We start from the raw sequence: 71,255 nt of genomic DNA, 5'->3' as shown, positions 1-71,255 counted from the left end.
TAACAAGCAATAATAAAAACAAGTTGAATGAATACAACTTAAAAACAAGATTAAAATACAACATTAAAATATTGAAACATTAAAATAGAAAAGAAATAGACAAAACAACCTTTTCCCATCTCCTCTCCATTTGATTCCAGGGACATCCTGAGGTGTTCTCGAACCATTTCCTGGGCACTTGATGTGGACTGAGGACTCTAAATCTTGACCCAAGATAGAATCATAGAATTGTAGGGTTGGAAGTGACCCTGAAGATCATCTAGTCCAACCCCCTGTAATGCAGGAATCTTTCACCCAACGTGGGTCTCGAACCCACAACCTTGAGATTAAGGGCCTCGTGCTCTGCCAGCTGAGGTGGTTCTGGTCAGCAACAATGCTGGCCCAGAATTAGGTGCGCAGCTTCGTGGAGCGGGTGTTCCCCTTTGAAGAATCCCGTTGAGAGTGATTGTGGAATTATGGAACTCCCGGTTTTAATATCAGAAAAACCACAAAAGCCCAGAATGGTGGCGCCATTGGGTTAGGACTCTGGGACAGAGGTTTGGGGCCCCACTAAATGGAAGAAGCAGGAAAGGCCAGAAACACAGAAGAGCTGGCCTAACAGAACTAAAATAAAACAGATTGACATCGAAAGGTAGGGGGCTGCTGTCAGGTCATTAAATCCAGAGTCTCCCCACAATACATTTTAACCACATGGCTTCTTCCTTCAAAAGAATCCTGAGATTGTAGGGTGCTGGGGGTAATAATAATAATAATAATAATAATAATAATAATAATTTATTATTATTATTATTTGTACCCCGCCCATCTGGCTGGGTTTCCCCAGCCACTCTGGGTGTATTCCAACAAAGATTAAAAATACATTAAAATGTCACACGTTAAAAACTTCCCTGAACAGGGCTGCCTTCAGATGTCTTCTAAATGTCAGGTAGTTGTTTATCTCTTTGACATCTGATGGGAGGGCGTTCCACAGGGCAGGCGCCACCACCAAGAAGGCCCTCTGCCTGGTTCCCTGTAGCTTTGCTTCTCGCGGTGAGGGAACCGCCAGAAGGCCCTTGGCGCTGGACCTCAGCGTCCGGGCAGAATGATGGGGGTGGAGACGCTCCTTCAGGTATACTGGGCCGAGGCACTGGGTGAGGTGAACTACCATTCCCAGGGCTCTTTGAGGGAACCCATTGGCTTTAGATATTTATGTACTTATTTCCTGCATCTATATCCCACCTGCTTCTCCAAGAAAGAGCTCAAGTTGGCATACATGGGTCTCCCCCCACCCCACTCCTCGTTTAATTTTCACAACAATCCTGTGAGGCAGGTTAAGTCAAGAGGCAGGGACCGAACCAAGGTTGTAGCCTCCCATGTCGTAGTCTGACACTCTAACCACTGCACTGGTCACACGTATGGATGTGAGCTCAAAGTATCCGCCTGCCCTATTGAACCTGAGGCAAGATTTGCCGTATGTTTTTGTCTATAAGACTCACTTTTTCCCTCCTAAAAAGTAAGGGGAAATGTGTGTGCATCTTATGGAGCGAATGCAGGCTGCGCAGCTATCCCAGAAGCCAGAACAGAAAGAGGGATCGCTGCTTTCACTGCGCAGCAATCCCTCTTGCTGTTCTGGCTTCTGAGATTCAGAATACAGTGGTATCTCGGGTTAAGTACTTAATTCATTCCGGAGGTCCATTCTTAACCTGAAACTGTTCTTAACCTGAAGCACCACTTTAGCTAATGGGGCCTCCTGCTGCTGCCGCGCCGCCGGAGCACAATTTCTGTTCTCATCCTGAAGCAAAGTTCTTAACCTGAAGCACTATTTCTGGGTTAGCGGAGTCTGTAACCTGAAGTGTATGTAACCTGAAGCATATGTAACCTGAGGTACCACTGTATTTTTTTTCTTGCTTTCCTCCTCCAAAAACTAGGTGCGTCTTATAGAGCGAAAAATACGGTACTTGTGGGGTAATCACGCATCGTGTGGGGGGATAAAAATGTACCCAGCTTCCTTTTCTTTCTTTTTTTTAAAAATGCACCCCTTTGCAAGTGGGCTCAGACCACCTAGAGAACAGCGATCTCCCCCCTTGCTGGTGTTGTGTTCACACAAGCACACTCCAAAATACCAATTTTGGGTGTCAGTTCCCCAGTAGGTTGTCTGACTGAACCCACAGCCGGCCTGGTTGTCTCGGCTTCTGTCACAGCCTGAGAGGAAGGCAACCCACAACCCTCTCTCTTCCTAGGGTTGCCATCCCCCCGATTTTACGCAAATAACATTTCTGTCCGGATTTCCACTTTTAGAACTATGGCAACCCGAGCCTCTCTGACAAGGTCCTGCCTCAGAACAGCGTCCATCTGTACGTGAAAAGAAACTGATAATGGAACAATTCTCAGTCTGTTTGTCCGTCTGTGCCGGGAAAACCAGCTTAGCCCTTCTCCCTGTCTCCGAGGAGCAGGTGGCTTACAGCTTGTCTCCCTGACAAAGGCAGAGATATTAATTGGGGCAATATACATCTGCCCGCTTGGCAGTCCGTTTCTGGAGGGTGAGTGGCCAGGCGGAAGTGTGTCGCCCCTTTTTTTCTCTCCTTGCCTCCAAGAAACGGGGTTCCTATCTCTTTTATAGCAGCTGGCAGGAATTCTTTATAGACTGGCGGAAATTCACCAGGTGAAGCTTTCCCCCCGCCCCCAAGCAAAGCTGCACCGGCTGAATGTCCGCCTGCCGCGTCGCAAAAAAACAAAGGCAAAAGTTGCCATTCCACCTGGCTGGGGCCCCGTCTGCTTGTCTGAAAAGACAGCTCGGGAAGAATAAAATAACGCCGTTTCCGTGTCTGTCCGACTTAATCCGTGAGACAAAGCTGGTTCTAGCCTTCTGTCTGCGAGGAGCGCTGCCCGTCTCTGCTTCGCCGGAGGGCCAAGGCTGCCTCTGCCTTTGCCCCAGGGTCTGGGGAGAGGTGGAGAGGCGGGCGGCTGGGCCTGGCATCCAAGTCTGCTGGGAAGAGACCATGCCTGCTACTCCAGGGATGCTTGCCCAGGCAGCTGGGCATGGTTTGCAGGCAAGGAGGAAAGGAGGGAGGGAGGGAGACAGGGGCAGAGGTCTCTCTGCTCCTGCCTCCCCTCAGAGATTAGCCTGGCTGGAATCTGGCTTGGCAAAGGCTGGGAGGAGGCCGCCGTCGCCTTTGTGCGGCAAACGGCGGGGAGGAAAGCTCAGGAGCCAGCATTGTCGACTCCAGACCCGACACATGGCTTCCTCCCTCGCTCTGGCGTCAACAAGATGGGAACAAGGGATCCCGGAGGCGGGCTAGAGGCCGAGAGGCCCAGGAGCCTGGCCAGCTGGGTCCCAATCCCGGCAGGGGGGATGAGAAGACCGCCGTCCCCATCCCTGGGGATCCATAGAAGAAGAAGAAGAGTTTGGATTTGATATCCCGCTTTATCACTCCCCTTCAGGAGTCTCAAAGCGGCTAACATTCTCCTTTCCCTTCCTCCCCCCCAACAAACACTCTGTGAGGTGAGTGGGGCTGAGAGACTTCAAAGAAGTGTGACTAGCCCAAGGTCACCCAGCAGCTGCTTGTGGAGGAGCGGAGACGCGAACCCGGTTCCCCAGATTACGAGTCCACCGCTCTTAACCACTACACCACACTGGCTCTCAGTGAACCCAACTCCATGGCCTCCAACATTTCTCCAACGAAACCAGGGGCATCCTGGTCTTCTCCAGGAAGCTTCTCCCGATCTCACAGCAAACATGGACGTCATGTGCACATCGACATCAGTCGCCTTGAGTCAAGGGCAACCTTTCCGACTCTCCTACCTCTCAGGGTTGTTGTCAATGGAAAATGTGTGAGAGAAGGGATTGTGCTCAACACGTTCCATGGATAAGTGGAATGAAATGGAATTTTAGCGGTAAGCCGCCTTGAGCCCCTGTCAGGGGAAATGACAGGATATAATAATAATAATAATAATAATAATAATAATAATAATAATAATGGAGACTGTGAAGATGATCAAGAACATACCAGAGAGTAAATCCTATTGAACTCAGTAGGACTTCCTTCTGAGTAAAAATGCTTAGGACTTCAGTGTAAGGTTGCCTGGGCTCCACTGAATACAGTGAGACTTACTTCTGAGTAGACAGTGTAAGGCTCAATTTACATAACAACAGAATCAACACGCCCCTCGTTTCCTAAGAAATTGCTAGGTGCCGAAGCATTGCAATTAAAGAATTTAAAGCGAATTGGTGACCTTTTCCTTCAAAATTATAGAAAGGGCGTTGTACACCAGTTTCACCGTTTGCTTCATTTGGTGCATGGTATTTTATTTTCAGCCTAAACAGAGCTCCGTTTTTTACAACTGCACGCACACACCACGTTTATAATTGTTTTCCAAGATGTGGAGGGGAGGTGGAACCGGGATGGCTTCTGTAATTCCGAGACTGTCCCTGGAAAATCGGGACAGTTGGACGGCATGCATCACCGACAACTGGGAAACACTGGCTTGTGAGTGCTCCAGTTTGAGAACAGCCTTTGCCAAAGGTGTCATGGGCTTCGAAGACACTCGAACTCAGGACGCAAGGGAGAAACGTGCTAGGAGGAAGGCACGCTTGGAAAATCCACACCGTGATCAACTCCCACCCAGGAACCAATGTCTCCACTGTGGAAGGACGTGTGGATCCAGAATTGGCCTCCACACTCACTTATGGACTCACTGTTAATACTTCGTTTATGGAAGACAATCTTACTCAGCTACGAGGGATCGCCAAAGAAGGTATTCAAAAGCATCGCTGCCTCCAGCTCCAACTGGTTATAAATGAAAATGTGCTGGATTCAGTAGGAAAGCATAAAATCATTTGTGAAACTCACTGCGGAAAAAGCAGATCTGCAGAAATGGAGGCAGGGACGTTTCAGTGAGATTGTAATGGGTGATACCTTATCGGCTAGGAGTGATCGCCAAATAATGCATCCTTACTCCTGCTCTGCCGACCCAAACTCCTCCTTTCATGCCTCTGTCTAGTCTTCATGCATTTAGCTCCTCCTGGGAGCACCCAGAACCTGTTCACACAAGGAATCCCTAAAATATCTCAACTAAAGGTAAAGGTAAAGGTAAAGGGACCCCTGACCATTAGGTCCAATCATGGCCGACTCTGGAGTTGCGGCACTCATCTTGCTTTATTAGCTGAGGGAGCCAGCGCACAGCTTCCGGGTCATGTGGACAGCATGACTAAGCCTCTTCTGGCAAACCAGAGCAGCGCACGGAAATGCTGTTTACCTTCCCGCCGGAGCGGTACCTATTTATGTACTTGCACTTTGACGTGCTTTCGAACTGCTAGGTTGGCAGGAGAAGGGACCGAGCAACGGGAGCTCACCCCGTCGCGGGGATTCGAACCGGCGACCTTCTGATTGGCAAGTCCTAGGCTCTGTGGTTTAACCCACAGCACCACCTGTGTCCCACAATATCTCACCTACTCCATCCCGGAACTGACTTGGGTGTAGCATCACTCGCGTCCTCTTGCATGAGGTGCCTGATAGGGGGACCACAAACTCCCACAAGTTTCACACCAGACGGTAGCACTCTCTCGTGCACAGGATTAGCTCACACACACACACACACACACACACACACACACACACACACAGAAACACACAAATATGGCACATCTGTTTTACACTGTCATACAAAAAAATAGAATCCTGCATTGCAGAGGGTTCAACCAGATGACACTGGGTCATTTCCAACTCTGCAATTCTAAGATCACATATTTTAAAAGAAAACTTTATGCCTGCCTGTTTAAAATTTTGCATACCAGTGCTGTTAATGTCATTGTGGGCCATGTATCCGACCAGGCAGTGCCCACAGCTAAAAAGCCAAGCCACCATTTCAGCCGAATGGCGGCTTGTCCCTTCAGCAGTGGGGGAATCGCTGTAGCACAAAAGGGAAGCGAAACTCTGGCTTCGCCTACAACCTAGGAACTCTGTAGCTCATGATCATAACTGTTAACGGTGCGTGGAAGGTGGCTGCAATGTGGTTATAAGAACCAGAGTTGTATACTTCTTTCTGTGGGGAAGACATTTTTGTTGAGGGGGAAAAGCAACGACAAATAAATCTGTGTGATGCTGTTAGAAAACTGGCAGAGGAGCATCGCTGAAGAATCAATGAAAAACAAATGGTTTGTGGGGAGCGATTATTCAATGGGGGAAAAGATGTGTGATTTTGGCACAGCCTCGCTTTCAAATGCTATGACTCGTGGTGCTGTAATTCCAGCATTGCAGGGGGTAGGACTAGATTACCCTAGAAGTCCCCTCCAACTCTACTACAATTTGATGAATCTACAAGGTGCTGCAACATTTATCCATGAAGTCCAGGGTTGTCTATTCTGGCTGACAGTGGCTCTGCATGATTTGTGATGAGGGTACTTCCATTATAGGCTTGCCATGTCGTGAAAACTCCTGACATGTCCTGGTTAGCGGGCGTAAAAATGGCAACGGGGGGGGGGGGATTTTGCTGAATTGGCAAAATGTCGGGGGAGACCCGGGTGTGTGGCAACGTGATGGAAAAAGCAGCGGAAACAGCTCAGAAAGCTTAAAAGCAATATTTTGGGGGTTAAGCTTCCGCAAAAAGCTCAACAACTTTGTGGGTGTCAGGAATTTGAAATATGGCAACCCTATTCCATTACCTCCGACCTACTTGTTTTCACTGGAGGCCAGGGTTGAACCTCAAACACCCTGCATAATAATAATAATAATAATAATAATAATAATAATAATTTTATACCCCGCCCACCTGGCTGGGTTTTCCCAGCCACTCTGAGCGGTTCCCAACAGAATTTTAAAAACACGAGAAAACATTAGACATTAACAATTTCCCAATACAGTGGTACCTCGGGTTACATACGCTTCAGGTTACATACGCTTCAGGTTACAGACTCCGCTAACCCAGAAATAGTACCTCGGGTTAAGAACTTTGCTGCAGGATGAGAACAGAAATTGTGCTCCGGCGGCGCAGCAGCAGCTGGAGGCCCCATTAGCTAAAGTGGTGCTTCAGGTTAAGAACAGTTTCAGGTTAAGAACGGACCTCCGGAACGAATTAAGTACTTAACCTGAGGTACCACTGTACAGGGCTGCCTTCAGATGTCTTTTAAAAGTCAGATAGCTGTTTATTTTCTTGACATCTGGTGGGAGGGCATTCCACAGGGCGGGCGCCACTACCAAGAAGGCCCTTTGCCTGGTTCCCTGTAACCTCACTTCTCGCAGGGAGGGAACCGCCAGAAGGCCCTCGGAGCTGGACCTCAGTGTCTGGGCTGAACGATGGGGGTGGAGACGCTCCTTCAGGTATACATGGTTATGTGCTCTACCTCTGAGCCTTGAACCCCCTCCGTTTGCTATATTTGGTGTAGTACATTGAAAAGAAGGCACAGATTCTCTATAACCAAAGGTGGGCACATATCACAGTGTGCTAAAGCAATAGCATGGAACACAGGACACTTCCATAGACTTGTATCAGACCTTCTCTCTCAGGGTTACCGACACTGTCAGGCAACAGTTCTTCAGAGTTTTAAGCAGGGATGTTTTCTGGCCCTACCTGAAGATGCCAGAGATTGGCATCTGGGACATTCTGCATGCAAAGCAGATGGATTTCCTTTAGTGTTTATAAAATGGGTTAAACTAATGCATGAAGCATGGGACGCGGGTGGCGCTGTGGGTTAAACCACAGAGCCTAGGACTTGCTGATCAGAAGGTCTGCGGTTCGAATCCCCACAACGGGGTGAGCTCCCGTTGCTTGGTCCCTGCTCCTGCCAACCTAGCAGTTTGAAAGCACGTCAAAGTGCAAGAAGATCAATAGGTACCACTCTGGCAGGAAGGTAAACGGCGTTTCCATGTGCTGCTCTGGTTCGCCAGAAGCAGCTTAGTCCTGCTGGCCACATGACCTGGAAGCTGTACGCCGGCTCCCTCGGCCAATAAAGCGAGATGAGCGCCGCAACCCCAGAGTCGGTCACGACTGGACCTAATGGTCAGGGGTCCCTTTACCTTTACCTAATGCATGAAGCACCTACATTTTGTTTATTTCGAAACCTCAGACTGGTATTCCCTCCTTGATGCAAACAGTAAATGCTTTTGGTAAAATATCTGATTACTCTATTGATTGGTCCAAATTGGAAATGATGCCAATAGATCAAAATCTGATCACACATTCATTTAAGGAATATCAATTCTGGATTTGTTCCGAATCTGTTAAACATCTAGGTGCGTTAATACCAAGAGATATAGCAGAGTTAGTCACAGTTAATATAAATAAATTAATAAAAAGAGGTGGATATTGACAGGTGGGAGTCATGGAACCTTGCCCTTTGGAGAAAAGGGTGAATGCTCTCAAAATGAATATTATTCCCAGGTTTATTTATATTCTACAAAGCAGGTGCTCTATTACTGAGCTACAAGCTTTGCGTGTCGAGGTCCCCAAGCCACCCCCCAAATAACTCACAACGCACACTTAATTTTTGTTTAAGGTTTTTGGCATAATTTTGGCCACAACTTTATTTAAATACAAAACCGTGAGTGGTTGTTTAGGCATTGGTTAAGACTATCTGTCCCCCCGCCTGGGGACAGAACTGACTTCCGGGCACCACCGAAAGACAGTGCGGGGGAAAGCAAGTCGGGGAGAAATGGAGCTGAGTCACAGACCCTCAATTCTCACCCGCATGCTCCCCAAAGGCTTGCCGGCCCTAGTCCCTTTCCGCAGCAACCATGGAGGGGCAGGCACAGCCTATCCTAATCCCTCCTCCACCAATTTATAACCAATGCCTAACTGCAACCTTACAAGTTGTGACGATTTGCTACGCAGTAGGCAAAAACCAAATGGCCCAGCCAATCAGCCAGATGGACAAAATTCCTACCAGGCCCCTGCCCCAACGGCAGACGACCCCATGACAGGCATAGCAAGGTCAATGCAACAACCCCTTACTCAAGGGCGGGTGGTCGGGTGATCCGTTGCACACAGCAAAGAGAAAGCTCCAGGCTGCGTGCAAAGTATTTAAACATTTTACCCCTCCCACCAAAATTGCAATATAACTTTTACCCCAGCAACCCAGTGAACCAATCACTGTCCCAGGCCATCTTTAGAGACCCTGCCTGGTAACAGAGGGGTGGCTCAGCAGACGCCACCGCAACACGTGCTCTCCATGAAGGAGAACACGCTTTCCTTTAAGACACAGGGACATTGGAGTCCAAGTCAAGATTTTGTCTGCACAGTCTGCACTAACAGCATCTCGCCAGGATTCCAGCTCCTAACTAAAGTTTTTGGGGAGTGAATCTGCATGCAGAGCAGATGCTCTACCACTGGCCTAACAATTTCCCTCCTAACAAAGATTATTTGGTACTACTGATGCTTGGTACTACCAGGCAGAGGGCCTCCTCGGTAGTGGCACCCTCCCTGTGGAACGCCCTCCCTTCAGAGGTCAAGGAGATAAAGAATGACACAACTTTTAGAAGACATCTGAAGGCAGCCCTGTATCGGGAGGTTTTTAATGTTTGATGTCCCATACCTACAGGACCGCCTCTCCTGGTATGTCCCTCAGAGGAACTTACGGTCTTCAAACAAAAACATCTTGGAGGCCACCGCGAGGTTAGGCTGGCCTCAACCAGAGCCAGGGCTTGTTCGGCTGTGGCTCTGATCTGGTGGAACGCTCTGTCACAAGAGACTAGGGCCCTGTGGGACTTGACATCTTTCCACAGGGCCTGCAAGACAGAGCTCTTCCTCCAGGCCTTTGGCCAGGGCACAGCCTGACTCCCTCCTTTGGCAATTTTCACAGAACTCTAGCCCAATGGTTGCCATCAATTTGATTTGAATTAATTTTATAATTAAATGATTTTAGAATGTTGTATTATTTTATTGTTGTTAGCCGCCCTGAGCCCGGCTTCAGCTGGGGAGGGCGAGATATAAATAAAAAATTATTATTATTATTATTATTATTATTATTATTATGTTTTTAGATATGCTGTAAGCAGCCCAGAGTGGCTGGAGAAACCCAGCTGGATGGGCGGGGTATAAATAATAAAATTCTTCTTCTTCCTCTTCCTCTTCCTCTTCCTCTTCCTTTTCTTCTTCTTCCTCCTCCTCTTCTTCATCTTCCTCTTCCTCTCCTTCTTCTTCTTCCTCTTCTTCTTCGTTATCTGTTGTAAGTGATTTTCTTCCACCTTATATTTTGAACTGTTGCTGATTGAGATGCCTTATACCAGGGGTCAGCAAACTTTTTCAGCAGGGGGCCGGTTCAATGTCCCTCAGACCTTGTGGGGGGCCGGACTATTTTTAAGAAGAAAAAATGAACGAATTCCTATGCCCCGCAAATAACTCAGAGATGCATTTTAAATAAAAGGACACGTTCTACTCATGTGAAAACACGCTGATTCCCGGACTGTCCGCACACCAGATTGAGAAGGCGATTGAGCTGGATCCGTCCCCCGGACCTTAGTTTGCCTACCCATCCCTTATACTTAATAGTTGCACCTAAGGTGGGTAGGTAGTAACTTACTTTCAGTGTTAGAAACTCAGATATATGAGCTACGGCTCCTTAAACCAAGGTTACAGGCGCCAAAACAAAATGTCCAGTTGCCATTTTGGGCCAAGCCAGCTCTAAAGTCTTATTTCCCAAATGATGGACTGACTGCGGTTGATCTGCGATTAAATATCTGGCTAGTTCAGATGACAACCTTGAGCTAGGTTAAGAGCTTAGCGAACTGAAAGAAGAAAAGTCCCTTGATCCAGAGACAGTCCCCATATATATCGGTCCATCTCAACCTCTTTTTCTTAATGGTGACTGCTCCTGCTCAGGCTGCACAGAAAAAGCAGTTTGGTTCCAGGAATTCATTCCGATTGCGCAGATCAAAAATAACTGATAGAATTCTACAGGATGGGGTATTAGTGTGTAAAAACAGTAACAAAGAACTGTTAGGATATTTCCGTTCCACCTTAAAAGGGAGCAGGCTTTGAGTCACAGAGTCTGCGTATTTCCTGTTTCACAGGATGTTTATGTTGTGTCTTTGCTTTCGTTTCTCTCTCTCTCTCTGCCGGAACTCTCAAGCAGGCAGTCATGTTTTTTCTTTGTTCTGATCAACACTGAAATAAACTTCTAAATAATGCTCTCCTGTCTGCAACTTACGCTGTGCATTATCTGCTGATAGAGCGTGCATCAGTTCTGGAATGTGGCAAACTATTTCTGGAGCTCATGTCGCTAATTGCTGATACTGCGTGTCTGTGGGAGATTGATGGGCGTCCGGAGACGATGTGGAGTCGAAATGGACTTTGTCTCCCTGGCAGTATCCCAACATGAACATGGTCCCAATTCACTGATTAAATTGCTGCATGCACTTTAGGCACAGACCAAGTTTCCCTGTTTCCCAGGGACGTCCCTGATTTAGAGAAGCCGCCCCGGTTTCTGATTTGACCCCAGAATGTCCCACTTTTCCATGGGATGTCCCTATTTTCATTGGAGAAATGTTGGAGGGGATGGAGTTATCCGACCCCTGAACCATCTGAAGGCACAGGGAAGGTTTTAAAATGCTGAATGTTTTATTATGTTTTTATATATGTTGGATGCTGCTCAGAGTGACCGGGGCAACCCAGTCAGACGTGTGGGGTATAAATAGTAAAATTGTCATTATGGAATGGGACGCCCCTATTTTCATTGGAGAGAACTTTGGCACCCCCAAAAAAGCTCAACAACTTTCTTTTCTGTCTGGAACTTTCACTGTTTGAAATATGGCAACCCTACGGGGTACTTATTATTATTATTATTATTATTATTATTATTATTATTACTATTACTGCAGCATTTCCCTGCTCTGGTGACTTTTCAGGAAGTGAAATACTTCGCAGGCAATGTGGACTGTCATCAGAGAGTTTTGAGGAGCTGGTGTTTATCAAATTGACAACTTTGGTAACAATTCAAGTCTTGCTCTCCTTCCATAGAATCATAGAATCATAGAATCATAGAGTTGGAAGAGACCACAAGGGCCATTGAGTCCAACCCCCTGCCAAGCAGGAACCACCATCAGACCACTCCTGACATATGGTTGTCAAGCCTCTGCTTAAAGACCTCCAGAGAAGGAGACTCCACCACACTCCTTTGCAGCAAATTCCACTGTCGAACAGCTCTTACTGTCAGGAAGTTCTTCCTAATGTTTAGGTGGAATCTTCTTTCTTGTAGTTTGGATCCATTGCTCCGTGTCCGCTTCTCTGGAGCAGCAGAAAACAACCTTTCTCCCTCCTCTAGGTGACATCCTTTTATATATTTGAACATGGCTATCATATCACCCCTTAACCTCCTCTTCTCCAGGCTAAACATGCCCAGCTCCCTTAGCCGTTCCAGGTGTTTTTGTGATTCTCTGGTATTGAAGCATATTCAGGGTGGCTCTTACATTAAAGGGGTGATGTGTGTTCTGATCTCTCCAGGGGAGGTATAGGCAAACTCAGCCCTCTAGATGTATTTTTGGTACTACAACTCCCATCATCCCTGACCACTGGTCTTGTTAGCTAGGGATGATGGGAGTTGTAGTCCCAAAGCATCTGGAGGGCCGAGTTTGCCTGCTCCAGGGGCTCTTATCAAGGGGTTGGCAAAACGTAATAGTCCTCAGCCTAATTTCAAAAGGCCTCGGGCACATTATTGGTTCAGGCTCAGCTCCCGGGGCATGGAGGAAGAGAAAGAGAGAGAACAGGATATGGAAAAGGGAGATGGGATGGAAGGGAGGGAGGGAGGGAGGGAGAGGGGGGTGGCCGAAAGAGAGGAATAGGGAATGTTAGAAAGAGAGGGGAAAGGGTGGAGCAAAGAGATGGAGAGGAAAAGGGTGTCAGAAGGAGAGAAAAGAGTATGACAGAAAATGTGAGAGAGAAATCTGGGAGAAAGTGGGTCTCCAGCCCCAACCCCCCAACAAAAGCCTGCTCCCTTTTTTTTTTTAAGAATAATTTTTTATTAACCGACCAATCACATCAAATCAAACCAAATTACATAAATTCCAAATTACACAGCCGAATTTTAAATTTTTGTTGGGGGTACCCATATTTCAAGTTCTGAAGGGGATCCAATCAACTTCCTACTTCTTACTGCTGTTTTAATGTCCACAAATCTAACCTTATGATGTTCACAGTACTATCCAGTCCTTTCTTCTTGTTTTTCCACATCTCTTGTTGTTGTTTTCATATATTTCTCCTTTCTCTTTGTGACCTCTGATAGTCTCCACAAGCTGGTTAGACAGTTTGTAATCCTGCGTGGATATTATTTTTTTTTATCCAGTAGCCATTTCCAGACGTTTTCCATGTAACATCACTTCCATACATCAAAACAGTCTTAGCGTCATTAATCTTCACCAATCTGCCTCCTTTCTCAAAACCTCTGAGGAGATTCACCAGGAATGCAGTCTGAAAACAAGTCCGTTCCTTCTCTCGGCTATAAATCCTTTGGCAAGATGGTGACTCCGAATTAATTGCTGCGCCATTCCAAAAGCTCTTATTGCTTCTCGATCTCCATAAAGCATACTTTTGGTTAAAGTTTATCTCCACACAGACCTTAACCATCCTGCTTGGGTCAGTTCAACCGACGATTCTAATGAGGAGGGGTTCTTGTAAATCACATAGAAGGAAAGTAAAAAAGGTCCGTCCCCCCCCATTCAGTCCCGTTGTCAACATACCCAGCCTTTGGTGTATCTTCATCATAAAATATTCCTGTTTCTCCAACCCGTCGTCTTCTTTCGCAGAGGTCACTTAAATTAGCAGACTTCACTCCCCTTCTTCACTTGAAATATGTGCATTTGCTTCTTTCGTAATTAATTATTCCAAATTGCTGCAACTAGTGCGCGATCAGAGACAGCGTCCAGGAGAGCTGAGGTCCACACGGGGGCATTCTGCCTAGGGCCCTCACCCCCTTCTTTCGAATTAGGGGGTGATTTATGGGCACAGCAGGCAAGGGCAGTGTTCCCCATTTCCTTGGGGCAACGAGGGAGGCTGCCTACTCCCATAACAGCCTCTTAATTACCCCGTGTGGGTCGGAGAGATGGTATTGTCAGCCATCTTCCAATGCGCCCCCTAGTGGCCCCTGTTCCTTTTTTACCAGTGATCTCCCAAAAAACTCAACATCTTTTTGCACCCCCCTGGCAAAAATCATGTATGGGACACAAGTGACGCTGTGGGTTAAACCACAGAGCCTAGGACTTGCCAATCAGAAGGTCGGTGGTTCGAATCCCTGCAACGGGGTGAGCTCCCGTTGCTCAGTCCCTGCTCCTGCCCACCAAGCAGTTCGAAAGCACGTCAAAGTGCAAGTAGATAAATAGGTACCACTCTGGCGGGAAGGTAAACGACGTTTCCGTGTGCTGCTCTGGTTCGCCAGAAGCGGCTTAGTCATGCTGGCCACATGACCCGGAAGCTGTACGTCGGCTCCTTCGGCCAATAAAGCGAGATGAGCGCCGCAACCCCAGAGTCGGCCACGACTGGACCTAATGGGCAGGGGTCCCTTTACCTTTAATAAAAATCCTGGCTGTGCTCATGCTCTAACCTCTGCCATCTGAAATCACGCAGGTAGAACCAGCCTTTCTACACCCACATGCCTGAGGGATGCTTATATATCAGTCGGTCCTCTCATGTGTCTTATTCCCCACTCTAATATGCAATATTTTTCGCTCCATAAGACGCATCTGAATACAAGACGCACCTAGTTTTTAGAGGAGGAAAACAAGAAAATAAATATTCTGAACGAAACAGTGGATGTATGATTTTTGTGGTTCATGCTGTGGCCACAGACATGTGATTTGACGGTGAGTTTGGGGTACCCCAATGCAAAAATCCTGAGAATCCATGTGGATCCGTGCTTTGTAACCACGTTTTTGTGCTATTGCGGCCCCACGAAACAGTGGATGTGTGATTTTTTGGTGCAGGCTGTAGCCATGGACAAGCTATGTGATCTGATGGTGAATTTGGCTCCAGGGACCACGCATTCGCTTCATAAGACGCACAGATATTTCCCCTTACTTTTTAGGAGGAAAAAAGTGCATCTTATGGAGCGAAAAATACAGTATACAGCGGTATCAGGCAGAATGCTTTTCCCAGACTGTTTACACCCCAGCAATTTGGAGGAGGTGTAAATACTCTCCTGTGGGAGGAAATGACTGCCCCCAGAAAGCTAGCATGTCAGGGACAGGGTTTCAGCCTTCCTAGGCTTCTATGTTTATTTTCTGGAGGAATAGCTGGACATACACCACAGGGCAGCAGAGGCCAGAGTTCGGAGCCACATGTTGCTTCCTGGGTGGCCCAGTCATCAGCTCTTAGCCTGTCCTCCCTCACAGGGTTGTTGTGTGAGGATGTTGTGTGAGGATGAGAGGGGGAGAACCGTATACTTGAACTTCTTGGAAAAGTGGGGTGGGGATGGGTTGAATGAGTGAATATATATGTAGCCTGAAATAGTACAGTTCGACGAAGAGTTTGACAGCTTGATTCTGCTGATTGTATAAACCAGGGTTTCTCAAACTTAGGCCTCCAGCGGTTTGTGGACTACAATTCCTATCATCCCCGACCACTGGTCCTGCTAACTAGGGATGATGGGAGTTGTAGCCCAACAACAGCTAGAGACCCAAGTTTAGGAAACCCTGGTATGTTGTTGTTGTTGTTTAGTCATGCCTGACTCTTTGTGACCCCATGGACCAGGGCACGCCAGGCACTCCTGTCTTCCACTGCCTCCCGCAGTTGGGTCAAACTCATGTTAGTAGCTTCAAGAACACTGTCCCACCATCTTGTCCTCTGTCGTCCCCTTCTCCTTGTGCCCTCCATCTTTCCCAACATCAGGGTCTTTTCCAGGGAGCCTTCTCTTCTCATGAGGTGGCCAAAGTATTGGAGCCTCAGCTTCACGATCTGTCCTTCCAGTGACCACTCAGGGCTGATTTCCTTCAGAATGGATAGGTTTGGTCTTCTTGCAGTCCATGGGACTCTCAAGCATCTCCTCCAGCACCATAATTCAAAAGCATCGATTCTTTGGCGATCAGCCTTCTTGATGGTCCAGCTCTCACTTCCATACATCACTACTGGGAAAACCATAGCTTTAACTAGGCGGACCTTTGTTGGCAAGGTGATGTCTCTGCTTTTTAAGATGCTGTCTAGGTTTGTCATTGCTTTTCTCCAAATGGTTCCAAACAAAGCAAGAGGGGTGTGGGCTGTGGCTGAGGAGAAACAGAAGCAATTGTAGCCTAAGAACCAAGACTTTAGAGTAGCCTTTCCTAGCCTGCTGCTCTCCTGATGTTTCCCCCAACCAGGTTGGCGGAGGCAGCTGTAGAGCAGGCATGCGGCAAACTCTTAGTAGCCTTCAAGTAATCAGCTTGGAAGTGGTGAATGAAGTTGAGGTTTTTTTTTTTAAGAAATTGCACCATCATCATCATCACTTTCAATTTGTATACCGCCTTTCTATCTTACAATACTCAAGGGGGTTTACAAGCTGAAGAAACAAAGAATGTGCACCTTGTAACAATCTAATGCAATACAAAAATGTGATAATAAAACAGCTTTAAAATAAGCATCTGCATCCAATAAAGTAACATTCAACAATCATTAGAATAGTCTAGAATAATAATATCAGCATATAAAAATTAAACAGAAACCCACTCTTAACAATTACAATAAATAATTTCGAAACTACAGTCAATAAAACAACAGACAGCCACAGTGCATAAAATAATACAATACAAATTGAGAAGCAGAGACTGGAGGGTGGGGCAAGGCAGGTGGAAGGAGGCCTTGCCTGATGGAGACTCTTCCCATGGCTTAATGGGAGATCCCTTGTTGCACTTGCAGAAGGTCCTGTGTTCAAATCCTACCATCTATAGTTAGCAGGATCTCAGGTTCCCAGGTCGGGGAGAGCATCTTCCTGAAAGCCAGTTCCCCATCAGAACAGGTAGCAACAGGCTACACCAAGGTTTCCTGAATTTGGGGCTCCAGCTGATTTTGGACTACAAATCCCATCACCCCTGACCACTGATCCTGCTAGCTAGGGGCGATGGGAGTTGTAGTCCAAAAGCAGCAAGTTTGGGAACCCTGGGCTAGACTAACCAATAAGAGAGCTTCTCATGAGATATCCCTTTCACATCTGCAGGAAGGGGTTTCCTCCCTTTCCCCTATTCCTCAAATTAAATCTGGGGGCTCAGAAGGGTTCTCCCCTCCCCTCTAGACCATAAAGTGCCACAGGCAAAAGTAGAAGTCTCCTGGAGTGTGTGTGTGTGTTGCACTTTTAAGAAAGGCCAGAAATGGCTAATGCCTCCCAGTTCTCTCCTAATCCCCTTAAAATATCTGCCTCAGATAATATTGGTTGGGGAATGGAACTGGTGAGTGTGCATCTAAGAGAGAGGGATAACTCATTCATGTATTTGATTGCATCTGTTTCCCACTTTTTTTCTCCAAGGTGGTGCACATAAATCTCTCCCCCCCCCCTCCTCGTTTAATCTCCACAACAACCCTGTGAGGTTGGTTAGGCTGAGAGGCAGCACCCAGTGAGCTTCGGGGCCAAGCGGGGTTTAAGACCCCGGTCTCCCAGGTCTTGGGATGCGGGTAGCGCTATGGGTTAAATCACAGAGTCTAGGGCTTGCCGATCAGAAGGTTGGTGGTTCGAATTGTTGGCTATTTGCAGGTTAGTAGCGCTGCAGAGGGCTTGCTGGGGAGACCATGTATGACAAGGAACTAAAAAATAACTTTAACAAGGTTTTAATAACAAAACAAAAACTCCTTTTACAATAAAGATAACAACAACAAACATGACCCAACCCATCCCCCAGGGTGAGGAGAGAGCTAGGTGCTGCTCCTTATATACTACACCCAATTGCTGACACAGCTTAATTACCGTATTTTTCGCTCTATAAGACGCACCAGACCACAAGTTTTTGGAGGAGAAAAAAAATATTCTGAATCTCAGAAGCCAGAACAGCAAGAGGGATCGCTGCGCAGTGAAAGCAGCAATCCCTCTTGCTGTTCTGGCTTCTGGGACAGCTGCGCAGCCTGCATTCGCTCCATAAGACGCACACACATTTCCCCTTACTTTTTAGGAGGGAAAAAGTGAGTCTTATAGAGCAAAAAATACGGTAACTCAACTTAGCAGCACCTGCTATGTTTCACAGCTGCAAGACTGGGTCTCGTTGTCTGCCCTGGCCCTTAAAGACATACACAACTTGTGAAACAATAATGAACCTTCACATTTTAAAGTGACCATTCAACACGAATCCCCGCAATGGGGTGAGCTCTCGTTGCTCGGTCCCTGCTCCTGCCAACTTAGCAGTTTGAAAGCACGTCAAAGTGCAAGTAGATAAATAGGTACCACTCCGGTGGGAAGGTAAACAGTGTTTCTATGCGCTGCTCTGGTTTGCCAGAAGCAGGTTAGTCATGCTGGCCACATGACCCGGAAGCTGTACGCTGGCTCCCTTGGCCAATAAAGCGAGATGAGTGCCGCAACCCCAGAGTCGGTCACGACTGGACCTAATGGTCAGGGGCCTCCCAGGTCTTAGTCCACCACGCTAACCACTACGCCACCCTCGTCTCTATGGGGCTTAAGTGGGGTGACAGGAACTGGGCATATGAAGAGCAACAAAACTGATCCCCTCAGTTCACACCTGCTCTTTCTCAGAAGGCCGGGTGACACACTGCAGTCTTCATCTGTTACTTTTAACCTTGATTTATGCAATGAAAGGGTAGTTCAATGTTGTACTCTCCAGCTCTTGTTGGACTCTTATTGACCACAGCTAGCAAAACTAATGGGTTTTTTTGGGGGGGGGTGAAGGTCAGAGCATCTGAAGGGTGTGGTGTTGGCTATCCCCACCTTACAGCAACTTAGAGTAGAACCTCCCCCTTTTAAAACAAAAAAACAATTAATGCACCTCAAGGTTGCATGAAAACCAGTGGGACCTAAAGGTGTTTCCATTTGCTTGAATTGTTTTTTAACATGTGCCTAACTTTTGAGGCCTATTTTAAACAAAGGATGAGCAAACCTAACCCTATATAAAGAGTAAAGGGACCCCTAACTGTTAGGTCCAGTAGTGGCCGACTCTGGGGTTGCAGCGCTCATCTCGCTTTATTACAGCTTCTGGGTCATGTGGCCAGCATGACTAAGCCGCTTCTGGCGAACCAGAGCAGCGCATGGAAACGCCGTTTACCTTCCTACCGGAGTGGTACCTATTTATCTACTTGCACTTTGACATGCTTTCGAACTGCTAGGTGGGCAGGAGCAGGGACTGAGCAACGGAAGCTCACCCTGTCATGGGGATTCGAATCGGCGACCTTCTGATCAGCAAGCCCTAGGCTCTGTGGTTTAATTCACAGCGCCACACGTGTCCAGAACCCTATATAGTGCTGAAGAAATACAACCTGTGCCATTGATGATGACTGTGCAACCCGTACAGCACATAGGCAACAATTATTCACGCAATTAATATTCCTGTTCAAAAACCATTTTTCACCATTTATCAAATTTTTGAGAATAAGACAACTACTTACAAAATGCCATGAAAACTTATAAGCTATCTAAAATAAAATGAGCTTGCAGTGCCCAATTTTACTAAGTTCTTACAACTTCTTGAATCATTTTTTTGTTTTTTTAGGTAAGTTCAAGAAGAAGGTAGGTTCTCGGGAACATCGTTGAACTTACCTACCTTCTTCTTAGTAAAATCGGACGCTGCAAGTTCATTTTATTTTAGATATAAGTTTTCATAAGCCTATATAGTGGCAGGGGGATGAAAGCAGATCTCTCTGCTTCTCCCTCCCTCCCTTCTCCTCTCCCCCCTTCCCAATTTCTATATAACCTTCCCCACAAATCTCTCCCGTGACTAACCCACAGGCAAGATGTATGGTCAAAAGTCAATTGCTCCCTATTGGACTGAACCGGATTGTTCCTCTATTTCTCTATTAGCTCATATTTACAGTAATATGCAAATGTTAAAAATTTGGTGGAGAGGGAAGGCTTGCTATGGGGGGCGGCGGGGAAAGTCTGCTGTCTAGCATGTTACCCGGTTTCGGCTTAGCTGGGCTGGGGAATCCGGAGTGTATCAAAGCCGATTTGACTCGACCCGGATTTTCACTGATTCTCACCTCGTCGCCTTGAAGTTTCTAATAAACACGCAGTGGAAGCCGCAAAGACCCACAGGGCGAAATGGCAAGGCGTCGGCGAGGTTTATGGGGAAGTATAAATGGACCCCAAGGCCTGGGGTTTTTTTTGGGGGGGGGGGGACGACTTCTAGTGATCCGGATCCAGATCGGCTCAAAACATCCCCAAACAAATTTGAAATCAAGTGCCCTTCTGAAAGCGCCTTTGGAGTCCAGAAACAGAGGTGTCATTGGTTTGTGTTTTATTCCTCCCCCCAGGGAAGAAGTTAGATATTCTCTCAGAAATATGAGTTGCATTGCTGTGTTAGTGCCAAAAGCGTCGGGCAAAGTTTGGGGGGTAAAATGGGTTGTGAAATAAATAAAAAATAAATAACAGGTGTAACTCATTTGTAAAAGCAAAATCTCGGAACGCCACAGGATGGGACTTCTCGTGAGAAATGTGCGACCCCAACCTAAATCGTGTGTGTCCATTCTCTTTCACTATCAAGGCAGGTCTCTGCCCCAAGGAGGCCCCAGATTGCAATACTCATTTTATCTGGGGGAAAATTGGGGGGGGGGTTGTTTTACTGGAATATTTATAATGGGGCTTACTCACAAATTATTGTAATCCGAGTTGGGAATCCGGAGCGTGCCAAATCCGGTTTGGTTTAACCCACGTTCAGTCCAGACCCGGGAGCAGCAAAGAGAGTTTTGCCGCTTTCTATAGGTTTTCTCCTTTCCTGCTTTTCAGAACCGCCTTGTCGAAAGAGCCATTTCTAAATTTGTCCTCAGATCCACCCGTTGCCTCTTCTCTACCCCGCTTTAAGACCCAACACGAAAGCTTTGCCCGCGCACCCATCCTTTGGTGGCTGAAGTCGAGGGGATTTTTGCGCAGCCCCGGAGCGCATAGGATTGCAGCCAAAAGGAAACTCCGGCTGATGGGATAGCAAGGAGTCCTTTCTGAAGGGATCTTGAGCCTGCAATCCTAAGGCGCGCAGCTTCTTTGAGGCTTATTCCATCAAGAACAAACGCAACACAGGATCCTGCTGCAAGCGCGCTTAGAACTGAGGTCTAAAGTTTGCACGGAGCCCTGGTGTGAAAAATGTCGATACACGTAGTCGCTTGTCTGAACGTTTCAGGGGACTGATGTTATATTTACTCCGGCAAAGGTGGGAATTATTATTATTATTATTATTATTATTATTATTATTATTATTATTATATATTTGGCTTAAGAAGGCACATTGCTTTTGCCCAGTGGAGCGATCTCAGTGTGTCGGTGCCGTTGGGAGAATGTATGATACCATTCCCCGTTGCTTGTTGATTGAAAATGCCCTGTGTATTTAAAGCACGCGCAGCGCGATCCTAAGCAGGTTTGAATGCAAGAGCAAAACAATACAAAACTCTGAAGCAAGTTTTCCCCCCGCCGCCCCTTGCCCGCAGTACAGTCTTTATCATTTACACTGCCCTAGGAAAGAGCTCCGTGGAACCCAGTGGGACTTACTTCAGAGTAAAGCCGGGCACGAGGGATCGGGGCCCTCCCTGCCTTGGACTCCAAAAGAACCCTCTAGATGTCTCCCCAACCTGACCCCAGAGTTTGATGTACCCTCCTGGGCGGGGGGGGGGGGAGGAGATAGCCTTTAGGGTCTGGGATGAATTTTGAGGGAAAGAGCAAATTTATCCCCGCCTTGGGCTATACCTCACTCAAGGGGGGGGGGGAGGAAAGAAGGAAAGAAAGAAAGAAAGAAAGAAAGAAAGAAAGAAAGAAAGAAAGAAAGAAAGAAAGAAAGAGAAATGCAACGAGACAGTAAAAGGACCCTGCTAACCTTTTATTGTCTGGGGGGGGGGTTGACCATATGCTTAAAATGAGTGGACGTGGATTGCAGAGTGCGGGGGGTGTGCATCGCTTCCCCGAGGGCTCAGGTAGGAGCTTCCCTGCCTCCCCCCCCCCCCCGACGGCTGACACCGATGTATCTGCATTAGGGTTAATGCCCCCCCCCCGCCCAGCCCTTATTAATTGACTCCGTGTTTGGCTAAAGTCTGTAATCTTCTCCTCCGCCGCACCATTAAAAACAGGTTGCCTTTTTCAATTAAGAGCTGCCTTCAGCCCCACAGTCAATTCTACTAATGACAATACATTATATTTTCACTGTTCTCTCTCCCCCCCCCCCCACCCCAACTACACGCACAACCCCCAACTCCGAAAGAATGGGAAATCCTACGTTTTCATTAGACGTGATTAGCGAGAAAGTCCTAGAGGGAGGGAGATGATTTTTTTTTTTTAAAGCGGGGGGGGATTCTTGTCTGAACTAAATACCGGGGCCTTCTTCTTGCGTATTATTATTAAACCACCACGCTTTTAAATAAATTGGGATTTCGTACAGAAAGCCGGAGGGGCGGGGAGGATGGCCGATGTTGCTCCCTTCAGATTAAATGCAGAATATTGCATTGCATCTATTTCACAGCGATGGTCATTTAACCGACCTGATCGGATCCGGTGTTGGGGGTGAGGTGCGAGAGAATTGGGCGAGAGGACGATTATGATTTTTTTTTTTTTTAAAGCAACTTTCCTCCACTCTTAGCTGCAATTATTCGGGTCAACTTTTTTTAAATAAAATAAAATAGATCCCTCCCTTCTCCTTCCCCAAACCCCGATTTAGTTCGCATACATTAAAAGCGCGGAGATCAAGTTTTGAAATGGCCTCTCACTTTTGGATAATGCTCAGCTTTGGAGAGCAAATAAACCGGTTTAATCAGGCAGGAACTCGGGATAAATGGAGAGGTGGGGAGATCGATCTAGATTTACACATTAGGGGTTCGGGGAGAGGTTGTTGTTGTTTTGATTTTCGCTCAACCACTCCAGATTGAAGCATTTTGGGGGGAAACTCCGTTTTTGGCCGACTTCGCCCGCATCCTGTACTCGCTTCCCAGTCTTGGGGTTCTGGAAGCAGCGGACCCTGCGTGATGGCAAAGGGAGGAAAAACTCCTGAAAGTCGAGACATTTCTTCGCATGGGATTTAAGGAGCTTCGAAAGACATCTCCTAAGCGTTCCTCTTTGCTTTCTTTTCCATTTTCAGGTCTTGAAGGACAGGAGAAGGAACATATGTTGAAAAGAGATTTAGCTTTTCCCCGGGAGCCGGCGTCGTAATTATTTAATTCAAAATTCACCTCTCGACTTTTACAATTCAAATATTATTTTCGACGGGGTGGGAGAGAGTTTCAAATAATTTACATTTGTTGGTGGTTGGGAGAGGATTTGGAAATAGGCAAGAGGTCAGCTCGGAATAGCAGCCCGGATGGAAAAGGTGAAGAAAAAAATAAAACCTCTCTTCTGGCAAAAAGAAAAAGAAAAAGGCAAAATTAATTATATAGATATAGAAATTCATTTTGTTTTGGGGTTGTTGTTTTTTTACAAACAGCTCTCCCTCCTTCGTTTACTTCTATAAAATAGTGTTTTGTTAGATTAAAAATAAAAATAAACCTAAACCGAACATTCCCCTATGCTATCAAGCAGAGGCTACAAAAAAGTTTTGTCCCCCGTCCCATTTAGTTTTCTGTTTCCCTCCGATAAAACTCTTCCTCATCTGCATTATATGGTATCGATTCTCCAAATAAATGATGGGTTGTAATTAGAAAAATAAATAAATTCAAGGATAGAGAGAGAAAGTTTTTTTGGGGGGGGCGTTTGTGGGAGACGCGCCTTATAAAGAAACTTTTCTTAGACGTGGAAATAAAGGTTCTGTTTTGGCCGGGAGGGGGAGGTTACAAACGAAAAAGATTAGAGATTGTCTCGAACTGCTTTAAAAGCCTCTCCGGGGTAGCCTTTTCTTCTTCCTCACAGCCTCCCCCCCCCCACCCCCCCTCTTGCTTTGGGCTGGTTAGATCCTTCTCTCCCCTCCCCCCACCCGCTTCCTCTCCCTCTCTTTTCTATAAAGTTTGCCAACACACGCAAATATATTGGACTGTAATGGTTGTTTTATATGGAGACTGGATTATTGAAGGCGGTGACTACGCGGAGCCAGACGGGCAGAGGACTCAGGCGAGGCGGGGGCGGGTAAAATAAAATAAAGTCCACCGTAAGGGGAATTGCCACCTCCCGCGCGCCCCTCCAAGTCCCGCGCGCAGCCTCCGCCCGATCCACATCTCACTTCAGAGGTGTGCAGCGGAAGGATGCGCTCAGCGGGGCGCGCTCCCGTCTCCAGCCAAAGGGACTTCTTTAATTCGGTCCGAGCGGCGCCCGTCGAGGCACCAGGCTTGGAAGCGAAGCGCGCTGCTCTCAGATCCCAAGAGGAAACAGGAGAATAGGATACGGCTGAGAACTTCGATCTGCTGTGCTTAGGATCGCGGGGTGTTTTAGGAGGGCTGAGGATTTGCCGGGTCGAGTTAAAAAACAAGGGCACTTGACGAGGAGCGCATGAGCGCACATCTCATCGCTTGGGCTGAGGGGGTTTGGGGGAGGGGAAACAGCGGTGTGTGTGTGTGTGTGTGTGTGTGTGCCAGTCACTGCTTTGCCTCAGCTACTCCTCACAGGTTTTGCACACTCCCCTCCAGTGTGCCTGGAGCATCCGAGGCGCGCACGTGCTTCTGCGGGGAAGACCTTTGCGCCCTCGGCCAACGCAAAGCGGTTTTCTGATATTAAAAGCGAAGCGAAAGATCGCGACAACTTTCACAGTTGCTTCGGAGTTCATGGCTGAAGTGCTAGGAGCAGGCGCTCCGGAAAAGAGACGGTGTGAATCTAAATAATGCCTCTAGTCTTTAATTTTTGTAAGAGTCGTCTGGGCATCCTAAAACACACATATGCTTAGGAAGAGGAAATCCGTGCAAATCTGGACATCATCTTTGGCACACTGAATTCAAACACTCAAACACACACACACACACACACACTGACCCCATTCACCCATCTCCCCCATTTTCCCTGCAGAAGATAGCAATAATAATAATAATAATAATAATAATAATAATAATAATAATAATACAAATAAAATTAGAACATTCGATGCGCGCTAAAGCTGGGCTAGATCTCCTGGGAAATTGACTAGACGCCGCCTCCTCTCTCTCTCTCCACCACCTTAACCTCAATTTACTCTGGTCGGAAGGCAAACCGAGAGAGTCAAGGGTTAAAAAGAAGAAGTGAGAAAATCTCTGCTCATCTTCAAAGAAAGTTTGGGGAGAGTTTGAGAGGACGAGGTGCGGAGCGAAGCTCTGGACCGCGGAAGGGAAACCTGGTCGAGATGCCTTTCGGAGGAGGGTGCGCTCAGAAAGGGGTCTCGGGTGGTGGAAACGGCTCCTGTGTCTGGGGGGGGGGGTAATGTGGGGGCGGCTATGTGTTAGAGGTGCTGGCTTGAGAGTTACCTTCCTGCCCTCCTCGAAAAAAAAGAAAGAAAAAAAACCTTCCTACTGGACCACTTTTTCTTTCGCCAATATGAGCAGCACTTGACAGGTTAAGTCAGTTAAACTTACAATAAAAGAAAACAAAGACCGGGGCATCATTTGGAGGCGCGCTGAAAAGTCCAAACCGGGGTGGGGCTGGGTAAGATGGGTGGGGGGGTAGGGAGAAAGAGAGAGGGTGGGGGGGAGGAATTCGGATCTTAAAAGAGAGACTCGCAAAAGTAACTTACTGCGCGCTAGGAGTGAGCTTTTCTCTCGCCTCCTAGAAGGAGCTGAAACAGCCAAGTTTCCACGGCGCCTTATCCCGAGCTGATCCCGGCTTTGGGGCTGTAAAGATTCCCAACTGGACCAGGAAAAAAATAATAGAGAAACTTGCGGAGAGAGGAGGAAACGCTGGCTTTTTCTTCCCCCATTAAAACAAAAAAAGCGCGACCCACTTTTTTCCAGATGAGGAAGACCTGCACTTTCCCCCAACTTTTCCATCAGTTGCAAAAAAAACAACCTTGCCGGTACCAGGCGCTGATCTCCCCAAACCCTGTGCAGATTCTATTCCACACACTAAGAAGTCCCCCCTCGCTTCCCCCTTCTCCCCCCTTTTCAGATCCAATCTTTCCCTTTTCTCTTTCCCTTTTCTCTCTCCTGCACTCCTTAATTTATTTAATTTTTGTAAGAGTCGTCTGGGCATCCGTATAGCTAAGCTAAAGGAAAGGGCTGAAATTCTCTTTTGATAAAGCAGTGTTCTCCCAGCGACCCGGTTTTAAAACCTAAATCTATATTCAAATCTGGCTGAAGGTGTGTTCTGGGATTTATGAAAGCCTCTTAAAGGGGTAAATTTACCAAACCGTGACAAAATCACGGCGATCTTGCTTTTTTAGACATCTGAAGTGGATGGAGAATTTTAAAGAGCGAGGGAGAGCGGGCTGTTTATTTAAGGCGCCCAACACACAGCAGACAGTGCCCATTTCTGGCCAGTTGATTTTATTAATGGCCGCGAGATTCTGCCAAAGTTATTGGACCAGGGGGCAAAGGGGGCAAAGCAGCGGAGGGGAGAGGGGGGCGGAGAGGGAGAAAAGAGAGACTGGGAGCAGGGAGAACGTCAATTCTCCCGAGCTGGCCAGCTCGCTCTGAACACAGCGACAGGAGAAGACCGAGCCAGTTCCAAAAAGCAGGTCCATTTCAGAAGCGCATCTTCGACCCCCGAAAACGGCTCGTTACCAGGCTGGGGATAACGCTCTCCCACACTAGCGAGGTGAAGTGGGAGCCTTCTCCATTTCCCTGCTTGGTTTGTTCATTGTCCAGATCTTCTTCCCAGTCCTCTTTCCCAACTCCCAAAATTCCCCGCTCCCCGCTCCCCTGCCCAAACTTTGTCCTGAGGTTCGCAAGATTTGGATAGTGTCGTGTTGTCTTGTGTTTTGGTTTGTTTGTTTGTTTAAATCCCATTTTGGTTTCAACAGAGCAGGCATTCCTTTCCAGGAAGAGCCTAGGAATAGGATGGAGTGTTTGCTGTAAGTAGGATTGGGGCGCGGGGGTGCAATCCGGTCAGGGCTACGGCGGAGGAGTCCGGAGAAGGAGAGGGGGCGGGCGCCCATATGCCAGGGTTGTTCTACCATGATGCACATTGCCATCTAAAGAGCGGGGGGGGGGCACGCGGGGCCCCCACCCCACCCACAATAAGACCATGAAGTCCAGAGTCTAAAATTACCTAACTGCTGCACCGGTGTCGAAGGTCTTGCAGCAACGCACACGCGCACGTATTTGCAAAGAACTGTCGAGGGATGGTTGTGGGTATTAATTCTTTGCTGGCTCGTTAAAAGGAGTTCTGTGGGGGCGACAAGGGTGGCGAGAGAAGGACTGGAGGCTTTTTATCTCCTCTCTGCTTGAACAGGGCCCCGCGGAACTCAAAAGTAGGAGGCAGCCAGAGACCCACACACAGCAGCTTCTCAGTCCTTTCCAGATTTCTGCAGCCACCAAAGGGCGACAACTCTTGAACACAATCGAGAGAGGGTGTCCGGATTGCCTCCTTCCAGACTGCTCCCTGTATACAGCCAGGCCACCTCGCCCCCATCGGAAAGGACAACGTTGGGTAGAAATGAATAAAGTTGAAATAAACCCACCACCCCCAAAAATAAAATAAAATAAGAAATAGAAATGAGTTTCCAAAGGCAATCCAGCCGGAGATTGTTGGAGAGGAGGGAGAGGAAAGTCATGGGTTGAAAATCGTTGGCTGGGATGCTTTGCAATAATTCGTTAATTGCATTTGATTACAACACATCCCCCGTCAGAAAGCGACATAAAGAGGCGATTTAATTGGAAGGACATCAATAGCGCAAAATGCCACATTCCACTAGCGTTACAGAGACCGAAAAGTTATAATAATAATAATAATAATAATAATAATAATAATAATAATAATAATAATAATTATTATTATTATTATTATTATTATTATTATTTCTCGCGTGCAAATATGCACACCCTGTTGATGAGACATTCAGTTTGCTAGCTTCAGGATCGCCCGCAAAACCGACGGCGGCTGTCCAAGGGGGAGCAGCCAAATTATTTTGTGCAGCGCCGAGCATACATCGGTGAGGCACTTGGAAGAGATCGCCCCCTGTTCCCCAGCCCTGACGTGAAGCGGTTTGTGACGAAAAAATTTCAGTTTAATCTGATTCCGTTTCATCCTCTTCCAGCGGCATATTGGATGGGAGGCCGGGCTTTCGAAGGCCTTTAAAAATAAAATAAACCGTACTGCTTTGCTACCCGGCTCCAGACTTCGGAATGCGGCGGGTGATCTTCCTCTTTCGCTTGGTGGACTTTTTCAAGAAGGTCCACCGGGGGAGGGGGACACCCACCCCACCCCCCAAATAATGTGAACAGTTCCTGGACAGTTCCTTGCAAAGTAGAGATATGTGTCTGCGTGGGAATTGAGAGGAGGAGGATCATAGAACCATAGAATCTTAGAGTTGGAAGGGACCCCAAAGGTCATCCAGTCCAACCGCCTGCAATTCAGGAATCTCAGCTAAAGCATCCATGATTGAGGGCCATCCAACCTCTGCTTATAAACCTCCAAGGAAGGAGAGTCCGCCACGGTATTCCAGGTGTAGTCCGACTAAGGCAGAATAGAGCACTATACTTCTTTTGATGCAGCCTAGAATAGCATTAGCCTTTTTTGCTGCTGCATCACACTGTGGACTCATCTTCAGCTAGTGGTCCACCAAGACCCCTAGATCCTTTTCACACGCACTGCTACTAAGCCAAGTGTCCCCCATCAATATGGGTATCCATGGAAATCCGCAGCTTTAGAATACAGTGGTACCTCGGGTTACAGATGCTTCAGGTTACAGACTCCGCTAACCCAGAAATAGTACCTCGGGTTAAGAACTCTGCTTCAGGATGAGAACAGAAATCGCGCGGCGGCAGCGGGAGGCCCCATTAGCTAAAGTGGTACCTCAGGTTAAGAACAGTTTCAGGTTAAGAACGGACCTCTGGAACGAATTAAGTTTTTAACCCGAGGTACCACTGTCATGAAGTCAAATGGAACTGCGGCTTGACTCGGACCTGTGGGGCCTTTAATAATTTTAATAATTTTATTATTTATACCCTGAACCATCTGACTGGGTTTCCCCAGCCACTCTTTTGGCCTCTCTCCACTGTGGAAATACTTGCAGGGCCTAAACTCAATGTCCACACACACACACACACACAGGAAAGTCTTCCTGATATGCCCGGACTCCTTCCTTCCTTCCTTCCTTCCTTCCTTCCTTCCTTCCTTCCTTCCTTCCTTCCTTCCTTCCTTCCTTCCTCCCTTCCTCCTTCTTTCTTCACATACCTTATGTTGCTGTTTCTTTGTATGCCGCCTTTCCCCCCAAAAGGCCCCAAGGCGGTTCACAAAGAATAAACAAATGCATGCGAATAAACCGATACGATTATTTGGGTGGTTTTCGATGTTGCACTTTCTTCTGCCTGCTAGATTCCTTCCCACACACCTCACTTTCCGATATTTACTTACATTACCGAGGTGCTAATCGTCCCCATCTCCCTCGCCCCCCCCCTTCCCTTCCATTTTCTTCTTCCCTTTCTCTGCCCCATAGCAATAGGGTAACTCGAGCCTGGCTCGCCCACCCTGGGAACTGCAAGGTCCTTTGACCAGAATATGTGCATGTGTGTTTTAGAATGGGGGGGGGGGGTAGCATTTCTCATATATATATATGACACACACACACATATATTTTGTGTGTGTGTGTGTGTCTTTTTTAAAAGTAGCTGCTATTTGTTGTCTGATTGCCCCCCTGGCGACGCTGCCCTGTTTTTCCTCTTCCCCCTGTTGTCTGTTTTTATTCTCTTCCCTCTGGCTTAGATGTGTCAATCATTCCCTGCTTGCCATTGGTTGGAGAGCCCGCGTCAAAAAAGTTGCCCGACAGGCGCTTTCGCAGCAAACCAACCCGGGAGAGGGAACGAGGGAGAGAGAGAGAGAGAAAGAGAGAGAGAGCGAGAGAGAGAGAGAGCGCGCGAGCCCTTCCAGCGTTCCGCCACCATTATTCAAAAAGTCAAATCTTACTCCAGCGCAACCTGCCACGACGCCCCTCCACTGTCCAGAGGGGGGGTTGTGGGGGTGCTTGGGGGTGCTTTTTAATTTTTTTTCTAAAAAAAAATATTGTTTAAGAATCAGGTAGCATATTTTGCAAACCCTCCCCTTCCTTCCCCCTAATAATCACAATAATAACTAAATTTAAAATACAGCTTTTTTTACTTCTTGAAGAAGGCGGAAGGTGTCTAACGCTCTTCCTTGTGGTCTCTTTTGTAGGAAGAACAAACTCTGGCTTTGACGAACTCGGATAACTCGGCCGCGTTGTTTTGCCCCTGCTTTTTTTAAAACGTGAAGATTTTCTTGAAGCTTTAAGGTAAGTGAGAAATCAATCTATCTGTTACCTTTTTTTAAAAAAAAAGGATCGATGTTTTATATCTTGTTAATTTCATTTTAAAAGAACGCTTTAACAGGAACGTTAAGAGTTTCCTCCCTTTTAAAACCTCGAAGCTTAAAAAAAGTAAGTTGCATTTTAATTTAATGGGACTTTTATCCTTCCTTAGAGAAAAGGGCTTGTGTATATGTTCGTTCGGTTTTTTAAAGAAGCGGTTGGGTCTTTTCCCTGGAATAACAACAGTACCAAACGTATCTCGGCTATAGAGTTCTAGAGATATTTTGTTTGTTTTCCTAAAAAGTCGTTAAAATGTCACCTTATTATTTCGATTCCGTTTTGCAGAACGACTTGAAACGAGCACATCGTGTTTATTCTATTTTTGTTTTCTTTTTTAAGCCTCTTCGGCTCTGCCTGGGCCTTCTGGGTTAATTGCTTTTCTTTTCTCGGGGGCGGTGGAAAGAAAAAAAAGTAAACCAGAATTTTCATTCCGAATGAAAATTCAAGAGATATAAAGCGGGGGTTTTTCGGGGGGGGGGGCGCGGGGCGGACAGTTAATCCAAAGGCAACTTCTCAGCAAGCACTTAGGTTTACTCACGCCTCAAACCAATGCTGCCCTTGTTTACCCAGAAGTAAATCCCCCTGAATTCAATAGGCTTCTCTCACAGTCAGTGTACACAAAATAGATTTGCCACCACCGTCCCTCCGGAGTAAGGGGTGGGGTGCGAAAACGGTTTCGCTGTAAAGTTTGCGGCTTAGCTGGCATGTTGTGAATCCAATATTTATTTTTCTTCCTTTCTTTGGGAATTAAATCCACCCGGCTCCCGGGTTACTGAGGAGTCGGTTTCTCCCTGAGACTCCGATCGCTAGTCGGGGAGGAGCGGGGGTCGTTTGGCAAACTCGGCGCTGGGTCTTCGAAACGCGCGAAGGAGACTCTAAGAATGGAGAGTTGGGTTAAAATGGGAGAGAGTTGAGCTAGAAAGGGGTAGTTGGGGAGGGGGCGGGTAAAGTTCAGAGAGGTGGGGGCTGGCCAGGTAGGAACCAACGTGGTGGAGAAACTCCCCCCTCCCCGTTTTATCTTTCGTGCCTTCGTTGGTTTCATGGGCCACGGGTGTTGCTAAGGTAGCAAGCTTTGGGGTCGCACAACACTCTGAAGCAGGCAAGACAAGGCGCGCATGGGAAAAATGGAGACCCCATAAGCCTGACTTTCTCTGTCTTATGGTGGGTGGGGAAAGATATTCCATGCGGACCAGAAAAGCCGTTTTGATTTCGCTTGTGCTTGTGCAAAAAAAAACCAACAACACCCTTCGCTGCGCCTGGTTTAACCCTGAGAAAGCGCTCGTGATAACGGACCCAGATTCTTTCTCCTGGGGAGCGTCAGGCAACCGTTCCTCATCTCACCCGGATCCAATTTGGTTTGCTTAGAAGGAACCCCCCTTGGCGTCGTTGGGGTGGAGTCCCGGGGATCGTCTCCCTTGTGTGGGGCTGGGAAGGCGCTGCGGCGGAGTAAACGCGCGAAGGATTGCGGGCGCCTCCTGTCCTGCTTTGCCTGGGCCTACCATTTGTCTCCAAGCAATACACGCGCGCGTAACGCGCTTTTGAGACACAGGCAGGCGATCCAGCATTTCCTTTAAAAAATCACCGAATAGGTCTAAATGTTTTCCTAGAAGTAGCTCCTGAACGTGTGAGCAGGGAGATAGTTCCTCCTCCTCCTTTTTAATTAAAAAAGTAGGAACTTTAGAGTATGGAATGGGCAAAATATTTTTGTTGCCCGAAGGCTTATTTGTGTTTTATATTTTAAAGTAAACACGCTCTTAAGCGCGCAGCTCCGTTGCTTCCACGTAAGTCTTGGGTTTGCAATCCCAATGCGCGCTTCCCTGGGAGTAACTCCCACTGAATTCAGTTGGGCTTCCTTCTGAGTCAGCGTCCAGAGGATTGGGCTAGAAAGTATCTCAGGCTTGTGTTGGATGTGTGGAGTCGGACTCATGCATCTATGCAAAAATATCGGAGTCGTATATGTTTACCTTCAGTGAAAGCTTATTTATTATAATCGGTTTGCCTTGTGAATTCTCGCGTTCATTGGCACAGCTATAAGGTTGAATATAAATACATGGATTGGGCAGATAAACTTCTCTCTTTTGTAAAGGAAAAATAAAATATTCTCTGTGCTCTTAGGTGCTTCAACTTTTTTAAAAAAGCAGTATATCCTATTGGAAACTACCACGGTTCTAAGCATCATTCCCCGGAGAGCCCGCCCATTTCAGCTTGGTTCTTATTGCAGGGAGAGCATGAGAGGCGTTTGGGATCGTGGCCCGCGCCTTCTGCGCCCTAGTGGGATTCGACTTTCCAAATCTTGGGTGGTGTTTTAAGTCCTAATGCAAAGGGCCCGAGGGAGGCCGAGCCTACTCACGTTTACTCGGAGGTAAAAGCAATGGGACTTCCTCTCGTTGTGAGAGCGTGGGTCAGCCACGTCCTCCGAAACCCACGTCCTAGTTAAGCGAGCAGAGAGACCCACTTTCGGGTTCGATCCACGTTTCCTCTGTTCCCATCAACAAACGGATCTTGGGATTGTTTGAGGACCGAAGGATCTAAGATGTGCATCTTCTCGCTCGGAGTTCAGTGGAGTTTACTCCCAAGAAAGTGGATAAACAGAGCTTTGCAGCCTACGCCGAAATAAGCCTCCTTTAGCAAATAGGAGGAACGCCCTGGAGAAAAACCGAATTGACTAATTCGGAACAACGCTCTGTGTAGGTCAGGGCGCCCACCTTCCCGCCTGGGGCTTCCCAGATTTTCAGCCCGAAGGGCTTTCGAAGTCCCCAAACAATTTTTGGGGGGAGGTAGGGAACATCTGACGCCTTCCTCCTCTTCCTCCCCACCCCAGGAAAGTGGTTGCGCGGAATCCAGAACTATGGGAAGGCCCAGGGTTAGGAATATTCGCGCGGTTGAAATTCGGTTTTGAGAAAAAGATCGGTGTATGCATTTGTGAAAGGAGTGAAGAGAAGTGGGGGAGGGGCGAGAGAGGACTTTGCATTCATATGCTGTTTTTTGTTTTGTTGTTGTTTTCCTTCTGGGAAGTATTTGTGTCTGCAAAGAAGCATGGAGTGGAACGCGGGGTCTCCAACTGCTTACGGCCCTGGTGCGCTCTCGGCTCGCCCCTCTGCCAGTCTATATAATGTTTTCTTTCATCGTCACCATGCAGAAAATTAATCAACCCAAATGATCCTGAGAGCTGTTGCAGGCGTCCCGTAATTAAGGAACGTGTGCCGCCCGGATTATCTCGTTAGTTTATCAAGAAAACATTTATTATAATTAATTCTTGGACGGGGTAATTATAATTGAGCAGGGACAGAGCAACTGGTACATGGGGTCCTTGAGGGTGGGGGTCTGGAGAGGGGGGGTCTGGAGAGGGAGAGGCTGAAGCGACAGATTGCACAGAACAGCCGTTAGATCCACGTCGTCAGTGGACAAGGCCAGACAAGCGAGCTCACTCGCCCTTTGCTTAAACGGGCTTGACTTCGGATCAGGTAGGGAAGGCGAGGGAAAAGTTTTCCCTCCCGAAAGCTTTGCAAAACTGAGAGCGTCTCTTCGTCTCCATTAGTTTTAGCCGCGCCAGCCGAAGGGTGATTACTCAGAAGTAAGAATCATGGGCGTCAAGGAGGCTTGCTCGAGAGTAAGGTGTACTTGGGGTCGCAGCCTCGGCGCGCAAAAGCAAGTGTCTTGTTTCCACTCCGTGGGGAAAATGTATGCGCGTGTCTGGTTACCAGAGGAAAGGATTCCTCTTTAAAAGGAAATCACTTCTTTAGGTGAAATCTAGTGGATTTCTGGAGCACGTGGTTCTCTCCCCTCCCCCGGTGAAATAAATGGTGCTTCAACACGCTTGACTGGGGGCTGGATCGGGTCCAGAGCTAGAAGGTTTGCATGCTGTTTCTAAAGGAAACTTGAGGAGAGTTTGGAGGCAGTGAAAACAGGATCTGACTTTAAAAAAAAATAGCGACGCAACATGATGGGCACTTCAAAACTTATCTTGTATATATCTCTCTAACTAGCCTTTGGTTAAAAAAAAGTATTGGGTTTGGGGAGCGGCGGACCCGAAGGACCCAAAGGGGATCTCCACCCGATGCATAATTACTCAGAAGTTAGCCCCACCTAGTTCAACGGGGCTTACTCCCGAGCAAGCGCGGCTAGGATTGCAGCGCAAACGTATCCATGCTTACTCAGAAGTAAGTCCTGCTGTGTTCCTTGTCAAGTGTGCACAGAATCTCAGCCTTAAACTGCAACCCTAAGACGCACTTACAAGGGAGTAAACCCAGTTGGACTGGGTGGGACATATTTCCGAGTAAACACTGAGAGGATTGCGCCGATAATTAGTAGCGATTAAAGCGGCTTCAACGCGCTTCCTTTGAGCTGATCCTGGGCGCTGTAATAAACGCGTGTAGCTGACACAAGCTGAGCTGCCGCTGGCTGACTGTCGTTAATAATAATACAGTAATAATAATAAAATATTGCACCCCGATCTCTGGGCATGTTTACTCAGAGCTTTACTCCGTTCAGTAGGGTTTACTCCCGGGCATGTGTACTAAGGTGTTAAATCACTGAAATTAATTGTAAAACTGAGATTGACTTAAATGGATCTGGATAGCTATAAAATAAATGAACAGCGCAGGTGTCCTATATATATGTTCTAATGTTCTTTGGAGATCAGCGTTAAATACCTTAACTTTCTCAAGTATTGTTTTTTTTTAAAAAAAGAATTATATAATTCTATCTGTTTAATTTTAAAAAGGGGGGAGAAGTTGATTTTACAAGCACTTTACCACCCTAAAGACATTTTCCTTACTTATAAATAATAACTTTCAAATGAATTTAGATTTTATAACAAGTATGGGATTGGACTCCTTAGTAAGCTCAGATATCTCCATTGGGCATTGTGGAGATTCTGAATAACAGAAGTAGAATTTGTAAAATGCCTATTAAGGCAAATGCACTTGCTAAGCCAGGCAAAATTGTTGCAAAATTAAGCTGGGAACTTTCTCCCCCGCCCAAAAACTTGCCCTTTTGATTTCAGTGGGGAAACTTAAACGCCTGCCGAATTCTTTCCCACTGATTGGAGGACTCTTAGTTTTAGCTGGCTTGGCCCATATATATTTAGAAACAATTGCCATTTATCCTCTATCTCTCTCATTTTTAATTCTTAAGACAAAAAGAAAATGGGCGTCTTCCTTTATGTTTAGGTATATATTTTTAAATCCACATTAGAGGCTAATGCCTTTATTAGGTCGACCAAAATATCACAAAGCAGTGTCTAATATGGCTTTTGGATTTTTTTTTTTAACGGGCTAACAGTTTGCCTATACTAGCTTCATAGTTTCTGGTAAAATTAATACACCGCAGGCGATCGGATGCTATGCATTTCCCTATATAGAGATATTCCTGCAGGACTCTAAGCCGCATCCTGGCTCCCTGAGACCTGAGCTTCCAATTAATACTTCTGTCAGGGCTCGCTGCGATCTTTTTCACTTTAAATTTGAGCGAATTGCTTAACATCTCCTCCATTAATGAAACTTGAGGGGGCGGGGAGGCAATTACTTAATCGACGGTTCCCCTCCAGCCTGGGTTCTCCAGTGCAGAGTTGGTCCACTGAATGGGTCCCTCACGCGTTTAACCTGATGAAACCTCTGGTGGATGAATGGGGACTCCTAGCCACAGGACTGTGTGTGGAGGACCACGTTGCGCCAGGATTTCTGAAGAACCTTCCTTGGATATTGGAGCGCATTCCTTCCAAGTAAGGCTGCGATATCTTGCCCTCCCTACGTGAGAATCAGCCCCGCCACAGCGTGGATGCGGGAAACCATTTTAGCGCCTCACGCGCCTGGTGTGCAGTTGCCGCAAAAGACCCCTTTGCTTGTGGGCTGGAGCATACGGACGTGCACGTTCCCCCAGAGAGAATTTCCTTTGGGGTTTTTGTGGTCGTCTGTATGGGCCCGCGTCCGTTGGAATAAACACGCGTGGACTCGGGTCCGGTGCATGTTCAGAACGACGCGCAGGTTGGGGCGTTGATTCTGTCGCCTGGGTGTGTGTGGGTGTGCGTGCGTTTCGTGACGTCACCGGCCTAAGTTCCAGGCTTCGCTTTCCCAGAGATGGCGTCATTATCTAGTTCCTCGCGGGGGTTTCGTTTGATTCTAATGAGGCTTTTGCGAGTCATTCGCCTGGGAAGGAATTGCCTCTGTATAAATGGATCGGGGCTGTAAGGAAGGTGGCAGACTCGAACAGATGCGCAGTCCAAGCCTCTGCATCCTTACTCCGAAGTAAGTCCCGTAAACTTCGGGCGGAGGTAAGGAATGTAACTTTCCCTTCCAAGGAAGTTTTACGAAATGCATTAAACTCATCTTAGGCGTAAACGCCTGCTATTCTAGTCACGCTTAACTTGGAGATCAATGTCATTGAGGTCAAAGGGCTTTTGCTCCCGAGTAAACGTTCTTTATGGCTGGCCTACATAGCTCGGAGCGGACGGGGGGGGGGGACAGAAACGAAGTAGGATTTCCATTTGCAATCTGGACCCCCTGTCAAAGTGGGAACAATTTAGGGTGGCTGTAAACTCCCAGTAACGGAAGCGGTTTTTATAAGTTTGTCTTGGGAAGGGTTGAAGCAAGTTCATCAAGTCTGCTAAACTTGGGGGGGGGGAGAGATTGTGGTGATAATTTGGGGAGATCTGAGTTCAAAATTCAACTCTCTCCGCCTAACCTCGCAGGCTGTGCAGGTGAGAATGAAATAACCTCGCCTTTCCTCCACGCGGAGAAACGAAAATACAGAAATGGGATCAGAACGATTTATAAACAGCAAGCTGTCCACAAAATTCTTTATTTCATGGACAAGCGGGGAGCGGGAGGGGGGGGCAACCGGTCCAGCCTCCTCCTCCTCCTCCTCCTCCTCCTCCTCCTCCTCAAATTTCGAGCTCATTAGATCCTTGCAGTCACCGATCTCCTTCCTTCAAGTGCTCAAGGACTGGATCTGTCAGGAATGGTTAGCATCACCTTTCGGAATACTGAGACGCTTTAGCGGCGGGGGGACGGAATCAATCGGACTTTGCGGGGAGGGCGGTTCAAAGGGCGGCTGACATCCAAATAGGTGTTAAAACGAATAAACACACACACCTCCGAAAGGCCGCTGGAGGGCGGGGAGAGAATGGGGGTGGGGGGAGGAACGGACAATGCAACGGTGCAAGTTCCCTTATCTTTGTGGATTGGTCTCCAAACCGAAATTGGGAAGAGGGATCTCTGATTTCCTGCTTCTCACACACAGGTTCTAATCCTCCCAATTAAGGTAACCCCCTTCGCCAAAGATAACCGGAGGGGGAAGAAAAGAAAAAGATTTTCCCACTTCTTGCAAAAGTTAATTACTTGTTTGTTTAGCTTGCAACAAGCTCCCCCCCACTCCCAGTATTTCCAAAGGTCTTCGAAAACTGGGGGTCTTTTTTTTCTTTCTTTCTTTTTGCCTCTAAATCTAATTAGCCCAAGTGCTAATTAGGGGGAAATTGCTGAAAGAAATCACTTCAGGCATGCAATGATAGAGGGGCTGGTGGTGCAGGGGAGGCGTCCCCCCCCCCCGCTTTTCAACCCCAGCTTAGATCTTCTCTAAAGTGGGCATTTTAATTCTAAACTTTTTTTTTGGGGGGGGGGTTGCTTCTTCCCTTGCAATTGCAAAATCCGGGGTAATTAAAAAGCTTGTGGGGGGGGGGAGGTGGGGGTCCGGACAACAGATACGCTCTTTTGTCGTCGAGGAAAACGTGGAAGGGGTGGGGGCTGGGGGCTGGAGAGAGGCTTTGTTAGCGGCCTTATTTATTTAGCCAAGGAGTTCTTTGTGTCTGCGAAATGGGCCCCAATCAAGTTTGGTCGGAGACAATGAACTACTTGCTAAGACCGGGGAAACGCAGGCGAATGCCCCCCCCCCCCCGGATAGCAATCCGGTGTAGCCATGAGTTTGTGTGCGTGTGTGTGGTGTGTGTAGGGGGTGTTCCTAAAGAAGGAGGCAATTACTGTATATATGCACTGTAACTTTTGCGCGGGGGGGGGGGGGGGGAGGACCGCTGGGCAGCCACGCCGAGGGATGCGCCCACAGTGCGCATCTGGCTGTTTTGCAGGCAGTTCTCATCGACGGCGCCTCCTCTCAATCCATTTTGAAAGAGATCCTTAAAGGGACCTTTTCTTTCCTCCCCGCGCTAGCAGCCCCCTTCATCTCTTTCACTCTTTCTTTTTATTTATTTATTTCGTTCTCTCTTTCCTTCTCCCCTCTTCCCCCCTCTTTTTGAAAACCAGTAGACCCGGGAGCTCCAGTCTTCCTTCCGAGGACTTCTTCCGCCCGCCAAGCTCCTGAAGAAAACCCAGAAGGCGGGAGAGGAGGATCCGGTCCCCTCTTCCCATCCCCACCCCGGAATTTTGGCCATCTTTCCTCCACCCCGCCCCAACTTTAGCATGATGTCTTATCTTAAGCAACCACCTTACGCTGTCAACGGGCTCAGCCTCACCACCTCCGGGATGGATCTTCTACATCCGTCCGTCGGGTACCCAGGTAAGCAAAAGACCAAACCAAACCGGGGGCTTCCATTCAAGGAATCGGGCCAGGGAATGATGGAGAGAAATTCTGGAGAGCATGTCGGAGTTTCGAGAGGGGTACTTTGGGCGGGGGGATTCCGGCTAGATTCTGGAGTTGTGGCTGCCTGCAATCTTCGATGGGTACTTTCCAGGCGTCCAAAATGACTTCCGACGGCACATATGTTTAAGCGCTCTAAGAAAAAGACCAAAGGAGATTCGCCCCACTCTCTCCATCCCATCTCCCCAAAATTAGCATTCCATTTCCCCTAGGTGCGGCAACTTTTGCGTAACTTTGCGGGTTTCCTGGACGGCGCGTCCCCGGAGACTTATCAGGGATTTATTTTATTTATGTTTTTAATTTTGATTCTGACAGCTTGCTTGGGGAGGAAGGGGGCTCCAAACTTACGGACCTGGAGATGGTGACCCTGCGCGGGGTGGGGGTCTTCTGTTTGGATGGAGAAGGGCTGAGGGCTTGTTTCGGGTAGAGAAGGGCTTAAGAGAATCTGTAGCCGCGATGATAGGATCCGTCATCCGCGAATGCCTCTCATCCCGAATGCAAGCGGGCTTCCTCCAAATGCGAGTCCCGTCTTGTGTTCAAGTTTGTTTACTCTCGGGGCGGGAGGATCGTAGCCTAAGTTCTGAGCTCTAGCGCAAGGCCGGAGGTTGCCCTGATTCCAATGATTGCTGGGATTTCCCCCCCTTTCCTTCGCTCCAAGACTGCTTTGGGCTCCACTGAAATCCGCGCGGCTTACTTATGAGTAAGGCGCTCGGCGTCGCTCATTGAGGCTCCTCGGGTCTGCAGAAATCAGGGTGCAATCCCGTACACACTTACCTGGGAGTAAATCTCATTAAACTCAACAGGACATACTTCTGAGTATGAGACGCGCACCTCCTCTGTTCACCAGGCCCACTTAACAGGAACTTAGGAGTTAAGGTTAGACTTGTGCTAGAACCCCACCTCCCGGGCATGTTTACACGGGAGTAAGTCCCGTTCCCTTGAGTAGGGCTTTTTCTCCCCGGGTTGGCCGCGCAGCCCGATCCTATTAAGCAGAGGGGAGTCCCTACTTTTCTCCAAGGATTCTCACCCACCCCGGGGAACGTAGTTTCCTTCTCTCTGTGCGCGCAGATCTGGAGGAAGCCGAGCGCCTCCTCTGGAAAGCCAGGGGGACATGCGTAAGGATCGCGACGGCATGATGCGGTCCTAGGCGCCCTTCCTTGTTAGGAAATCCTAGTGAATTCCCTGGAGCTTACCCCTGAGTAGACGTGCTATCGGAGCCCTGCCGCGAGCGTTGTGTTTACTCTAGAAGAAGCCTCCTGGCGTTCCGGTTGGGGACTCGTTCACGTGGGAAACGTGTTTGGCCTCGGGATTGCCCAAAGCCTCCGTCTTAACGGTCTTGTGGATGGGCACCCGCACGAGGCGAGTTTGCCAGTCGGGTGGCGTGCTGGTGGTGGTGGCGGTCTCGCTAGCTTCTTCCCCTGAAGCCCTGCCGTCCTTTTCTTTCCCCAGCCACCCCTCGGAAGCAGCGGAGGGAGCGCACCACTTTCACCCGGGCGCAGCTGGACGTCCTGGAGGCCCTCTTCGCCAAGACCCGCTACCCGGACATCTTCATGCGAGAGGAGGTTGCGCTCAAAATCAATCTCCCCGAGTCCAGAGTCCAGGTAAGCCGAGAAGGTGGTGGCGGCGGCGGCGGTACTGCTGCTTGTGGGGTTAGGGCTCTCCCTGTCTGAAGGGCCGTAGCTCAGAGGTAGAGCATCTGCCTTGCTTGTGAGAAGTCTCAGGTTCAAATCCCGGCATCTCCAGGGGGAGAGAGACTCCTGCCTGCAACTGCCTCCACCGGTCAGTGCAGTAGACAATGTTCCCCTTCTTTAGCACCCCAGAGGTATGCATAGAACAAAGCGAGGAAGCATAGGATGTCGTCTTATACTGAATCAGACCACTGGTCCATCTAGCTCCATATTGTCTACACGGACTGGCAGCAGCTCTCCAAGGTTTCAGGCAGGAGACACTCCCAGCCCTCCCTGGGGATGCCTGAACCTGGGGCATATAGATCAGATGCGGTACCACTTGGTTGCAGACCATCCCCAATAGTCCTTGCTTCCAGTGTAACACCCCCACCAAAAAAGTGAAGGCAGATTAAACAGTGGACACACACACCCATTTCAGATTAATGTGGTGGGCAGCGGTCAAGAGGTTTGAATAGGAGAGAGATAAATTTGATAGGCCTTCGTCTCTCATCCTGTGTCTACCTCCTCACTCACAACAGTCCTGTGCAGTAGGACATGTGGTTACCATTCAGAAGAGCTTGTGTGGGTTGTGTGGGTCTTCACGATGGCTCGAGTTTGATGTACCAGGGTGCCGTGTCTGATTTCCAGGAGGGTGAGGTGGAAGAGTCCCAGCAAGGCTTTAAGCAGATATACACACAATCTGAAGGCACACGCGGTCACTGTTTTGCTTTGCTGTTATTAATAAGATCTGGGGCTGGTCAGTGCTTGCCTGGGAACCACATCAAGATGCCACCTTGTGTTCCACAACGAAGGAAAAGCAGGATATAAAAGTTAAAATACAGCAACAAAAAATAAATAAATTTTGGAATTTTTGATTGCTTTCCCAAACCTCATACAACTGACAGCAGGGTTACTCATTCACGTTTTGTAACCTGCCTATTTTTAGAAAAAGAAAACTCACGCATTTAATTGATTATAAGAGAGGGGAGCTAAGTAGTCATTAATCCAGCTAACTCCTGAAACAGGGTGGGGAGGGGCACCCATCAAGTCTCCCCCAATGATGCCCCTGAAATGTAGACCTTGAAAGCACAAACCTAGCATGCTTCCCCCCCCCCGCCCGCCCCCCAAGCTCCTGGTTTTATTCCCACTTCTTAAGACACTACATTATAAAAATAAAGAGTTTAAATCTAGGATGATTTCTGCACGTATTGAAAGGAGTAGTGGGTTGGAGTAATTTGCGAATGACTGCAAATGTATATAACCTATAGATGAACTTGTTGTTGAAGCAGGAGCCAGGGTTGGTTCTGCGCTCTCTGTCCAGAGCCAGGGGCTGGCCCTACCATGAGACAAGGAGAGGCAACTGCTACAGGTAGCAGGTTCTGGTGGGCTTGGGGCAGCGAGAGCAGCCTCCTGGCTGTTCCTCCTATGCCCTAGGGATCAGGGCAGGCATAGGCAAACTCGGCCCTCCTGATGTTTTGAGACTACAATTCCCATCATCCCTGGCCGCTGGTCCTGTTAGCTAGGGATGATGGGAGTTGTAGTCCCAAAACATCTGGAGGGCCGAGTTTGCCTATGCCTGAATCAGGGTCATTTCCTTCTGTTGGACAGAGCTGTGTGTTCCATACAGTCTGTTGGTACCTTGGAGACTGCTGTCCCATTGCAGGTGCTGAAGGGAGATCCATGCTTTGGTCCTTTGCTTTGAGGTCCAAAATTTCTTGGGCTGGCCATGTCCAGGGCACTCAGTACTAAATCTGGTGGTCCACTTCTGCCACCATGTGCTCTGGGCAGTGGGACATGCAGGTCCTTCGGAGCAGTGGCGTAGCGTGGGGGTGCAGGGGGGGCCGTCCGCACTGGGCGCAACATCTGGGGGTTAGGGTTAGGGGGCGCAAATCCACGGGTTAGGGGGTGCAAATTACTTGCCTTGCCCCGGGTGCTGACAACCCACGCTACGCCACTGCTTCGGAGATGGCGGGGGGGGGGAGGGGTTTGCAGACCAGAGATCACAGTTATCAGGTTGCAAGGTTAAAATTCTTTCTGAAATGTACAAACTATTATTGGATAGGAAATGAAGGAGGAGTTGGTCAAGTCATCCATGATTTAGTTGGGCTAGGGAACACAATATTGATTTAAACTTATGGGAACATCTATGGACAAACAACTTCAAATTCATGGCATGCTATACTTTAAAGGAAAACCGTCTAAAGATGGTCCACAGGTGGTATTTAACACCAAATAGGCTGGCAAAGATGTTTAAATCATAGAGTGATAAATGCTGGATTACACTGAGCGGATGGGGGAGGCAATTCCCAGGCCCTCTGTGGCTTTCTATATTTTATTTTCATCTTATGGTTATGCCGCTCCTTTCTTCCATCATGGAGCGAGTGGTTCCCAGGTAGTTCTCCCACCCAGGTACGGACTGGGCCCAGGTGGCTGCTGCAACACATGCCCTCGACTCTCTAGTTGGCCTCGCCAGCTGTTTTTGATCAGAATTGAGCCCAATTGCCTTTAGTCCCTCAACCCGTTGGTCCTTGAGGTGACAGGCCTCTGTATCTGTTCCGTCAAATAAAAGAAGGAGACCCTAATGCTAAATTATTGGCTTCCACCCCAAATAACTACACACGTTATGTATTCCGCTTTGAGTTCACACCAGATTCCAGAACCGTCTTTAGAGAGAGAGAGAGAGAGAGCAGAAAAGATCTCCCTCCACTGTCCACTTCACAGGGTTGATTGAAACCAGGTGAAATCCAGCTCTATTAAAACTAAATTGGGGGGTGGGCTGTTTTGTCATTGGCTACAGGGGAGTGTGTCTGCCGCTGGATGCAATAGGTGCAAAAATGGATCCGTGGTAGTCTGACCACAAAGCTGAACTATGTGGCAGGTGTCTTTTGGAAATTTGGAAGCTGTCCTGGGAGAAATGCAAACTCTGCAACGGAGGAAAGCTTTCTCCCTGCAGTTGACCGTAAATGCAAAAATGATTTACACATAATGAAATGTTATATGAAGAAGAAATTTAAGTCCAAATGCAGATCACAGTGTAGTGTTACTATAGCTGGGGTTGCCATGTGTCCTCTTTATCCAGGACAAGTCCTCTCTTTCGGGGATAAAATGTCTGTCCGGGTGGATTTTTCAAATTTGCCAAAATGCTTACGGCGCTACTTTCTGGATGAGACATAGACATAACTGGTGACTGAAGATCTGCTTTCCACTTCTCTTCTCCTGCCCTGCTCAGAAATATATCACAGCTTCTATAGCCCACATATAGTAGGGGGTATGTAAAATGAGAGTCGTCATAGCCTCCTCTTTTTTGCTTTTCAAAATCTGGCAAGCCGATCGCATGTGCGCTCACTTTCTGTATGCATGCTTTGAAGATGCATTTTTGTCTGCGGTGTCGTGCATAGGGTATATGTGCAATATATAGAGAGAGGGCTGTAAGGACACATACACCCCCCCAAAAATCCCTCCTCCCAAACACCAGCCGTCTCCAAGCCCCTGGATCATAACTTGACTCAATTTAGATACAAGTTTCCTGTGACTTTCGTGTATACATTTTTACCCTTTGAAAGGGCTCTGAATTTTGAAGCAAAGACCACTTAGTTCAGTGAAGCTTGCTTTTCAGTAGTTATGGGCTGAGCTGCCTAGATGTTTGCAAGAAACGGTGTGTGGTAGACATGGCAAAAGATATGTGCTTTTATCCCTAAGAGACACTTGATGACATCACCTCTCTCACTAATAGTGTATTCTAAGCAACAGGAATCAGCAAGGCGAATTTACACCATAGACTTAAACTGGTTTAATAGCCTTTCGCTCTCTCTGGGAAAGCCTGGGAACTGGAATACAGATATGCCTGAAAAAGGACCCTTAGTATCCTTATTAAACACAGTTAACTATCACGTTAAACAGGTGTATAAACAATATGTTTGTAGTAGAAATCTGCCCATACTGGGAGGTAGAGGAATCAGTTACCTTTATTCATGCTTTCATTTTTAACACCTATTCCAGCCTTCGTAAGCCGGTGCCCTCCAAATGTTTTGAGCTACAACTCCCATCAGCCCCAGCCAGCACATCATTGATGGGAATTGTCGTCCAACACAACTGGAGGGCATCAGGTTGACCTTTTCAAAATATATTTCTTGGAATATATTTGATGGCCGCTTCGCTTTCACACATGTGACCTCCAACCGAAACTGCAGCTAGTTGTAGCTTTCCAACAACTCTGCCTGTATGAGTGACGTGCATGCTGCAATTCTGTTTTACATTTTTAAATAATGTGCCAAAGGTTTACCATATCTTTTGCTCTATAAGACTCACTTTTCCCCTCCTAAAAAGTAAGGGGAAATGTGTGTGCGTCTTATGGAGTGAATGCAGGCTGCGCAGCTATCCCAGAAGCCGGAACAGCAAGAGGGATTGCTGCTTTCACTGCGCAACGATCCCTCTTGCTGTTCTGGCTTCTGAGATTCGGAATATTTTTTTCCTTGTTTTCCTCCTTCAAAAACTAGGTCCGTCTTGTGGTCTGGTGCGTCTTATAGAGCGAAAAAATATGGTAATTAATATGAAGAGGCCACTAGTCCTCACTGGGATTAGCCAGACTTGGGGGTCTTTTCACATTATAGCGCATCAAACCTCATGGCACCTGAGACGGAGAGCTAGGAGCCATGACAGCTTTTTGGCACACGTGTTCGTAAAACACATTGCCTTCGAAACGCGTGCTTGCCACCCACAACATGATACAGACATAACCTGTAGAAGTCTTCCCCCACCATCTGCAGTTTCTACTGACTGCAGAGGGCAGCTCCTTTCTGCAAATGGCTGTTCTCCATGCCTTGCGGAAGTTCCACTTGGTGGAAACTCTCAAGGCTTTCCGACTGCTAAGAGAGGCGATCTCTTGCAACAGAGGAGCCTTCTCTTCAATGCTCTCTCATAGATGAAGCAGCAAAGAGCGATCCAGGGCTTGTCTACACTTCTGTTTTTTAGCACTAGATCAGAACAGACGGCACTCTGCGGAATAAATTGCCATTTATTCTAATTCAGCTCTGAAGTTCGGGTTTCCTGGGAGAAAGTGGGGGGGGGGAGAGAGAGAGGATGAGCCCTTAGTGAGAAATTTGGGGAGTGAGGTGGCCAAGCAGATAGGCATCTCTCCTTAGTACTGTAGCTCTGAAGCCACTGTGGTCTAGTGGCTGTGGAGTATCATCTGCTCCGAACGGTTGACAACAGATCAGCACGCTTTTCATTCTGTGTATTTTTGCCTAGATGCTATTTTTGTATTAGGTGGCTGAGCAATCAAAGAGATAAGGAAGTAGTTAATGGGATGTGGCAGCTTTCTTTAAAGACAAATCTGCGTAACATTTGCAGCATTAGTAGGACTTATTTATTTTGGGGTTTTCTATTTAGAACTGATCAGTGTGGACAACAATGTACCATATTTTTCGCTCTATAAGATGCACCAGACCACAAGACGCGCCTAGTTTTTAGAGGAGGAAAATAAGAAAAAAAATATTCTGAATCTCAGAAGCCAGAACATCAAGAGGGATCGCTGTGCAGTGAAAACAGCAATCCCTCTTGCTGTTCTGGCTTCTGGGATAGCTGCGCAGCCTGCATTCGCTCCATAAGACGCACAGACATTTCTCCTTTTTAGAAGGGAAAAAGTGAGTCTTATAGAGCAAAAAATACGGTAAATCACACAAAGAGTAAAGCGATCTTAGCATGATTATGCGCCACCAAATTTATTTCATTTTTAAAAAGCAGCAGTGCCTCAGTAGGCAATGATGCCAAACATTTAAAATGCTTGCAGCCCAGAACAATATTAAGAAGCAACATTTACTTTGCTATTCAAAAGCAATATTTAGAAGAGGAAAAAGCAGAAAGGATATAACACATTCCTCGGCTGCTTCTTCTTTCCTTCCTCTCTTCCCCCCCTTCCTCCTCCTCTTTTTCCTGATAAGCAAAACTTTTAGTATTCAAAATTAAAACAAGCAGAAACCACTGTGAAGCAGCTGGTGGGCAGTGACCTGGGGTACCATGAACCGACCCAGACCCTGTGATCATCACCTGAGGCCCTGCTTTGTGTGCTTCCTCTGTGAGAGGCCTGGAGGGTGGGAATACGAAATTGGGCCTTTTCTGTGGTGGCTCCCCATTTGTGGAATGCTCTTCTCAGCAAGGCTCTTCTGACGCCTTTGTTACATATCTTAGGCGTCAGGCAGAAGCATCCCTCTTCCCCCAGGTACCCAAATGGCAGCATGAAACAGTGGTTGTGTTGAACCATCTTGCCTATGATTTGGATTCTACCATAGAACCCTTTTGGTTCTGCCATTACTAAACAAAATCTGCGACTCTGCAACTTACAATGAATAGGACACCCTGGCTGTGGAATATTTTTCCCACTGAACCTAGGCAGGTACCCACAGGGGTTAGCTTTTGGAGCTAGGTAAACTGTCAAGGACCCTTTACCTTTACCTTTACCTTTAAAAGCATTCCACTAGGCCTTTTGAGCTGGCCTAATACTGGCCTAGGACTGGGAAGGACAGATGGAGGAACGTTATATACGAAGCTGAGTTCTGAATTTTTTTATTTGCTGGGGCGGGTGTGTTAATGGCTGTTAGTGATGTGGAGTTATACCTCGTGACCACCCTTTAATCAGGTTACGATGAAGGGTGGAATTAACTGGGGAGGGAAAGAAGGAAGTTTGTGTGTGTGTGTGTGTGTGTGTGTGTGTGTGAGAGAGAGAGAGAGAGAGAGAGAGAGAGAGAGAGAGAGAGAGAGTGCTTCTCATTATATAGGGGGAAGTGTTAGAATTCTTACATCAAATAATGGGTTACTCCACTGCCCATCACTAATAATAATAATAATAATAATAATAATAATTTATTATTTGTACCCCACCCATCTGGCTGGGTTTCCCCAGCCACTCTGGGCAGCTTCCAACAAAGACCAAAAACACACTAAAATATCACACATTAAAAACTTCCCTGAAGTTTTCCCTATGTAAACTATCCTCTTTGCAGTAAGTTCTATTAACTTGGGGTACCTTTAAAAAGAGCACCCCTCCCCCCATCGTCTAAAATGGTACAATCCTGTCCAACCACTCACAGCTACCCTGCGCAAACCTAGCCTCCATCGCATAACTTTGGGCGGTAGAAAGTCATGACCTAGCCTTGGGAAGTCGGGGAGTCCAAGAACATCATGGAGACTCAGGGTGGCCTTTCAGAGGACTGCGCCTCTTGGATGGTGCAAGGGTGTTGTGTTCAAGGGAGGAAAAGCTGGAACTGGCACACACACACAAGCACACGCCCCATTTGAAACCAGGCTGCTTGAAAGCCAATCCCATTGATTCCACTGGAGAATGCTTTCCCTTGCATGCGCCTCGGATGGAGGCCTTTAATGTCAGTCCAACCCTACTGTGACTCTGAAGGGGAAGCGGGGAGAGGGTTACTCCGCTTCCTAGCTGACTGCTCCCCATTCAAAGACCTGATCCTGTAGGTGGGCTGGAAGAGGAAAGAATACGCAGCTCATTTAAAAGAACAAGCTTGCTTCCCTCCCACCCAATTGCTCCCTTAATTGTTAAAACCCCCCTCCCTTTCTAATACCCTGTTCTTTTTAATTAAGGGCTTGACTTCAATAGGACTTAAGTGGAGGTCCTTTGGGTACCCTAAGCTGGCAAGCTCACGGGCTTGGGAGGGGCTTCTCTTCTCTCCCCCACCCACCCACCCTTTCCCCAAAGTGGCCTTCTTAAGCAATTGGGTTTGCTTAGTTCTACATGTGAAATCACTGGTTGGAATCCCTGAGGTCAAGCTGGTGCCATATAGGAGGTTCCAACTCTTACATTCCTTTTCGTGGTCTGAGATACAAGCGTTGGTGAGGATCCCTTGCTGTATTAAGGCTGTGGAGCCTCTCTTGCCCGGTACAGAAAACCAGTAATCGGGGAGTCTCAAATATGAGGAAGCTGAGAGAAGGGGGAGAGTACAATGGAACAGTCAAATCATATCTGGCTGCTGAGGGCTCACAACTCATGATCATCAACCTTGGTCACCTTGACTCAAACTGCAGCTCTTGGCTCCCATTGACCAGTCACAGGTGATAAACCATCAAAGAATCTCCAATTGCAGGCTGAGAAGCCTTCAAGCTAGACATGTGTTGCCTTTGCTTCCATGATGCCACAGCACCATCAGAGCTATCACCATATTCAGCTATCCTCCAGCTGAATGAATGAATGAATATCCTTCTTAGGTAAAAACAAAAAAATACCCAAGGAATTTTGATGGGAGCAAAGAAATTGGGAAGACTAACTGAAAAGTTCACCCAAAAAATATTAAGGCAGGCTATTCGTCGAGTTGAATTGTAGGTGTTGTCTGCCTCTCACCAGAGCCTGCTGTGCTTTGGGGAGTCCAAGGTATGCTAAAGGTAATCTTTCCATTCAATGAGCAAAGCTGATCAGATATAGGATTAGAGTTGTCATGAAAAGCAAAGTTTTGAAACAAATATGCTCCTTGCTCCCTGAAACCTGCCGTTCAAACCACGCACTGCGTTGTGGTGAGCCAGCGTTGACTCTTGACCTGCTTGAAGAAAGCACACAAGGAATTTTGAAGGAAGGAAAAAAGAGATTTGAGCAGAGCGGTGGCCTTTATCCGTGGAATTCCTCCTGCCCTTAAATTCTACCTTCTAGCTTGAAATCAGAGCCATTGTCGTGTACAACTTTGCTGCGATTTACATGACTAACGAGCGTTCTTCTTCTGTTCCCGCTTTTCCCTATTGGTTTTCCAGGTGTGGTTCAAAAACCGGCGCGCCAAGTGTCGCCAACAGCAGCAGCAGCAGCAGAATGGGGGCCAGAACAAAGTGAGGCCTGCGAAGAAGAAGAGCTCTCCAGCCCGAGAAGTGAGTTCAGAGAGCGGGACCAGTGGGCAGTTCACGCCTCCAACCAGCACCTCGGTCCCTACCATCTCCAGCAGCAGTGCCCCAGTGTCCATCTGGAGCCCTGCCTCCATCTCCCCACTCTCTGACCCCCTGTCCACCTCTTCTTCATGCATGCAGAGGTCTTACCCTATGACCTACACTCAGGCTTCTGGCTACAGCCAAGGGTATGCTGGCTCAACCTCCTATTTTGGAGGGATGGACTGTGGATCTTATCTAACCCCTATGCACCACCAGCTACCCGGACCGGGGGCTGCCCTTAGCCCCATGGGCACCAATGCCGTTGCCAGCCATCTCAACCAGTCTCCGGCTTCACTCTCCACCCAGGGCTATGGGGCTTCAAGTTTGGGGTTTAACTCGACCACCGATTGCTTGGATTATAAGGACCAAACAGCCTCCTGGAAGCTAAACTTCAATGCTGACTGCTTGGATTATAAAGACCAGACGTCCTCCTGGAAGTTCCAGGTTTTGTGAAGACCTGTTAGGAACCCTTTTGCGCTCGATGATGACGATTGATAACAATAAGGATCATGAAGATGTTGTCAGGACAGACGAGACAGTGCCCATGGCAGGTTGAACATTCCAACTTGTAGTCAGGTCTTTTGGTTTTAAATTAAAAGAGAAACGTGAGCAGGACGCAAGTAAATAAACAACTTAAAAGACAAGAAAGACAGTGTGCCGTGATCTATTCTGCCGATTTAATCTCTCGCTCAGAAGCTCTGGAAAGGAAGAGAAGAAGAAAGGACACCTTATGGGGGCAGACTCACAGCCCACTATGTTCTTAATAGTTTTAGCCTATTTGTTGAGTTCCTTTGTCTGAATGGGATGGAAGATCTTTCCAACTATGGGCCAAGTTTTCCGTGGGGTGGGCTGGATTGGTTGTGTGTGTGTGGTTTGTTTTTTTAAAGGAAAATGTCTAGATTTTTTCTTTTTTCTTTCTTTTTTTGTGTGTATGGGGAAGAAAAGACACCCCTTCCTCTCTCCTCCTCCCCAGTTTGTCATCCAACCCTTTGGTTCAAAACATTTTTTAAAAAAAACAAAAAAAAATGGACAATGTCTATATCTCTCTCTCTCGAGCTCCTTTAATTGCTTCCGAGCCAGCATTTGGCAAAGTTGGCCACAGGAGAATCCAAGAAACAACACAAAGAAAGAACTCGGTTCAGAGCAATGTGGGGTTGTGAGTCTGATTGTCTTAGCTGCACTACTTTATTTAAGAGGGGGGAAAAATAAGAATAATGTCCATAAGGAGTCAATATGTAGTTTTTAAGAGACAATCAGTGTGTGTCTTATATAAATGGTACATATGTGGTTTTTAATCTGTGCTAGACTTTAAAACTGTGATCTCCTGTATTGTATGCAACCATAGACCCCGTGCCAGCAGGGGGTTCTGCTGTGATTTTAAATAGGTTATAATTAACAGTGAAATTTGAGCAAGTGAATTACATATGACCACTTCTCTTTCTCTCTCTCTTTTCATTCTTTCTTCCTTTCTCTCTCTCTTTTTTTTTAAAAAATTGCCTTTCACCAGAGGTAAACTGCACTGAAAAAAAAACAAAACAAAAAACCTTTTTACAACAAACTGTCTCTGAATGAATGAATGAACCCCGAGATTTGGAAAACAAACCCTGTCAATAGATCAAAAATACAGAAGGACTTTAAAATTCATCTGCTTAACAATAGCTTACTGTTGGGGGAGGGGGGGGTAAGGAGACAAATATTTAAGACATTGGTCAATTGCTCTGACCTTGAATTTCCAAAAGGAGAAATTCATTGTTGTTTTTAATGCTTGCAGATGTGCAATTGAAGAAAAAAAAAAGAGAAATATATGCATAAACCTTTTCTTTTCTGGATTTGGCAGATATGTATAATTATATTAAAATGGTTCTAGCACAAGCAATGGTCGTGTCTTCCGGTTTCCTTGCAAAGGCACTTTTTGAAATCTGGATTCACTTTTTTGGGAGGAGAGGAGGCCATCCAGGAAGGGAGAGAATTGGGTGATGGGTTAGGTAGCTCAGGGTATATCTTGCTAGGCTGTAATGCCAGGAAATTATATATATATATATATATATATATATATATATATATATATATATATATATATATATATAAAATATTCAGATAAGCTCCCTGTGATTCGTTTTGGGAACATTTGTGGGTTGCCAAACCAACAAACTGATCTCTCCGCACCGGAGCCCGGAGCCAGATCTTTGATTCGGGGCTATTGGGTATTTTTTTGTGGTTAGGTTCGAAACTGAACTGGACTTCTGTAAACGTCTTTTTTTGCGGTGGGGTGATATTTGTTAGGGCAGAGTAGAAAGCTGCGGTGTATGTGCGAGTGGGACTTTTTTGTAGATTAATTTAGGGGGTTGAAAGGGAGAGGAGGGGAGATAAAGGAGCGGGGGGAGAGATCCTGGGGAGGGGAGGGGGGGCGAAAAGAGTGTTTGAGCAGCTCCTATAAACTTTCTAAGAAGGGATAGGATGTACTCGGAACAGGAGAACCAGTCACGCAGAAGTGATGTCCGGACAAAGGAGTTTGGGAAAAGTTTTTGAAAGCTATGATTTCTACAGCTGGACACAAAAGACCCTCGAGCGCTCCCCACCGCCGCTCCCCGCCTCCCCCCCCCCCAAAACTGCTAGGAAAATCGTTTCCTCTTCAGGGCTGAGAAATTGTCTTCCCGGGTTTCTCATTTAAATTAAGTTTCAACGAGTTTCCAGCTTTCCTTTCTTGTTTGCTTAAAAAAGACCGGGGGGGGGGAGAGAGAGAACCCTTCAAAAATGTCCCCCACCTCCACCCTAAGGACCGCGATCTTCTCGCCATCTTTCATCTGCGTCCTGTTTCCGGGGTGGACGCCCAGTGCAATTTATTAAGAGGGCAAAGTGATGGCGATGGAATCAATGCCGAGTTTTGATCTTTTATTTTGATTTTTATTAAACGGCAAATGAGCTGCTAAGCAGGGAGGGCAGCGAATGAATAGGATGAAATCCGAACAGGTTAGCTTCTATTATGGGCTGCGGATTGCGCTGGGATATATAATACATTTAAAGAGTTAGCTCATTTTAATGCCTTCAAAAAGAGGAGAGAGAGAGAAAGAAAGAAAGAAAGAAAAGAGAAAATCCACAGAAAGGGCCAAGTGGCGTGATGCGCTGTTCCTAAATGAGTTCACACGAGGCAGAGTTCCCGTGGATTTTTTTATTTTTTATTTTTTAAAAAACTGGCTTCCAAGTTAACATGAGTTTAGACAGCCTGATCTCTTTCAATCCATTATTATTAATTTCAGTAGGGACTAACCTCTTGCCGAAGTTATTTATCAAATTGTTTATTTGCTATTCCTACACCACACCCATCGTACCCATTGCATTCCGCGCGCGCCCCCCAGGAAAAACTCTGGCATCCATTTTATATTCCTAGAATCTCGACCTATTAGGTGGGTAGATTTTGGGGAAAGGTGGAGGGGTTGAGAGAGAGAGAGAGAGAGGCAGGCATTGGAAACGATTCCTTTTCTTCCAAGCAATAGGAATTTATCCTTTGGGCTGGTGCGTGCCCCATACATCCCAAGTCAGATTATCCTTTCCAAATAAACAAAGCCCCAACAATCAGATCGCAAATAAACGGAGGTGCGTGAGGGCTTCCCTCCCCCGTCCAGGGTGTGTGTGTGGATGTTAGTCGATGGCATTGGCTGGGGAGGAAAGCGTCCCTTTTGATATTATCCATCTGGAAAACGTAAAGATAGAAAACGTACGTCAGCTGGAGCAGCTCAGAATCCCTTTTTAATTTTTTGCATTTCTCTAACCAGTTCGGTTAGATTTTAACGCGCGAGGAAGACGTCGGGTGGAGTTCTTTAGCAATTTAAGAACGGTTGCTGGGAAAGAGAGAGAGAGAGAATTTATTTTTAAAGTCTAAAAGATGAAGAATTCAGTGCTGCTTAGCAAAAGTTATCCAAACAACCCGCGCTATAGGCGACCCGCAGCCACCCCGAATATTTTACTGCTTGCATTTCTCACCAAAGGGGTTTATTTCCCCAAATAGTTGCGCATACCGGATTAAAGTAAGACTGGTTAGGCATCTCGCTTGTAATTTCTGTTTTGTTTTTAACGATTTAAAGCAAAAGTTTGCAGTTAGCAACAGTAAATTAGCCTCGGGTTAACCTGTCTGAATTTAAGGCTGTCATCCCGGGCAGTGGCGCTCAGTGAATTCCGTGAGATTTACTTCCGAGTAACCCTAGGCCACGGCCACTTACTTGGAAAGGAAGTGCTAAATGCCAGGGAAATAGATGGAGCGCCAAATACACCCAGCAGCTGCCCTGATTAACCTCTTAAGACTTTTTCTTGCTTTTGCTGCAGAATTCTAACCCCTCTGGAAACAGAATCGAACAGGTGACAGTCAATTTTTATTTTTATTTTGTCTTGGTAATTAATTTCATTTTTAGGGTCATTTCCCTTCTCTCTCCACCCTGCCCAGACCCCCAGGAAAAGGCTATTTCCCTTTTCTCTCTTCTCTCCCCCCGACTCATCCTTCGTGTATAATGTATATTATAGTCCACCCTCCTGCGGATTCGACGGCTGAAATTTGGTAAAATATATCATCTGAATAGTTGGGGGAGGAAGAGAGATTCGAAGGAGTTTGAGCCTGAGGATTAGGCTATTGATTCCCGCTCACTTAGGCACGTTTCCTTGTTCCACGTTTCTTTCCCTTTTGCCTTGGATTCCAAAATGACAAGTTGCCGAATGCAGAGAGTTGGTTTTAAAACACGCGCATATATACCCACGATTGTATTAGGTTCCGGCTGGAAAAAGAAGGGGAAGAAGGTGCATTTGGGGAGGGGGGGGGCGCGTGGAAAGGCCCGCTGGATCACGCGGCCCCATGATTACTTGGGAGTAAAACCCCCTGAAATGCAGCGTGAGTTCCTCCCGAGCAAGCTTTCATATGTTTGTGGCTGAACAGATATTTCATTTCTGAATCACCATCATTATTTGAGTAGTTACATGAGCGATCTCATACTGTTATAAGCATGCATTTCCCCTGTAAACAGGGATAATAAGATCGAGTAGAAGAATTGAAGTGTAAAGCAAATGGTCTCTCTTTGAAACGCACCTCCTCTGGGCACTTTTATTTTTGTATTATTATTTTTTTTTAAAAAAACCCAACCAAACAAATACCACACGCCACCTGTGTTTTATTAAAATCTACCCTCCTTGCACCGCTCTCTTCCCCCGCCTCCCAGCCCCCCCTCCAAAAAAACTTGGCCAGAATAACTTTTTTCTCTTTTTGCGCAAGCTAATGCGGAAACGTGAAATTCACCTTCAGCCTGGTCAATTTCAAACTGCAGGCTAGCTTTTCAAATCTAAAAAGGGGATTGCCTTTAAATCCGTTGGGCGAAAAGTGTGTGGAGGGGGGGGAGGCGGCAGAAGAGAAATACCCCCCTCTCTAAGCTCTGCTAGAGCCTGTGGAGGGATTTCCCTGCCCCCAGCCCCCTCGCCGATTCCCTCTCTTTCTCTCTCCCCCTCTCCAGTTCCTTAATATCATTTGTTTTCGTTTGAAACAAAAGAGACATAAATCCCTTCTCCCCACCAAGCGCTAAGGAGTATTGCCCGTTTCCAAGGAGACGCAAAGAACAGCTATTTATTTATTTTAAATCCGGTGTTATTTACTCCTCGCTGCTGTTGCCTTCTTGTATTTATCCTTCTGATTTCAGAAATTTGAGTTCAGGGCATTCCTGAATCAGTAAAGCGACGCGAGTTTGATTCCACGCACATTCACTGTCTCTCCAAGAGAATTTCTTTTTCTTTCTTTCTTTCTTAGATGGCGGACGAGGACGGAGGAGAGAAATCTGTGAAATGAAAGATGCAGGCATCAGAAAGAATTCCAGAGAGCCGGCAGAAGAAATAAAACAGCAATAGGGAATGGATGTCCTACGGATGCGCCTTTTTTGCAGAAATGGCACAACAACTTATCTTCCAAGAAGTTTCATAGGATACATACAATGCAATACAAAATAAGTCTGTGTGAAATATAGAGGTGCACACACACGCACACGGACAAACTATATTTTGTTGTTGTTTAGTCGTGTCTTCCATTTGCTAATTTAGATAGATCGAATCCTCACCGGGTGACCTTGGACCAGTCCCTGCGTCTCCGACTAGCCTACCTAACAGGGTTGTTGAGAGGAATAACATGGGGAGGGGACAACCATGCGCACCACCTTGAGCTCCTGGGAGGAAAAGTTGACACACAGGGAGTCGGGAACACCCACCCAGAGCCCTTCGGATTTAGCCTCTGCCTTGAGTTCCGTAGGGGACCTCAGCTAAGGCACAGCGTATGGGAATCATGCGACTGAGCTACATTACAGGATTGTTGTACGGGCTGCGGGAAGCGCTTTGGATTCTTTGAAAGCGCAACACGGATTCCAAGGTTCCTGGCTGTCCTCTGCCCTCAGCCTTTAGTCTGCTGGAGAGGCTTTGCCACTTACACCACCGTAGTTCGAGGTTTCCTGTCTCCTTCTCCCACGAGGAAGTCGATGGGAAACAATGCGAGACCTCCAAGTGCTGAACTTCTCGGCCTCTCCATCCCCCCCAAAGCGTCTCGCCCCTTGTATGGTGCCATGTCTGAGCCCATCCTTGTGGGGAGGTGGTGGTGGGGCGACCCCTGAAACTAGACCACGCTCTCGTGCATGTGGTTGCTGAGAAAAGAGGGGAGGGGCACCCGGACCAGTGGATTATAAAAACGAGAAAATTAAAGGCTTGGGAAAGGTAGGACGACAGAGCTCAAATGGACCCAGGGTGGTTATTGCAGTCTGCTTTTACGCACACACGCGCACACGCTTCGGTGCTGTGAAGATCAGCGGGCTGTTGCTAAGGAGCGCATATTCTTCCCAAATACACTGTACTTGGTGCCATCCTAAGCACATCAGGGCTTGCTCCGCGTTTAGGATTGGAAGCTGTTTTTGGCAGGGGTGGGGAGCGGCTGGTGTCATTCCGAGGGTTTGCTAAGCCGCCTTGAGAGTCAAGTGAGGCAGAAAGGCGACATACAAAGTTATAAAGAAGCAAATAATTTAGGCGAAGATAATTTAATTTAATGCAATGCAATCTGTACTATACTATACTATACTATACTATACTATACTATACTATACTATACTATATAGCAATGGAGATTATTATATCCCTTTGCTTTCCTAACATCTCAACGCTTTAAGCACTACAACCTTAAGAGGAGCACAAATCTAGGATAAACCCCCAGTGAGAAAAACCTTCTAAGAGCGAACAGGTGCTGAGTGTTGATGGTTTGTATAGCCATAACCTGAAAAACAAGACGGGGGGGGGGGTCAGCGTCTTCAAGGAAGACCAGGGCTTGCTGAATTGTAGCTTAGGAGGGAAGCCATAAAACATGCCCCACACATACACAGTGAGGACTGACTGTGTTCAATGGTCATGGGAACTGTAGGGGGGTTGGGCTACATGACCCCTGGGGTCCCTTCCAGCTGGACAAGTTATGCACGTTGGCTGACTGTTGTGGGTGAGGCAGAAAAGGAACGGAAGAGAAGAGGGAATGATCCTGCTCGGAGAAAACCGCTTGCCCGGAGCCCTTTGCAGAAGCGCTCCTATAAGGCGCTCCTATAAGCGCTCCTATAACACTGCAACAATTTGTTGCAAGTTCCGCTGCTCGTTTCCTGGCGAAGCGAACCCGCAACCTTTCGATCCGCTCCAGGAGGGTTCAGCGGAGGGAGTTACAGCCATTGCAAACCCGCATCGGTGCACACCCTTGTTTCTAACAGGGACAGAGGCGCGGCAAGATCTTTTGGGACCTTTACTTTCCATACCCGCCCATGGCAAAAACCTCTGAAAAGCAGCAAGGCCTTTTTTGTGCCCATTATACAGATGGGGCAGAGAAACTGAGGGTGGCAGAAGGCCAGGAAGAAAGACTGGAACCAGAGACTGTGCGCAGAATGGAGGGGTGTTGGGTCAATATCGAAGACCTGCGGTCCTTTCCTACTGCCCCCCCCCCCATGGCAACATTACAAAGCCCTCCTCCCCATTTCAGGGTCACACACAACCAAGCACAGGTATGCTTGCAATGGGTCGATACATTTTTGTTTATGGAGCAGGAAAACAGTGGGGACTCTTGAGCACTTGGTAGCTCTGTCGGTAGTGCTCTTAATATCAGGTTGTGGGTTCGAGTCCCATGTTGGGCCAAAGATTCCTGCATTGCAAGAGGTTGGACTAGATGACCCTTAGAGTCCCCTTCCAACTCCACAATGTTAGGATTCTCAAACCCGCAGCCACAGCCACACCCAACAATAAGAGCATCCAAGACTTCTCCCGCTCCTGTATATGTTATGTGAACACTGAAATCTAGTGGATTTGGTCTTGAATACAGTTAAAGCGTTTCTCCGAAGGTGCTTTTCCAGTGCCTGGCTAGATCAGTCGGTAAAACGTCGGACACTTAATCCCAAGGTCGTGGGTTCGAGTTCCATGTTGGGTAGAAATGTGTTGGGGGTTTTTCCAGGGAGGACTGTAATTCTATGGTAGAACATCTTCTTTGCACGCACAAAGTCTCACATTCAATTTTCGGCATCTCCAGGTAGGTCTGGGAGGAGGAGACCCCCTGCCTGAAGCCCTGGAGAGTCGCTGCCAGTCAGTGTAGACAATACTGAATCAGATGGACCAATTGTCTGATTCAATATAAGGTGGCCTCTTCTGTTCTTTAGAAACATCCTAGTAGTGATGTATGGAAGTGAGAGCTGGACCATAAAGAAGGCTGATCGCCGAAGAATTGCTGCTTTTGAATTATGGTGCTGGAGGACCACTCTTGAGAGTCCCGTGGACTGCAAGAACGTCAAACCTCTCCATTCTGAAGGAAATCAGCCCTGAGTGCTCACTGGAAGGACAGATCGCGAAGCTGAGGCTCCAATACTTTGGCCACCTCATGAGAAGAGAAGAATCCCTGGAAAAGACCCTGATGTTGGGAAAGATGGAGGGCACAAGGAGAAGGGGACGACAGAGGACGAGATGGTTGGACGGTGTTCTCGAAGCTACCAGCATGAGTTTGACCAAACTGCAGGAGGCAGTGGAAGACAGGAGTGCCTGGCGTGCTCCGGTCCAGGGGGTCAGGAAGAGTCGGACACGACTAAACGACAACAACACGATTCATTTGCAAAGAGGCAATTGCGAAAAATTCCGTTGTTTTCAATGAGCTGGCGAGTCCCTTGCTTAAATGTCCCATTTGAATTCAGCGGCACTGAAAAGCACTAAATCTTGGGCGCTAGAACTTCTTCTCCATTACTCCCAGGGAAAGGACAATGGCATTCACTCAAATTTCCCTCAGATGGTCCTCTGGATGAATATGTGTTGCTATGTTGGAGAGTTGCTCCTAATTCTGTAATAACACGACACTTAGGAACAGCAGTACCCATTCTCATGCGCACACGGGTATGGATATCCTTGGCCGATGATGCCCACGAACCAGTCACCCCAATATGTATTCAATTTACAAACCGCTCCTCGTGAAAATCAACCCCAGGCGACCACACAATAAATCTATCTATTTATTTATTTATTTATTTATTTATTAGAAGCATTCTTTCACAAAATACCAAGAATCCACAGCAAAACAAATACTTTTGGTTTTGGTTTTTTTAAAAAAGGAACTATTAAAAGCAATATAAAACAATGATTAGAATGACTGGGCGCTCAAGGGAAAAAATAAACAACAGCATAAAATCAAGGGCTGTAACTCAGTGGTAGAGCATGATCCGGACCTCCCATGTAGGGTTGGGGATTCGAGATCCCTGTGTGAAACCCTGGAAAGCTGCTGCCAGCCCGTGTAGACAATATTGAGCTAGATGGACCAAGCGTCTGTCTTGGTTAGGGCGGCTCCCCCAGTTTTTAAATGAGAAGTTTCTTCAGAATCTTGTTTTTAAAGCAAGGGCATAGTTCAGCGATAGACCACTTGCTTCGCACGCAGAAAGTTCTGCGTTCAAGCCCCATCCCAGCTCTTGCTAGGAATGTCCTTTGCCTGAAACCTTGGAGTGCTGCTGCCAGTCCGTGTGGACAGTACTGAGCTAGATGAACCAGCCGTCTGACACCGTATAAAGCCGTTTCTTTTGTTCCTGGGTGTTCCTCCTCCGCCCACGCGGAGCTGGACGGAGTACCTGCGAAGCGTTTCGTGCTTGCCGGCACCGCTAAGTTTCGCGGATTCCGACGGAGCAAACGCGATGGCTCATCACCAGGCCTTATAGGGCTGTCTCTCTAAATCTCGCCTCCGTCGCCGGCCCACTTTTACCCTCTGCTGGCTGAGCCACAAAACGTCCACCCTGTCTTAATTCCAGCTTTATTCTGTGCCACGTGGATCGCTTTGTCAGCTGCGACTGGAGTGAATCAACTTTTTTTTTTTTTTTTTAAAAGTTACAGTTGATTAATCGATGGCAGCTGTTAGACGTTAATGAAGCGGGCACGCTTGCTCGTTTTGGGAGCTGACTTTGCTTCCTCGGCAATTTATCGACATTGACTTACTTTTCAACCCACTCATCGTCTCAAGCAGCAAGGGATCCGCTTTATTTTCCCGAGATCCACCAGAGGAAGGCTGGGGCAAACTTGCAAAGGTTTGGGGGGGGGGGTTACCGGTTCCCTGTCTTCCCCTTCAAACAGCTACTGGCTTACCCCCAAACCTTCTTCGTTTCAGCATTTGGAGACGAGAGAGAAGTCATTTCACTGCTACGGTTGGGAATCACAGAAATCCACCTAGCTGCAGATCCTAGCCAGAGATCTACCAACAGAGATCTGCCTTCTGGTAATGATCTCCACAAGATGACATTTTTTAATATTACTTTTTTTTTTTTTAAGGCTTCCTCTCTGCAGGACATCTAGCCAACGGGAAATGACGTTGATGATTGATTGTTTGTTTGCGTTGTTAATAGTAATAATAATATCTCGAGAAAATCCACATTTCTAGCGGTATCTATTCCCCAGGCAGTGAAAACGGGTTACAGGCGGGTGAAATATCCACGCACGCAAAGCCCACTTATTTACTGGAATGAATAATTTGGGCTCCGGCGCGCTGCGCGCAGCTCCTGGCAAGAAGTCCAGCCGCTCTCTCCAAAACACGCGACGGCCAAGTAGTCCAGAAAGAGTAGGGAAGCGTGTCAGTCAAGCCCAGAATACTCCGTTGGGTGTGGCTTGGATGGAAGGCGAAGTAGACAAATCAAGAGTTACCTTCCAGTTATTTCAAACACGTGCACACGCGCACTGGCTGGAATGCAAAAAGAGGGCCCCGATCCACACAATATTTTTAAAGCACATCCAACGCGCATTTGAAGGCTCCCTTTAAGAACCTTGGGAACTGTAGTTTTTCAAGGGTGCCGGGAGCTATAGCTGGGTGTTGAAGGGATGGAAACTGTAGTTTCAGTGATTCTATTGGGGGAAACTTTCAATGCGCCTTGAATGTTTTAAATGTGTGGCGTGACCAACCTGCCGCACACACGTGTTTGGGCTGGAGCCCGATCCTGCACTCCACGGGCAAGCTGCGGGAGATCTCTCTTGTTTCCGGTAGTGAAAATGGGGAATCGAGACTCGATCTAGATAGGCAAATGTCTGGCACGGGTGTTTAAACACGCGCGCGCTTTCCCGGATGACATTTAGACATGGGGTTCTCCCGTGGAGTTCTTACGCAGCAAGGCTGCTCTCACAAGCGCTACGAGAGCGGAAAACAAGCGGGTCGCCCTTTCCTGAAAACATTTATTTATGTAAACTGGTTAGGAACGTTCTCTGCAATCCACTGAGACCCAAGTCACTGAGTGTTAGAGGTCGTGATAGTTCTCCGTCGCTGTTGCCTCTATCAGATTCAAGGAGAGCATGTTTGTGTCTTAAAATGTGTGCGCGTGAAAACCATCCAGCCCAGTTCTCAAACAACTGAGAGAGAGAGAGAAAATACCCTTGAAATATATATATACTGGGATCCTGATATGCCTGGCTCAGAGCAGAGGCACTTTGGGGCTGGGCTTAGAATTGCTCGCAAGAAGGAAGGAGGAAAGAGCGGGGGAATGAGAGAGAGGAAAGAGGCGTGAAATGAGAGTTATTGGACGCAGTTAGAAACGAGGGGAAGGGCCGTAGCTCAGTTTTAGAGAGTCTGCTTTCCGTGCAGAAGGTCTCATGTTCAATCCCCAGTATCTCCAGGCAGAACTCAGAGAGAGACTCCCTGTCTGGCAATTCTAAACTAGATGTCACGGATGCTTCCAACTGAGATTCCTGCATCGCAGGGGGTTGGACTAGATGACCTTTGGGTACCTCCCAACTTCATGATTCTTACTTTTATGGGAAGGGATGTGGGCCAGTTGCAAGGCAGCTGCTTTGCTTGCAGAAGATCCCCAGCATTTCTAGGTAGGGCTGAGACAGACCCTCAAATCCTGGAGAGCTGCTGCCAGCCAGGGTGGGCATTGTTGAGCTAGATAGACCCAATGTTCTAGCTCAGTATAACATACCTTCCCATGTTCCTTCCGCCTAACAAGGCCAAAAAATAAATAAATCACTTTCACCTGAGCTCAGGTTCCCTGAAAGGTCATTTTTTGTTGTTTTGTAAAGCAGATTTTCCAACTGTGCAGATTCCCCAGCAGAAACACCACAATACAAAAAAAAAAAAAAAAAAAAAAGAAGTCAAATGAGCACCAAGCAAGCTATGCTGCTTTGCTTATGCCAAGTATCCATGTTGGTTCTCCACAGGAGTCCCTAGTTCTTGTTTGCTATACAGTTACTAAGGGACGCGGAGGCACTGTGGATTAAACCACAGAGCCTAGGACTTGCCGATCAGAAGTCGGCGGTGCAAATCCCAGCGATGGAGTGAGCTCCTGTTGCTCTGTCCCTGCTCCTGCCAACCTAGCAGTTCAGAAGCATGTCTAAGTGCAAGTAGATAAATAGGTACCACTCCAGCGGGAAGGTAAACTGCATTTCCGTACGCTGCTCTGGTTTGCCAGAAGCAGCTTAGTCATGCTGGCCACATGACCCAGGAGCTGTACGCCGGCTCCCTCGGCTAATAAAGCAAGAAGAGGGCTGCAACCAGAGTCGGCCACAACTAGACCTAATGGTCAGGGGTCCCTTTACCTTTACCTTTTTATACAGTTACTAAGAAGAGAATCCAATGGCCTTTGCACAAAGGTAAAAATCCTAATTCAGTGACCCTAAACGGCCTCAGTCCAGTATACCTGACGGAATGTCTCCACCCCCACCGTCTATCCCAGACACAGAGGTCCAGCTCTGAAGGCCTTCTGGCGGTTCCCTCCCTGCGAGAAGAAAGGTTACAGGGAACCAGGCAGAGGGCCTTCTCAGTAGTGGCACCCGCCCTGTGGAACACCCTCCCACCAGATGTCAAGGAAATAAACAACTATCTGACTTTTAGAAGACATCTGAAGGCAGCCCTGTATTGGGAAATTTTTAGTGTCTAATGTTTTACCATTTTTATGTGCTGTAAGCTGCCCAGAGTGGCTGGGGAAACACAGCCAGATGGGTGGGTTATTAATAATAAAATTATTATTACTACTACTACTACTACAGTGGCACCTCGGGTTAAGAACTTAATTTGTTCTGGAGGTCCGCTCTTAATCTGAAACTGTTCTTAACCTGAAGTACCACTTTAGCTAATGGGGCCTGCCGCATCGCTGGAGCACGATTTCTGTTCTCATCCTGAAGCAAAGTTCTTAACCCGAGGTACTATTTCTGGGTTAGCGGCGTCTGTAACCTGAAGCGCCTGTAACCCAAGGTACCACTGTATTATTATTATTATTATTATTGCTTGCCCCTGTGCAAGGGCCATTGGTTCATCCTGAAAGTTATTTCAATATTCCTATTGCTTCATCAAACAAGCTCTGCCAAAATGGCTTTTTAAGCACCACTCTGCTGGTGGCTTAAGCTGGGCTGTTCTACACTGGAGTCAGTAGAGCACTGTTCAGTACTGGGTGCTGTTGGCTCAAAGGAAACAAGACAACTGCTGGCACCATATGATGTTATAGTTTGGGTGTTGGTGGGCTCAGGGGTGAGGGGCATATATATCAGTTAAGCAAGCAAGCAAGCAAGCAGGAAAACCACTCTCTCTCGCTGTCCCCCACCCTGGTTGCTAACTAAAAACAAGCCCTGTACAGTGTCAGATCCAGACTTTGGCATGTGCTTATCACAGCCAGCAAGGAACCCCCAAAACTGTCTCCAGCAGCTACAGTTGCCCCTGCTGTTGGGTGTCTTCCTGCTCAGCTCTTCAGTTCAGGTTCTGCTAAGTTCTTTAAGTTCTTACAGCGACGATTCCCTATTCTCCATAGCTTAATTGGTAGAACATGATCGTAATCTCAAGGCTGTGGGTTTGAGCTCCATGTTCGGCAAAAGATTCCTGCATTCCAGGGAGTTTGACTACTAGATGATCTCGTGGTCGCTTCCGACTCTACAATTCCTTGATTCTGTTAGTTCCCTTTGTTTAGAAAAATATCACAGGACAGGCTCCAGGTCTTCATTCACAGCTTCTAGGTTTGTCGTCCTTTCCCAGTAGTGATGTATGGAAGTGAGAGCTGGAACCATCAAGAAGGCTGATCACAGAAGAATGGATGCTTTTGAATTATGGTGCTGGAGGAGACTCTTGAGAGTCCCATGCACCGCAAGAAGATCCAACCTCTCCATTCTGAAGGAAATCAGCCCTGAGTGCTCACTGGAAGGACAGATCCTGAAGCTGAGGCTCCAATACTTTGGCCACCTCATGAGAAGAGAAGACTCCCTGGAAAAGACCCTGATGCTGGGAAAGATGGAGGGCACAAGGAGAAGGGGACGACAGAGGACGAGATGGTGGGACAGTGTCCTCGAAGCTACCAGCATGAGTTTGACCAAACTGCGGGAGGCAGTGGAAGACAGGAGTGCCTGGCGTGCTCTGGTCCAGGGGGTCACGAAGAGTCGGACACAGCTAAACAACAACAAAGCACCTGCAATACAAGCTCAGGGATGCTCCCAGGCTGACAGCTATTAGGCCCTGAACAGTCTGAACTAGGTAAACTGAGGCACACTAGGCCTCCAGATACACTGAAGGACAGTTTGTGTCCTGCAATTATTCCAGTACAGTGGTACCTCGGGTTAAGTACTTAATTCGTTCTGGAGGTCCGTACTTAACCTGAAACTGTTCTTAACCCGAAGCACCACTTTAGCTAATGGGGCCTCCTGCTGCTGCTGCGCCACCGGAGCCCAATTTCTGTTCCCATCCTGAAACAAAGTTCTTAACCTGAAGCACTATTTCTGGGTTAGTGGAGTCTGTAACCTGAAGCGTATGTAACCTGAAGCATATGTAACCCAAGGTACCACTGTTTTGCCAGGTCTACTAAAAAATATCAGTAGATCTAATGAAATGTGTGCTCATCTACCGACTGTCTGAAAAAATACATTCGGATGAGACAAATCTACTAATATTCGGCTTTGCATTTTTCAATGAACTGTGCTGGTTGCTCCCTCAACTTGATGACCCCCTGGAGTCAAAACAGAACCGGAGTCAGATCGGCAGTTGTGCTCAGAGTGTTCTGCAGAATCGTCCCCTCCTTTCTCCTTTCTCCTCTACCCACTACGTGCGTCAGGGAGGCCAGAATCCGGGGACTCCCCCCAGCCTAAAGATCTCCGGGTTGTGGGGTGGGGGGTGGGCGGGGGAGGGCAGCTGGCTGGGCAAGAGAGGAGGGGATTACTGGTCGCGGCTTTGTCATCGCCCCCCTGTCAGAGGATGAAAGTTCTTTTCAAAAGTACCGACCGAGAAGAAAGGAGGCGCCGCGCTTTGGTCACAGCCGCGGCAACAAAAGCTGGCAATGAGGTCACCGAAAGCCGCGCTCCGGTTTCGCGAATCTCCCCACGAAACGCGCCTCAAAGGGACGCGCGGGGCTTTCGTGTCTCATCAGACGCCAGCGAGGAGGTCCTGTCTGATTGATTGATTGATTGATTGCACTTATATCCCACTTTTTTTCTCTCCCAGGCGCTCAAAACGTGGGCTCCACGGTTCTTATCTCTCCCCCCGCCCTACTCAATTGAACCCCACAAAAACCCTGCGTAATAATGCTGAGAGGCAGGGACTAGCCCAAGATCATCCAGGGAGCTTGTTTGCGGACAGTGGCGTAGCGTGGGTTGTCAGCACCCGGGGCAAGGCAAGTAATTTGCTCCCCGAACCCGTGGATTTGCGCCCCTTAACCCTAACCCCCAGATGTTGCGCCCGGTGCGGCGGCCCCCCCCTGCACCCCCCACGCTAAGCCACTGGTTGCGGAGGCTGGATTCGAACCCAAGTCTTCGTCGGACACTAATCACACTGGCTCCACGCTGTCCCGGGGCGCTGCAATAGTTTCTACCGCCACCACCTTCCTTTTTTTGCAGCCACCACCCTCGGGACCTTGTTCTATAGTCAAGAAACACAAGGTATTTTCTTGGGTGGGGGGACATTGCGGCTGATGCGCGACGTGCCCGGAATGCTGCGAATAGAATTGGGGGGGGGGTACCCCCGGAACCCAAACGCAGCAAACAAAGGCGGACGCTCCAACGCTGCTGCAGGGATTTCCCCTTTAGGAATTGAACTATCCATTCATTCCCCATCTTTCTTCCAGGGATCTCAAGGTTGGCTACATCTTTGTCTTCCTCCCCATTTTGTCCTTTTTCTCCCAATTTTGTTGCTACTCTGTGAGGGAGGTTAGGCTGAGAGATTGTGACCCGCCCTAGAGAGTGTCATGGCAGAGCAAGGATTTGAACCCGGGTCTCCCAGGATGCGGGTGGCGCTGTGGTCTAAACCACAGAGCCTAGGGCTTGCCGATTGGAAGGTCGGCGGTTTGAATCCCCACAACGGGGTGAGCTCCCGTTGCTCGGTCCCTGCTCCTGCCAACCTAGCAGTTCGAAAGCACAAAGTGCAAGTAGATAAATAGGTACTGCTCCAGCAGGAAGGTAAACGGCGTTTCCGTGTGCTCCTCTGGTTTCGCCAGAAGCGGCTTAGTCATGCTGGCCACATGACCCGGAAAAACTGTCTGCAGACAAACGCCGGCTCCCTCAGCCAGATGAGCGCCACAACCCCAGAGTCGTCTGTGACTGGACTTAATGGTCAGGGGTCCCTTTACCTTTACCTCCCAGGTCCTAGTCCAACACTAATCACTAGAGCATGCAGAAGTAATTTTTTCTTTTTAAAAAATGCTATTGTTACATACAGTGGTGCCTTGCAAGACGAAATTAATTCGTTCTGCGAGTTGTTTCCTTCTACGAGTTTTTTCGTCTTGCGAAGCACCACTGTGTATTGACGGTTTCCCGTAGGAATGCATTGGCAGTTTTTTAAAAAAGGTGCAAGACATTTCGTCTTGCGATGCAAGCCCATAGGGAAATCCGTCTTGCGAAGCAACTCAGAAAACGAAAAACTCTTTCGTCTTGCGAGTTTTTCGTCTTCCGAGGCATTCGTCTTGCGAGGTACCACTGTATTTGGGATTTTAAAAATTGGTAATTTTAAAAATGGTATTGTTACAACACCAAAAGGGGCCTTTTCTGTGGTGGCCCCCTGTTTGCGGACGCTGTCCACAGAGAGGCTCACCTGGTGCCTTCCTTACATGTCTTTAGGTGCCAGATGAAAACATTCTGCTTTACCTAGACCTTAGGCCATTATACAGTCTATGGCATTTTAAATGCAGGGGGACAGTTATTATGGTTTTTCTGTGATTGTTTGATTGTTGTTTATTATATGCTATGTAAATTATGTTTTTAATGTTGTACACAGCCCTGGGATCTTCGGATAAATGGCAGAATATAATAACAACAAGAATAACTAATAATAATAATGATAATGATAATAATAATAATAATAATAATAATAATAATAATTTTGTCACCCATCAAGGAGCTCAGAGCAGTGTTCCTCTCCCCATCCATTTTAACCTCACACCAACCTTGCAAGGTAGGGGTGAGATTCACCAGATGGTTCTCAAACACCCCCAAGAGGCAGATCACAGCAGTCTCTTTATGGACGCCTCTTTTGATCAAATAGTGTTTCCAGCAAGGAAAGGTTTAAGGAGGGGAGCAGCGGAAGGCAGGGGTAGCTGCTTCTGACGTTGCTTGACTGCTGCTAAGCACTTCTTCTGGGGCAGATTTCTAAAGAAAAAGCTTTGGAGAGAAGCAGGCGAACAGAAAGGTGTCCCCGTCTTTAATCCAGACAGATGTGCAAAAGAGCAGCATATGGTTCATAGAGGGGTAGAAGGGGTTAATACAGAGGGGAAATTCATCATAATCGGACCATGTTGTTTAGGGCAGTAGATGTAGCGATGGGGAAGATTTTTATATTTATTTTTATTTTTAAAAATAGCCCCTCTGTATGGCACACACAAACCTATATCGACACAGACCTACACACACACACACACCAGGTCTTTTCCACCGTCAGCAACACAAAGTGACTTTGATCACCTGCCCTCAATTCCAGGATTGAATCAGAGCTATTTGGTGGGAAATCACAGGCATTTTCTGCCATTTCGTTACCTTTCTTTTGCCGGGCGAGTTCAATTGTGGACCTGCTTTCAGGTGTGTGCTTGTGTTATTCTTCCTCCCTCCCCCCTCCTTTATTTTATTTTTTACAAAACTCTATTCACAACAACCCAGAAAAGCCAAACAGCATGGATTTAAACCTTGTGCGGCCTGGAGCTTCAGTCCTAAACTCATGTATTGATTCACACTTTTCTAAAGCTGTGCAAAGTTTACGTGCAGCCCCCACAACTGCAGCAGAGGGAAGTCTTTTAGCTGCAGCCCTAAGCACAAGCCATTGGGAATGGCTGGAAGCGTCCTCTGGCAGGATTCTGCCAAATGGGGGTGTCTCATAGGTCATCTGTATGTTGCTAGGTAATTAAATGTTGCGTGTGCTAATTTGTAGAGTGTGAGAGATTGTTGTTTTTCTTCGGCCTGTTCGAGCAGCGCTCTTAAGTTCTTTTGATGTATGAAATTGTATCTAGTGAATATATTCCCGTAGAATCTCCTTAAGGAACCAATATAGAGTCTTTATATGTGGGGCTACCTTTGAAGGTGACTACAACTAATCCAGAACGCGGCAGCCAGACTGGTGACTGGGAGCGGCCGCCGAGACCATATAACACTGGTCTTGAAAGACCTACATTGGCTCCCAGTACGTTTCCAAGCATAATTGAAAGTGTTGGTGCTGACCATTAAAGCCCTAAATGGCCTTGGTCCAGTATATCTGAAGGAGCGTCTCCACCCCCATCATTCAGCCCGGACACTGACGTCCAGCACCGAGGGCGTTCTGGCAGTTCCCTCCCTGCGAGAAGGGAAGTTCCAGGGAAACAGGCGGAGGGCCTTCTCGGTAGTGGCGCCCTCCCTGTGAAATACTCTCCCACCAGATGTCAAAGAGAACAACAACTACCAGACTTTTAGAAGACATCTGAAGGCAGCCCTGTGTAGGGAAGCTTTTAATGTTTGATGTATTACAGTATTTTAATATTTTTTTGGAAGCCGCCCAGAGTGGCTGGGGAAGCCCAGCCAGATGGGTGGGGAATAAATAATAAATTATTATTATTATTATTATTATTATTATTATTATTATTATTATTACTTTAATTATCCTTATTGCATATCCAGGTATACTGATGGGAATGCGAAGTGTGTCCAAGAACGTCACACATTTTATACTGTGGTTTTCTTTTTTCTTTCATTTCTGTGCATGTTCCTAGATCAGTGTTGACAATAAATAAAGATTTAAAACAAAACGAAACAGAAAAATAGCTCCAAGGGACAGCTGCACCTGTGGAGATTGAGCTATTCTTCCATTCTTCGCGGGGGGGGGGGGGACTTTCTGCAACCTGAAAAAAAGAAGTAAGAACCACAATGATTGGCAATGATTTGTGTCGTGTGCACACCCTGTGAACAGCGAGTGAACATAGCAAAAGTTTCATATTGAATGCAAGGGTGCTTTCAGAATGGTGCTATTTTCAGGTGGAGTTTAATCACATACTGGCAAATTCAGATTGCGGTATTAATGTGGATTTGGTACTCATGTGCAACAAACCTGCTTCCTCTACAAAATCGAACTGTTTGCTGTAAGGAAAGTGATAGAGAGATGTACTGGAAAGTGTGGGATAACATTTCCTTGACCTGACACTGCAGAACCTCCATGCAATGCGCTCTACGTGGGGCTACCTTTGAAGGTGACCTGGAAACTACAACTAATCCAGAATGCAGCAGCTAGACTGGTGACTGGGAGCGGCCGCCGGGACCATATAACACCAGTCCTGAAAGACTTTCATTGGCTCCCAGTACGTTTCTGAGCCCAGTTCCAAGTGTTGGTGCTGACCTTTTAAAGCCCTAAACAGCCTTGGCCCAGTAGACCTGAAGGAGCATCTCCACCTCCATCATTCTGCCGGGACACTGAGATCCAGCGCCGAGGGCCTTCTGGCAGTTCCCTCCCTGTGAAAAGTGAGGTTACAGGGAAGCAGGCAGAGGGCCTTCTCGGTAGTGGCGCCCACCCTGTGGAACATTCTCCCACGAGATGTCAAGGAAATAAACAACTCCCTGACTTTTAGAAGACATCTGAAGGCAACCCTGTTTAGGGAAGTTTTTAATGTTTGATGTTTTATCGTGTTTTTAATATTCTATTGGGAGCCCCCCAGAGTGGATGGGCAGGGTGTAAATAAAAATATATTATTATATTATAAAAAAGGAATATATGCTCATAAATAGGCAACATAATATAATTTAGGAACATAGAAAACTACATTATACTGAGTCCATCTAGTTTTGTATTATTGACAGTAACTGGCAGGGTTTCAGACAGGGGTTGTCTCTCAGCCCTGTCTAGAGATTATCTAGATCAGGGGTCAGCAAACTTTTTCAGCAGGGGGCCAGTCCACTGTCCCTCAGACCTTGTGGGGGGCTGGACTATATTTGGGGGTTGGAAATGAACGAATTCCTATGCCCCACAAATAACTCAGAGATGCATCTTAAATAAAAGGACACATTCTACTCATGTAAAAAAAAACCCTCTGATTTTCGGACCGTCCATGGGCCTCATTGAGAAGGCGATTGGGCCGCATCTGGCGCCCGGGCCTTAGTTTGCCTACCCATGCTCTAGATGATGTACCTCAATATTGCCTGAACTGTCTGCCAGCAGTTCTCCAGGATTTCAGGCAGGGGTCTCTCCTAGGGTTAATGCTTGGGAGAAGAAATGCCCCCCACCCCACCCCACCTAGCTCAGAGGGTCCTCCAGCGCTTCACAACTGGCCCCAGAGTGATGGGCCACCTTGTTCTACAATTTTAGAGTTGTAGGGATGCATATAGATCAGGCATAGGCAAAATTGGCCCTTCAGATGTTTTTGGGACTACAGTTCCCATTATCCCTGACCACTGGTCCTGTTAGCTAGGGATGATGGGAGTTGTAGTCCCAAAACATCTGGAGGGCCGAGTTTGCCTATGCCTGGTATAGATGCTAGGAGAGGATATATTTATTAGATACAGTTGCCTTTGAAATTATTCAACCCCCCCATTACAAAGTGGGTTTATTATCAACATTTACAGACTTTCAGCTGTTTGCATTGAGCAAATCAAATAAAAGCAATTGAAATACAGTTAAGAACTTAATTCGTTCTGGAGGTCCATTCTTAAAATGAAACTGTTCTTAACCTGAGGTACCACTTTAGCTAATGGGGCCTCCCATGGCCGCAGCCGCGCGGTT

General features: G+C 47.3%; 1 protein-coding gene across 2 annotated transcripts; it reads left to right on the top strand.

Annotated features, from left to right (window-relative positions):
• The first annotated feature begins 29,873 nt into the window (after window positions 1–29,873).
• Window positions 29,874–51,475, top strand: OTX2 (orthodenticle homeobox 2). Of its 2 annotated transcripts, none has more exons than XM_083446922.1 (5): window positions 29,874–30,112; window positions 30,248–30,344; window positions 38,675–38,924; window positions 40,455–40,606; window positions 49,427–51,475. In XM_083446922.1, exons 3-5 carry the CDS (start codon window positions 38,828–38,830, stop codon window positions 50,045–50,047), a joined length of 870 nt encoding a protein of 289 aa, XP_083303048.1. In that variant the 5' UTR covers window positions 29,874–30,112; window positions 30,248–30,344; window positions 38,675–38,827; the 3' UTR covers window positions 50,048–51,475. The 2 variants fall into 2 exon arrangements, with proteins under 2 accessions (XP_083303048.1, XP_083303047.1); XM_083446921.1 differs by having other exon boundaries at window positions 38,672–38,924.
• Window positions 51,476–71,255: the final 19,780 nt, after the last annotated feature.

The sequence above is a fragment of the Podarcis tiliguerta genome (genome assembly GCF_965153285.1).
Source record: "Podarcis tiliguerta genome assembly, chromosome: 1".
Classification (NCBI taxonomy): domain Eukaryota; kingdom Metazoa; phylum Chordata; class Lepidosauria; order Squamata; family Lacertidae; genus Podarcis; species Podarcis tiliguerta.
Note: the sequence above shows the minus strand (reverse complement) of the source record. Positions and strands in the feature narration are given on the sequence as shown.

Excerpts from the sequence above, each read along its gene's own strand:
- OTX2 (XM_083446922.1), top strand. The coding sequence starts at position 38,828 with ATGATGTCTTATCTTAAGCAACCACCTTACGCTGTCAACGGGCTCAGC. Across the intron at positions 38,925-40,454 it reads TCCGTCCGTCGGGTACCCAG|CCACCCCTCGGAAGCAGCGG; the intron begins GTAAGCAAAAGA and ends TTCTTTCCCCAG. Across the intron at positions 40,607-49,426 it reads TCCCCGAGTCCAGAGTCCAG|GTGTGGTTCAAAAACCGGCG; the intron begins GTAAGCCGAGAA and ends TTGGTTTTCCAG.